Genomic DNA, 72,089 nt, shown 5'->3' with positions numbered 1-72,089 from the left:
AGATTTCGGCTTTTCCTGACCAAGGTGCCGGGCTAGCCACTCGTCTCGGATGTTGTGCTTGAAAGCCGCTAAGGCCTCCGCATCCGGACAGTCGATGATTTGATTTTTCTTTGTAAGGAACCGAGTCTAGAATTGCTTGGCCGACTCTTCTGGCTGCTGAATTATGTGGCTTAAATCATCGGCGTCTGGTGGTCGCACATAAGTGCCCTAAAAGTTGTCGAGGAATGCGGCCTCCAGATCTTCCCAACAGCTAATGGAATCCGCTGGCAAGCTGTTAAGCCAATGCCGCACTGGTCCTTTGAGCTTTAGTGGGAGGTATTTGATGGCGTGTAAGTCATCTCCGCGAGCCATGTTGGATGTGGAGGAGGAAATCCTCAATCCATACTGCGGGATTTGTTGTGCCGTCGTATGATTCAATATTTACAGGTTTGAAACCTTCTGGAAATTGATGTTCCATTACTTCGTCTGTGAAGCATAAGGGGTGTGCGGCGCCTCTGTATTGGGCTATATCGCGACGCAACTCTAATGGGTCTTGCCCGCTGTGTTCGGCTCGGCCAGATTTGCTTTTACTGTATCCGGCGTGACATTTGTCGTCTCGCAGAGTGGTGCACCCTCGTGATCTGTCGATCGATCTTGAATTCTTTGCCTTGTCCTCCAATATGTCTCGCGGGTCTGGCGTATCTCCCCATGCATTTTTATTTGAATGGCGTTGGGGTGGAGGCTGAGCTTTTGGCTGGAATGCCTCTCTATCGCGGCCACGAGGTGGCCGATCAGCCGTATCATACGCTTCTTCCTCCAGTCGGGGTAGTAACCTGCGCCTTGGGTAACTCTTGGAGGGACGCTCGAGTTTATATTCCTCGGCCGCAAGGACTTCAGTCCATTTGTCAGCTAGCAGATCTTGATCAGCTTGAAGCTGCTGCTGCTTTTTCCTCAGGCTATTTGCCGTGGCCATAAGCCGGCGCTTGAAGCGCTCTTGTTCGACGGGATCCTCTGGTACGGCGAATTCATCGTCGCCGAGGCTAGCCTCGTCTTCAGAGGGGGGCATGTGATCATCCTCCTCCTCCCCGTCTGCCGCTCTCTCAGGAGAGCTGGCTCCTTCATCCTCCTGCTCTAAATCTTGCTGGAGGGGATTGTTGTTGTCTTCGGCACTATCTGGGGTGTTATTATCTCCTGTGTCGGTATCACCACTTTTGCTTTGGCGGGACTTAGAGCGGCGCCGCTGACGTTGGCGCTTGGGTTGCTTCTTGGAGGGGTCATCCTCCGCTATCTCGTCGCCATTGCCTTCGTTGGGTGTATCCACCATGTATATGGCATATGACGAGGTGGCCTTCCAGTGCCCTATAGGTGCCGATTCATGTTCGTCTCCTACATCGTCGTCCATACTGTCGATGTCTTTGGAGTCGAAGTCGAGCATGTCGATTAAATCATCGACAGTGGCTATGAAGTGGGTGGTGGGTGGGCGTCAAATTTCTTCGTTGTCCGCATCCCAATCCTGTTGGCCATAATCCAGCCAGGGCTCTCCTGACAAAGAGAGAGACCTTAGTGAATTTAGAATGTCGCCGAAGGGCGAGTGTTGAAAGATATCCGCGGCGGTGAATTCCATGATCGGCGCCCAATTGGATTCGATTGCCAGGGGCGTGGATGGTTCGGAGTCAAAAGAAGAGTCCGGCACCTTGGAGTCACGGGCTGCGCACAGGATTATGCTGGTGTTTGGCTCGATCACCATTGAGACTGTAGCCCCTGAGGCGATGTCTAACCACCCGTCCTCGACTGGCGCAGTTGGCTCCGAGCTAAGGGTTAGAGCTAATGCGGGCGCAGCCTTTGGGGTACTATTCGGCGGCAGAGCTAGGTCATACCCATCGCGACAGTGCGGCGCGCCCGGCTGTTGCTCGAACCAGTCGAAGATCAAGTCTCCGCGGATGTCGTCCGTGTAGTTCAAACTTCCAAATCTGACCTGATGGCCAGGGGCGTAGCTTTCAATCTGCTCTAGATGGCCAAGCGAATTACCCCGCAGTGCAAAGCCGCCGAATACGAAGATCTGTCCGGGGAGAAAAGTCTCGCCCTGGACCGCATTGCTATCGATGATAGTAGGAGCCATCAAGCCTAACGGCGACGACACAGAGGAACTCTCAACGAAAGCACCAATGTCGGTGTCAAAACCGGCGGATCTCGGGTAGGGGGTCCCGAACTGTGCGTCTAGGCCAGATGGTAACAGGAGGCAGGGGACACGATGTTTTACCCAGGTTCGGGCCCTCTTGATGGAGGTAAATCCCTACGTCCTGCTTGATTAATATTGATGATATGGGTAGTACAAGAGTAGATCTACCACGAGATCAGAGAGGCTAAACCCTAGAAGCTAGCCTATGGTATGATTGTATGTTATGATTGTTGTCCTACGGACTAAAACCCTTCGGTTTATATAGACACCGGAGAGGGTTAGGGTTACACAAGGTCGGTTACAAAGGAGGAGATATCCATATCTGTATTGCCTAGCTTGCCTTCCACGCCAAGTAGAGTCCCATCCGGACACGAGACGAAGTCTTCAATCTTGTATCTTCATAGTCTAACAATCCGGCCAATGGAGATAGTCCGGTTGTCCGGAGACCCCCTAATCCAGGACTCCCTCACCAACCATAATGGGCCGTCGTTAATCGACCGTATTTGATGATGCTATGAAAATGGCCCAACGTATTAACGGGCCACAAACGGGCCGACTGTAACCACGGGTTGAATTTCGCCCACAAGTAGAAAATGACAGTAACGAGCCGTAAGTAAACGAATGCTGGAAATGAGCCCAAGAATAAATGGGCCCTGAGAAGGCCGAAAGATAACATGGGCTGGAAACGGCCCAAAGGAATAATGGGTCGTTACTGGGTATAAAGTGATACACTGTTCATTACGGGCCAGTTTCACCACATGTCGTTAATGGGTATAAAGTGATACACTGTTCATTACGGGCCAGTTGTACCACGGGCCGTTAATGGGTCGAGAGTTACTAAGGGCCTCATATGGGCCAAAAGACGCCATGGGCCATACATGGGCCGGAAGTTAAAATAGGCTGGAATTATATTGGACGGCCCAGATGACGATACTGGGCCTAATTCCGATAGGCCGTAAACGGGCCCTAGGTTAGTGGGCTATAAATGGGCTTTATGCGAACAGGCCGTTAACAGGCTTGTCGTGGGTCGGCCCGCCACCTTTTCACCGAGTCAAACAAGCTGGTCTTTTCACAGGAATGGGCCTCTGTTGGGCCGTGCCACGTGTCGACGTATCATAGGTGCTTTGGGTCCAATGAGTGGATGACATCTGTCCCAACAGTGAGCCGACACGTGTTTCCTCCAGCCAATGATGATTTTACACGTGGAAAATCCCCATTGGTTGGGGCTGTTAATGGGTTATCGGATCCAAAACCGGACCCGATAGCTTAACGGCATTCCGTTACAGTAGATGCCACGTGTCGGCCACCCTTGACGAAAGCACTTCTGTGACGCGCGATTTATCGTCATGGAAGTGGACACTTCCGTGATGATAATTTTGGTAATGTCATGGAACACTTCTACGACAGCACATGTATGACTATATTGATTCTGTCATAAAATTGTCATGGATGTACATGCATGACAGAAAACGTGACCTACTGTGACAAACACGTATCATCACGGAAGTGTATTTTTTGTAGTGATATCTAGTAAAGTACGATTACGACGTTCAGACACACCATTACGTTGTGGTGTTCCGGGTGGCGTGAGTTGCCAAACTATTCCGCATTGTTTCGAATGAAGACCAAACTCGTAACTCAAATATTCTCCTCCACGATCAGATCGTAGAAACTTTATTTTCTTGTTACGATGATTTTCCACTCCACTCTGATATTCTTTGAACTTTTCAAATGTTTTCAGACTTATGTTTCATCAAGTAGATATACCCATATCTGCTCAAATCATCTGTGAAGGTGAGAAAATAACGATACCCGCCGCGAGCCTCTATATTCATTGGACCACATACATCAGTATGTATGATTTCCAACAAATCTGTTGCTCGCTCCATTATTTTGGAGAACGGCGTTTTAGTCATCTTGCCCATGAGGCATGGTTCGCAAGTACCAAGTGATTCATAATCAAGTGATTCCAAAATTCCATCAGAATGGAGTTTCTTCATGCGCTTTACACCAATATGACCTAAACGGCAGTGTCACAAATAAGTTGCACTATCATTATCAACTCTGCATCTTTTGGCTTCAATATTATGAATATGTGTATCACTACTATCGAGATTCATCAAAAATAGACCACTCTTCAAGGGTGCATGACCATAAAAGATATTACTCATATAAATAGAACAAGCGTTATTCTCAGATTTAAATGAATAACCGTCTCCCATCAAACAAGATCCAGATATAATGTTCATGCTCAACGCTGGCACCAAATAACAATTATTTAGGTCTAAACTAATCCCTAAGGTAGATGTAGGGGTAGCATGCCGACCGCGATCACATCGACTTTGGAACCATTTCCCACGCGCATCGTCACCTCGTCCTTAGCCAATTTCTCTTAATCCGTAGTCCCTGTTTCGAGTTGTAGATATTAGCAACAGAACCAGTATCAAATACCCAGGTGCTACTGCGAGCATTAGTAAGGTACACATCAATAATATGTATATCACATATAACTTTGTTCACCTTGCCATCTGCTACCTCTTGAGCACTGCGTTGGTTTTCCCTTGAAGAGGAAAGGGTGATGCAGCAAAGTAGCGTAAGTATTTCCCTCAGTTTTTCAGAACCAAGGTATCAATCCAGTATGAGATTACACGCAAGTCCCTCGTACCTACACAAACAAATAAGAACCTCGCAACCAACGCGATAAAGGGGTTGTCAATCCCTTCACGATCACTTACGAGAGTGAGATCTGATAGAGATAATAATAATAAGATAAATATTTTTGGTATTTTTATGATATAGATTGAAGTAAAGATTGCAAAATAAAATAGATTGGAAACTTATATGATAAAAGATAGACCCGGGGCCCATAGGTTTCACTAGTGGCTTCTCTCAAGATAGCATAAGTATTACGATGGGTGAACAAATTACTGTCGAGCAATTGATAGAAGAGTGCATAATTATGAGAATATCTAGGCATGATCATGTATATAGGCATCATGTCCGCGACAAGTAGACCGAAACGATTCTGCATCTACTACTATTACTCCACACATCAACCGCTATCTAGCATGCATCTAGAGTATTAAGTTCATAAGAACAGAGTAACGCATTAGGCAAGATGACATGATGTAGGGATAAAATCAAGCAATATGATATAAACCCCATCTTTTTATCCTCGATGGCAACAATACAATACGTGCCTTGCTGCCCCTGCTGTCACTTGGAAAGGACACCGCAAGATTGAACCCAAAGCTAAACACTTCTCCCATTGCAAGAAAGATCAATCTAGTAGGCCAAACCAAACTGATAATTCGAAGAGACTTGCAAAGATAACTTAATCATACATAAAAGATTTCAAAGAAGAATCAAATATTGTTCATAGATAAACTTGATCATAAACCCACAATTCATCGGATGCCGACAAACACACCGCAAAAAGAGTTACATCAAATAGATCTCCAAGAATATCGAGGAGAACTTTGTATTGAGATCCAAAGAGACAGAAGAAGCCATCTAGCTAATAACTATGGACCCGAAGGTCTGAGGTAAACTACTCACACATCATTGGAGAGGCTATGGTGTTTATGTAGAAGCCCTCCGTGATCGATTCCCCCTCCGGCGGAGCTCCGGAAAACGCCCCAAGATGGGATCTCTTGGGTACAGAAGGTTGCGGCGGTGGAAATAGGGTTTCGTGGTGCTCCTTGATGTTTTCGGGGTATATGGGTATATATAGGAGGAAGAAGTAGGTCGGTGGAGCTACGAAGGGCCCACGAGGGTGGAGGGCGCGCCCCCTGCCTTGTGGCCGCCTCGTTTGTTTCTTGACGTCCACTCCAAGTCCCCCGGATCACGTTTGTTCCAAAAATAACTCTCCCGAAGGTTTCATTCCGTTTGGATTCCGTTTGGTATTCCTTTTCTGCGAAACACTGAAATAGGCAAAAAAACAGCAAGTTGCACTAGGCCTTGGGTTAGTAGGTTAGTCCCAAAAATAATATAAAAGTGTATAAATAAGCCCATTAACATCCAAACCAGATAATATAATAGCATGGAACAATCAAAAAATTATAGATACGTTGGAGACATATCACCATCCTTCTTATCCGCCTACTTGGGGCAGTTCCGTTTCCAGTGACCAGTCCCTTTACAATAGAAGCACTCAGTCTCAAGCTTAGGTCCAGACTTGGGTTTCTTCACTTGAGCAGCAACTTGCTTGTCATTCTTCTTGAAGTTCCCCTTATTCCCTTTAACCTTTTTCTTGAAATTGGTGGTCTTGTTGACCATCAACACTTGATGCTCCTTCTTGATTTCTACCTCCGCAACTTTTAGCATTGCGAAGAGCTCGGGAATAGGCTTATCCATCCCTTGCATATTATAGTTCATCACGAAGCTCTTATAGCTTGGTGGCAGTGATTGAAGAATTATGTCAATGACACTATCATCCGGAAGATTAACTCCCAGTTGAATCAAGTGATTGCAGTACCCAGACATTCTGAGTATATGTTCACTGACAGAACTATTCTCCTCCATTTTGCATATAGTACTTATTGGAGACCTCATATCTCTCAATCTGGGCATTTGCTTGAAATATTAACTTCAACTCCTGGAACATCTCATATGCTCCGTGACATTCAAAACATCGTTGAAGTCCCGGTTCTAAGCCGTAAAGCATGGCACACTGAACTATTGAGTAGTCATCAACACGTGACTACCAGGCATTCACAATGTCTGCAGTTGCTGGCGTGGGTGGTATACCTAGCGGTGCTTCCAGGACGTAATTCTTCTGTGCAGCAATGAGGATAATCCTCAAGTTACGGAACCAGTCCGTGTAATTGCTACCATCATCTTTCAACTTTGCTTTCTCAAGGAACACATTAAAATTCAACGGAACAACATCACGGGCCATCTATCTACAACAACATAGACATGCAAAATACTATCAGGTACTAAGTTCATGATAAATTAGAGTTAAATTAATCAAATTGCTTTAAGAACTCCCACTTAGATAGACATCCCTCTAATCATCTAAGTGATAACATGATCCACATCAACTAAACCATGTCCGATCATCACGTGAGATGCAGTAGTTTTCAATGGTGAACATCACTATGTTGATCATATCTACTATATGATTCACGCTCGACCTTTCGGTCCACAGTGTTCTGAGGCCATATCTGCATATGCTAGGCTCGTCAAGTTTAACCCGAGTATTCTGCATGTGCAAAACTGGCTTGCACCCGTTGCATGTGAACGCAGAGCTTATCACACCCGATCATCATGTGGTGTCTCGGCACGACGAACTTTCGTAACGGTGCATACTCAGGGAGAACACTTATACCTTGAAATTTAGTGAGAGATCATCTTATATTGCTACCGCCAATCTAAGCAAAATAAGATGCATAAAAGATAAACATCACATGCAATCAATATAAGTGATATGATATGGCCATCATCATCTTGTGCCTTTGATCTCCATCTCCAAAGCACCATCATGATCACCATCGTCACCGGCTTGACACCTTGATCTCCATCGAAGCATCATTGTCGTCACGCCAACTATTGCCTCCACGACTATTGCTACAGCTTAGTGATAAAGTAAAGCAATTACATGGCGATTGCATTTCATACAATAAAGAGACAACCATATGGCTCCTGCCAGTTGCCGATAACTGTGTTACAAAATATGATCATCTCATACAATAAAATTTAGCATCATTTCTTGACCATATCACATCACAACATGCCCTGCAAAAACAAGTTAGATGTCATGTACTTTGTTGTTGTTGCAAGTTTTACGTGGCTGCTATGGGCTGAGCAAGAACCGTTCTAAACTACGCATCAAAAAACCACAATGCGGTATAGTGATTGCTTTTTGATCTTCAGAAAGAAACATGTTCATTGAATCCGATTCAACTAAAGCTGGAGAAACAGACACCCACTAGCCACTTGTGTGCGAGGCACGTCGGTAGAACCAGTCTCGCGTAAGCGTACGCGTAATGTCGGTCTGAGCCGCTTCATCCAACAATGTCGTTGAATCAAGAGTCAACTAGTGACGGCAAGCAATATGTATATACCCACGCCCACAATTCCTTTGTGTTCTACTCGTGTGGCACCCCGGCTCAGAGAAACCGGAACGCCGTGTATTCTAGCCCAGAGATCAAGGAGAAGTCTCTGGAATACGGCACTGCTTGACATAGAACAAATCAGCTCTTATTACAAGAATAATAATACAAGGTTCTGATGTTACAAAGAAGCACATCAGCACGGCGATACTACGCTTGCGATACTACACTTGCTCTATGCTAGCAGCGGAATACTTCTAGCAGTGGAACGACGACGAAGGTGGTGAACTCCACTCCGCAGGGACTCTGGCTGGGACATGGTGTAGCTCGCACGCACGGCAACCTCGACAAGCAATCAAGCAATCATGGCATCACCTGCAATCTGGCATGACACGCCAGGTCAGTACATTGAATGTACTTGCAAGCTCACAACAACCATAAACATCAAGGCAAAACAATAACATAGCATTAGCAGGTAAATTAATTAACAACTACCATGATGAAGCAACTACTAAGCATGGTATGAAACTGATACAATATTGATAAATCACCATCTTAGATCTCCATAACCATATCTCTCTTGGCAAACCGGCCAAGCAATATACCATCTCGATCACCTCGTGATCAAAACCAAACGGTGATATTTCTGGCGATCACAACCATGACCAACACTTGGTCTTAAATGGTGATCTTTCCGGTGATCACTACCATGACCATCACTTGGTCTCAAATAGTGATATTTCCGGCGATCACTACCATGACCAACACTTGGTCTCCAACATCATCATCAACATCCTGCCAATCTGTACTGCTCAAAATATCAACATATAAGTCATTCTGTCATATGAGTGTTGATCGAACGGTGTGACCTAGTACGAACCCATGCCCATGACCAAGGACGCGGCTATCGATACTTTAAACAAACACACTTTGTAGAGGTAGTGCACTATACCCACACCACGGAACCCATGGCCTTGCACTCCCATTCGGGTGGACCAACGGCGTTCCGACAAAACCGATCTACTGCCATGACACTCTCCCGGCCACTCCGACTCACTCCCCACTGGGCTAGTCCTGGGTGGCCCCGTGTCTACCAAAGACACCAACGGCCACCATCGTGGCCAAAACAATAAACCGTCCCAAACGGGAACATGTGCACATAACAACAACAATGGGCACACAAGGCTTATGCCCGCCTACCTGATCAGGGTAGCGCGTGCCCATAACCATCCCTCATTGGAGGCACCAGCAAGAGGCGTGACAATAACATCGCATTAGGCCCTTCCCATAAAGGCAAATGTGGTTGCACTGGAGAAAGTCCGGTTTTGTGGCACCTGACCAACTTAACGACGGAATTTATTCCCAAAAATATAACTGTGATAACTCATACTCCGATATCAACTATCAAACTATAATCCCAGTCATAGCAATATCCAACAAATAATCCAAAGCTTAGTATCATCTTACCAAAATACTCCGAGGACAACATAACACTACTGTCCTAATGAATCCAAGAACGATAAAACTACTACTCAAATATCAAGAACTAACTATCCAAATATGATACACATGCAAGCATCATCTCCAACATCATACTCCAAAACATAATATTATCTAGCATCATGATGAAAATAACACTAGCCACTAATAATCCAAAGGCAACATGATATCCAAAATAATACTCCAAAATAATACCAGATACCATCATGAAAATAATCATAATAGCCACTAAGAATCCAAGGCACATGTCATCCACATAAGTCCTAGAACTCCAGGCAATATCATGGCAATATCAAGATCAAAACAATACTCCTAGAAATGCCATGAACAAATCATACATAGCTAATGCAATATTTTAAACAAGTTCAAATAAATAAACCATGTCACTGCATTGCAATCATGCAAATGGAGGGTGTGGCTTTCCTGGGGTGGAAGAAATCACCGAGAGAAAGTGCGAGAAGCTCGCAGAATGAATCACCGAAAAACGTTCTCTCTCGGAGGGGGCTGGATAAGGGCAGGGGAAAAATGGTCATTTTCAAAATGTCAAAACATGTTGAACTGTGACCAACAACACGGGCTCGACGATACGAAGAAGTGGGCTTTGGATTCACCTCATTTGGAGTTAGGAATAAAAAGATATGAAGTGTTTTCTGCCAGGGACCCATCTGCAAGAAAAATCTTTACAAACTGGGCCTGGACAAAAAAACAGAAAGCGCAGTTTATGGTAATACGTTTTCCAGAGATGAAAACGTACTCCGGCCCGAAGAGGAAGCAGAAGACACTTTCAACAAGGGAAAGCGTACTCACAAGGAGTACGTCTCCACTTATCCACATCATCTGCGCGGGGTCAACGGACGTGCGGCTGATAGGTGGGGTCCGCGGGGCCTACGGCCAGCTGGCAAGGTGACTCGGTCGTCTTCTTCTCCATCATGCTCGCCCGCGAGGAAGAGGGAGGCCGCCGGCGTCGGGCGGCAATTGCCGGCGCCACAGAGGGCCTCCGGCGACGCTCCGCCTACCGACGAGCTCAGCGCGGAGAGCTGCGTCGGTCTGAACCAGTGGCGCACGCCGAAGAGGATGGGGTCGGGCAGGGTTTGCACGGTGGCGGACAGAAGCATTGGGCACCGGTGGGGTCGCGGCCAGAAGCCACCGGAGGAGTAGGAGAAGGGCGGAGGGGCTTGGGTGGACTGCGGGAGTTGCTCTGGTGGAGGGAGGGAGTGGAGTGGGGCTCGGCTTCGAGCCAATTTAGGAGGAGACCCGAGGTGGTCATGGCGGCCATGGAGGGAAGCGGAGAGCTCTTTGAGCTCGGGAGAGTAGTGGGGCGGGGTCCTGGAAGGTCGAGGAGTGGCTTGGTGAGGTCGAGGGCGCGCGGTGATGCTTAAATAGCCAAGGGGAGGGGTGTGTCGTGCTGTCGTCGCCGCGGACGCGTGGCCGGCGCCGTGGACGCATGTGCACGTGCATGAGCTCAGAGGCAGGCAACAAGGGAGGCACAGGGGAGAGCTCACGGGGAGGAGAAGGCCAAAGGAGCGCATGGAGGAAGAAGACGGCGACGAACGGAGCCAAACCGCCACTGTTCGCCCATGGACGAGCGTCGGTGAGGAAGCTGCCGGAGGGGGAGAGGGGTCCAGGGAAATGGCGACGATGAGGCGCAGCCAAGGGACATGGTCACGCGCGCGAAGACGACGAGAGGAGGCGGTGCCGAAGCACAAACGACCACTGGACGCGGCCACTGCACACAGAGCGCGTGCATAGTGATGCCATTAACGCGGTCACCGCGTGCACTGGCATGTAGCGGGGGAGATGGGCTGGAAATTGTTGTCTACGGGTAAGTTCATCCAGGGTAGGTTGCAACTACGGTGGTAGATCGATAAAAACTGCTCTGGTTAAATGGTAATCACCCTCTGAAGTTTACTGCAGTAAATTTGGGTGAGCACTGGTGATCAACATGAAAGTGATTGAGAGCAAAGGAGTTGTGTGCGAGGTTTAGGTAAAGAAGGAATTTCACCCTGGTAACTTGGAGAGGATTAGGACCATTAATGAATATAGTTGCTTCATAACTGCATTTTAGGTCCACAAATAAGATTTGGATGATGCACTCACATGGAGCATCAAATTGAGCTCAAATTTGGCAAGGCTTAGCCATTTGGTCATAGTAAGAAGCTGTAACAATTTCATACCAATTGGATTCACCAAAATGGCACTTCCTTCACAGCTATCTTCACTGACCAAAATCTTGCAAGAATTTTGGAGAAATATTGGCTAGGTGAAATGGTGCTAAATTTGGTGGGGAGAATTTATATAGGTAGGAGAATGATCTGGTAATTTATCAGGATTTTTGAAGCAATATAAATGCACTTGCTTCACAACCTGAAAATTTTGCCTGAAGCAAAGATTTGATCATGTGCTCACATAGATGATTGGATGGGGCTGAAATTAGGATGAGTGTGATAATATGGGAAGATGAAGGAGTGTGCAAAGTTTCAACTCATTTGGAAACACCTAGCTAGTAATTCCTTCACAATGCCTTCTGTTTGACAGAAAGTTTGAAAAATTGCTGAGGAAGATTGACTAGGCAAACAAAGTTGAATTTTGGCATGAGGCAATTATTTGGACTTAAGAGAATTACCAAAAGATTTGGGAGCAATCAGGAAAGGATAGGTGGCACTTCCTTCACAAAGTGCCCCTCTGGTCAGAAATGAAGAATAATTATTGGGGAATTATTCTTGTGCTAGGATAGGAAAGTTTGGGCATATTTGAGCAACATATGATCCAAATAAATTATGAGAATTATTTGGGAATTTTTGGATGGACAGAAATATAGGTTGCTTCACAACCTAGGGCAGATAGGGTTATTCCTTTTATAGAAAAAGGAACATTCCTAAGAAAAAGAAATTAGGGTTTGGTCAAGGAGTGAAGTGACATGATCTTGGCAAGGTTTTGAGGATGATGATCCACTTGGGAGGGGAAATGAGGATGATTTCCCAGGTGGCAAGGCCACGGAACCACTCCAAAAAGAAAAACAGAGCAAAAACTAAATAAATCAAAAGAAAAAGGAAAGGGCCAAAATCCAGGCTGTTACATTTCTTACCCCCTTAAAGAAATCTCGTCCTCGAGATTTAGTTGCTCTGGGAACAAGTATGACTTGAGGATACCGTTTCCAACTAGGGTATCCTTTTTCCTTTATTTATTGTTCCCCCAAGAATTTCAGATGATCAACTTACCTTGCTTTGGGGTGGCTTGCTTCACCTTTCCCCTAATTCTGATGGGTTTTTGCTCATATACCAATTTCCTTTTGCTGACGTTGATTCTGTCATATCTGCGGTGATATCCAATTAATCTGAGCATAAATTTCCTTTGGTCATGAAAACCTTTTTACTTTTGTCATGGGGTTGCTTCAAATAAATGCATGCCTTCTGGGTTCAATAAATGCTTAGAATTAATCATGGCCATCTTCTGACGGGATCGGACTGCTCATAGGTGGTACTGATTTTGATTTATTTCTTTGTCTCGAGCATGAGATATGTACCAAATATCTGAGTGCCTCTTGTCAGGAGCAATATAACGGTGTATGGAGTTATAGCTATGTCATACCTCAAATATTTACATCTTGAGACTTTGCCCGACACGGGGCTGACGAACAAATGCTTTCCTGACAGACTGACCGTATTCTTGATTCCGTCGGCGAGTATACAGGGGCTGAGCTGATTATTCGGCTTTTGACTTTCTCATTTTGTCGGTATACCCATCTTTGGTAATACGTTGTGGTATGTTTTAGCACTGCCGCTGAGGTTGCAAAGAAATCTTGGATCTGACAGAACAGACTAGGATATTCCGCACTAACCATTTCAAGCGGGTCAGCGGAATATGAAATCCTTGTAGAACAGAGCAATCCTCTGAAGGTATGCCTTTGTGGCTCCATATGGAATTACGGCCTCCAACTGATTTGGGTATCCGGACCCTGATGTTCATGCAAAAATCATCATACCTTTGCTGTCAGTCTCACCCTTTAACGGTCATGATTTTCTTGGTTAAGATATCTTACTGAAATAACTTGGCCACACCTGTCCTTGATTCTTTGTATGACCATGGATGTGATTAGTGCAATATTTTTTACATTATTCCTTGTGCCTGTTTTCTGACCTGGGTCCGCACACATATGACATATACCCGGGGTTTGTAGCTGTACGGAGCTCGTTGCTGAGTCCAAGCATACAACAAGGTGACAAGGTTTCATGATATCACCTTCTCTGGTGCGGGAATAATAGTCTTGATGACCATTGTCAAGACCGTGGATTCTGTGATGTCATCCCCAGATCTGTATCCTTGTAATTCATGAGATGTATCTCTACTTATTTTCCTTTACTTGAGTCATGAGGTTGTTGAATCCTTACTTTCCTTAGGTATATCTGTTGGATCCTTGCTGCATCTCATATGAGTGATGATATGACTGGGGATACATGTTCACCATATATGCAAAAAGATCCGTAATCGGACACTTGATTTCTGAAGAAGACCTATGCCTTGACTGATTTGTGCTTCCGACAAAAATGTTGCGAGTCTGATTCTTGAGTGATACTGCCATATATTGGCAACTCATCATATAATCTCTGAGGACGGTGTAATAGTGTGGTACTAACATGGACTGAGTGGCTTACGAGAGAAGCCATCTGAGTAGCTTGCTGAGGAGGACTCGTTAGCTTATGCTCAAATCTTTTGTCTGGGTATCATGCAGGAAAAGGCTCTATAGCTTACACACGAAGCTTGGTCTGATTATTGTGCTGGAGAAGCTTGAGTTATGTACTTGAGAAGCTTCTCCTCGGGTTTGCTTGTTGAGAAAAATTCATTTCCGTCTGTCAGAAGCTTTTACCGAGGTATCTTGTTGAGAAAGACCGGGTATCTTGGACTGGACATTGTTCACATATTATGCTGAGGAAAATTGAGGAGCCTTGCATCATAAATTTCTTGTGATAACGTGTGGAAGAAGACTGAGTTTCTAACATCCAAAGCTGCATACTAATATGCAGACTGCAATCTACACACACGTCCATAATCTTCTATGGCTGATTATTTGCATACGAAAATTTGTTTGACTGACTTCCTTGAGCATACCACATCCTGACTTTCTCTTGGAGTATAACATATTTAAAGTATCATTTATTGCTGATCCAAAACTTTGCATATGACCCATACCTTTGACTGAAAAATATACCGCTGGTCTTGCATCTGACTTGGCTTTCTGCTCGCTGGATCATTACTGCTGTGTGGAGTTTGTACTGATGTAGACTTGAGTTTATCCATACTGGTGGAGTGCCCACTAATGCAAAACTGATTATCAACCTTAAGATCAGATTTTTTTCACATTTCACTGCAGTCGGCTGAGAATTCCATTCTGTTTAGCTGAGTTTCCAAATAAAACTCCTTGTTGCTTCTTCGAGTTTGGTGTTGGTTGATGAGCAACTCGTTATAGGGGAAGAAAATAATGTAACACCGGGGCCCAAAAGAAAGAAGCAAAAGAAAACTCAACTAAACAAAAGCACACAACAATCAATTCACACACAAACAAGGTCACATATTACTGCTAGTCACACAATATGCATGCCTACTTAAGCACACAAATCTCACGGGATCTCCGGTACTACGATCTAGCATGTTCTGACGATGTGCACGAGGACGAAAAAATGTGTGGAAGAATTGGTGTAAACAACGCTACACCAAGTGCTAGCTTAGCCAGGTAGCAACCTGGACTAGCTCGGAGGCGAGGACGTACATGGTAACCATGTAGCAGGACACGAATGTCGCGACCACATTATCATCAACGAACGGAAAATATCCGTACTCGTCCAAGAAATAAGGATAGCGGGGAAACTGAGTCTGCTAGCATTGCCCTTTCTTGATGACTAAGACCATTAAGGGTTGCCAACACGACAAGAAAAAGAACGATCCGGGGTAGAAGCATGTCTACCACCGAAACAAAATGGGGTTGAAGGAAGGAATTTGGCGCGATACATGAGCACCATCTTTGCAAACAGTGTCGAGATCACTTGGCATCACTCTGCTGGGACAGAAATGACACCAACACCGAAGAACAAGCAAGAAAAGAAAACTGGAGAAATGCAAAGGCTGAGCTATAGTGGATCCGAGCTGATACCAGCTACACTCACCAGATAAACCGTTAGTAACAAATAATAAGGCTATATGCATGGTATGCAACAAACAAATGCAGCAACCAAATGCAATAAACAAGCCGGACTTTAAACTACCGATTACTACCGGTTTCTACCGCTCACGCTGACTAGGGCGTCCTATAGCCAAATTTGCTATGATACCAAGCGCTGTGGCACCCCAGCTCAGAGAAACCGGAACGCCCCGTATTCCAGCCCAGAGATCGAGGAGAAGTCTCTGGAATACGACACTGCTTGATATAGAACAAATCAGCTCTTATTACAAGAATAATAATACAAGGGTCTGATGTTACAAAGAAGCACATCAGCACGGCGACACTACGCATGCGATACTACACTTGCTCTATGCTAGCAGCAAAACAACTCGTAGCAGCGGAACAACGACGAAGGTGGTGAACTCCACTCCGCAGGGACTCTGGCTGGGACATGATCTAGCTCGCATGCACGGCAACCTCGACAAGCAATCAAGCAATCATGGCATCACCTGCAATCTGGCATGACACGCCAGGTCAGTACATTGAATGTACTTGCAAGCTCACAACAACCATAAACATCAAGGCAAAACAATAACATAACATTAGCAGGTTAATTAATTAACAACTACCATGATGAAGCAAATACCAAGCATGGTATGAAACTGATACAATATTGATAAATCACCATCTCAGACCTCCATAACCATATCTCTCTTGGCAAACCGGCCAAGCAATATACCATCTCGATCACCTCGTGATCAAAACCAAACGGTGATCTTTCCGGCGATCACAACCATGACCAACACTTGGTCTCAAACAGTGATCTTTCCGACGATCACTACCATGACCAAAACTTGGTCTCAAACGGTGATCTTTCCGGCGATCACTACCATGACCAACACTTGGTCTCCAACATCATCATCAACATCCTGCCAATCTGTACTGCTCAAAATATCAACATATAAGTCATTCCGTCATGTGAGTGTTGATCGAACGGTGTGACCTAGTACGAACCATGACCATGACCGAGGACGCGGCTATCGATGGTTTAAAGAAACACACTCTGCAGAGGTAGCGCACTGTACCCACACCACGGAACCCATGGCCTCGCACTCCCATTCGGGTGGACCAACGGCGTTCCAACAAAACTGATCTACTGCCATGACACTCTCCCGGCCACTCCGACTCACTCCCCACTGGGTAGTCCTGGGTGGCCAGTGTCTACCAAAGACACCAACGGCCACCGTTGTGGCGAAAACAATAAACCGTCCCAAACGAGGACATGTGCACATAACAACAACAATGGGCACACAAGGCTTATGTCCGCCTACCTGATCAGGGTAGCGCGCGCCCATAACCTTCCCTCGTTGGAGGCACCGGCGAGAGGCATGACAATAGCATCGCATTAGGGCCTTCCCATAAAGGCAAATGTGGTTGCACTGGATAAAGCCCGGTTCGGTGGCACCTGACCAACTTAATGACGGAATTTATCCCCAAAAATATAACCGTGATAACTGATACTCCGATATCAACTATCAAACTATAATCCCAGTCATAGCAATATCCAACAAATAATCCAAAGCTTAGTATCATCTTACCAAAATACTCCGAGGATAGCATAACACTACTGTCCTAATGAATCCAAGAACGATAAAACTACTACTCAAATATCAAGAACTAACTATCCAACTATGATCCACATGCAAGCATCATCTCCAACACATACTCCAAAACATAATATTATCTAGCATCATGATGAAAATAACACTAGCCACTAATAATCCAAAGGCAACATGATATCCAAAGTAATACTCCAAAATAATACCAGATACCATCATGAAAATAATCATAATAGCCACTAAGAATCCAAAGGCACATGTCATCCACATAATCATCAAACATAAGTCCTAGAACTCCAACAATATCATGGCAATATCAAGATCAAAACAATACTTTGAGAAATGCCATGAACAAATCATACATAGCTAATGCAATATTTTAAACAAGTTCAAATAAATAAACCATGTCACTGCATTGCAATCATGCAAATGGAGGGTGTGGCTTGCCTGGGGTGGAAGAAATCACCGGGAGAAAGTGCGAGAAGCTCGCGGAATGAATCGCCGGAAAACGTTCTCTCTCAGAGGGGGCTGAATAAGGGCAGGGGCAAAATGGTCAGTTCCAGAATGTCAAAACATGTTGAAAGTGTGACCAACAGCACGGGCTCGGCGAGACGAAGAAGTGGGCTTTTGATTCACCTCATTTGGAGTTGGGAGTAAAAAGATATGAAGTGTTTTCTGCCAGGGACCCATCTCCAAGAAAAATCTTTACAAACTGGGCCTGGACAGAAAAACAGAAAGCGCAGTTTATGGTAATACGTTTTCCGGAGATGAAAATGTACTCCGGCCCGAAGAGGGAGCGGAAGACACTTTCGGCACGGGAAAGCGTATTCACAAGGAGTACGTCTCTACTTATCCACGTCATCTGCGTGAGCTCAACGGACGTGCGGCTGACAGGTGGGGTCCGCGGGACCGACGGCCAGCTGGCAAGGCGACTCAGTCGTCTTCTTCTCCATCGTGCTCGCCCGCGAGGAAGAGGGAGGCCGCCGGCGTCGGGCGGCAATTGCCGGCACCACAGAGGGCCTCCGACGACGCTCCGCCTACCGACGAGCTCAGCGCGGAGAGTTGCGTCGTCCTGAGCCAGTGGCGCACGCCGAAGAGGATGGGATCGGGCAGGGTTTGCGCGGTGGCGGACAGAGGCGTCGGGCGCCGGCGGGGGCTCGCGGCCAGAAGCCACCGGAGGAGTAGGAGAAGGGCGGAGAGGCTTGGGTGGACTACGGGAGTTGCTCTGGTGGAGGGAGGGAATGGAGTGGGGCTCGGCTTCAAGCCAATTTAGGAGGAGACCCGAGGCAGCCATGGCGGCCATGGAGGGAAGCGGAGAGCTCTTTGAGCTTGGGAGAGTAGTGGGGCGGGCTCCTGGGAGGTCGAGGAGTGGCTTGTTGAGGTCAAGGGCGTCCGGGGCTGCTTAAATAGCCAAGGGGAGGGGCGTGCCGTGCTGTCGTCGCCACGGACGCGTGGCCGGCGCCGTGGATGCATGTGCACGCGCATGAGCTCAGAGGCAGGCGACGAGGGAGGCACAGGGGAGAGCTCACGGGGAGGAGAAGGCCAAAGGAGCGCATGGAGGAAGAAGACGGCGACGAATAGAGCCAAACCGCCACTGTTCGCCCATGGACGAGCGTCGGTGAGGAAGCTGCCGGAGGGGGAGAGGGGTCCAGGGAAATGGCGACGATGAGTCGCAGCCAAGGGACACGCTCACGCGCGCGAAGCCGACGAGAGGAGGCGGTGCCGAAGCACAAACGACCACTGGACGCGGCCACTGCACACAGAGCGCGTGCACAGTGATGCCATTAATACGGTCACTGCATGCACTGACATGTAGCGGGGGAGATGGGCTGGAAATTGTTGTCTACGGGTAAGTTAATCCAGGGTAGGTCGCAACTATGGTGGTAGATCGATAAAAACTACTCTGGTTAAATGGTAATCACCCTCTGAAGTTTACTGCAGTAAACTTGGTTGAGCACTAGTGATCAACAGGAAAGTGATTGAGAGCAAAGGAGTTGTCTGCGAGGTTTAGGTAAAGAAGGACTTTCACCCTGGTAACTTGGATAGGATTTGGACCTGTAATGAATATAGTTGCTTCATAACTGCATTTTAGGTCCAGAAATAAGATTTGGATGATGCACTCACATGTAGCATCAAATTGAGCTCAAATTTGGCAAGGCTTAGCCATTTGGTCATAGTAAGAAGTTGTAACAATTTCATACCAATTGGATTCACCAAAATGGTACTTCCTTCACAGCTATCTTCACTGACCAGACTCTTGCAAGAATTTTGGAGAAATATTGGCTGGGTTAAATGGTGCCAAATTTGGTGGAGAGAATTTGTATAGGTAGAAGAATGATCTGGCAATTTATCAGGATTTTTGAAGCAATATAAAATGCACTTGCTTCACAACCTGAAAATTTTGCCAAAAGAAAATATTTGATCCTGTGCTCACATAGATAATTGGATGAGTCTGAAATTTGTATGAGTGTGATAATATGGGGACATGAAGGAGTGTGCAAAATTTCAACTCATTCTGAAACTCCTAGCAAGTACTTCCTTCACAATGCCTTCTGTTTGACAGAAAGTTTAAAAAATTGCTGAGGAAGATTGACTAGGCAAATAAAGTTGAATTTTGGCATGAGGCAATTATTTGGACATAAGAGAATTCTCAAAATATTTGGGAGCAATCAAGAAAGGATAGGTGGCACTTCCTTCACAAAGTGCCCCTCTGGTCAGAAATGAAGAATAATTATTGGGGAATTATTCTTGGGCTAGGATATGAAAGTTTGGGCATATTTGAGAAACATATGACCTGAAGAAATTATGAGAATTATTTGGGAATTTTTGGATGGACAAAATTATAGGTTGCTTCACAACCTAGGGCGGATAGGGTTATTCTTTTTATAGAAAAAGGAATATTCCTGAGAAAAAGAAATTAGGGTTTGGTCAAGGAGTGAAGTGACATGATCTTGGCAAGGTTTGAGGATGATGAGCCACTTGGGAGGGGAAATAAGGATGATTTCCCAGGTGGCAAGGCCACGGAACCACTCGAAAAAGAAAAACAGAGCAAAAACTAAATAAATCAAAAGAAAAAAGAAAAGGACCAAAATCCAGGCTGTTACAACTCGTGCATATGGCATCTAGGCATAAACGTGGCTCTGATACCACTGTTGGGGAACGCGGTGATTTCAAAAAAATTCCTACGCACACGTAAGATCATGGTGATGCATGGCAACGAGAGGTGAGAGTGTCATCCACGTACCCTCGTAGACCGTAAGTAGAAGCGTTATGACAACGCGGTTGATGTAGTCGTATGTCTTCATGATCAACCGATCCTAGTACCGAACGTATGACACCTCCGCGATCTGCACACGTTCAGCTCGGTGACGTCCCATGAACTCACGATCCAGTAGTGCTTCGAGGGAGAGTTCCGTCAGCACGATGGCGTGATGACGGTGTTGATGAAGCTACCGACGCAGGGCTTCGCCTAAGCACCGCTACGATATGACCGAGATGGATTATGGTGGAGGGGGGCACCGCACAAGGCTAAAAGATCAATGATCAACTTGTGTGTCATGGGGTGCCCCTTGCCCCCGTATATAAAGGAGCAAGGGGGGAGGCCGGTCGGCCCTAGGAGGGCGTGCCAACAGGAGGAGTCCTCCTCCTAGTGGGAGTAGGACTCCCCTTTCCTAGTCCCACTAGGAGGGGGAGGAAGGAGTGGGACAGGGGAAAGGCAAGGGGGCGCCCCCCTTCCTTGTCCTATTCGTAGTCAAGGGGAGGGGGCGCGGCCTGCCCTGGCCGGCCCCTCTCTCTCTCCACTAGGGCCCATTAAGGCCCATTAGTCCCCGGGGGGTACCGGTAACCCCTCTGACACTCCGGTTTTCTTCAGGATCACCCAAAACCCTTCCGTTGTCCGAATGTAGCCATCCAATATATCAATCTTTATGCCCCAACCATTTCGAGACTCCTCGTCATGTCCGTGATCACATCTGGGACTCCGAACTACCTTCGGTACATCAAAACAAATAAACTCATAATACCGATCATCACCGAACGTTAAGCGTGCGGACCCTACGGGTTCGAGAACTATGTAGACATGACTGAGATTCATCTCCGGTCAATAACCAATAGCAGAACCTAGATGCTCATATTGGTTCCTACATATTCTACGAAGATCTTTATCGGTCAAACCGCATAACAACATACGTTGTTCCCTTTGTCATCGGTATGTTACTTGCCCGAGATTCGATCGTCGGTATCTCAATACCTAGTTCAATCTCGTTACCGGCAAGTCTCTTTACCCTGTAATACATCATCCTGCAACTAACTCATAAGTTGCATTGCTTGTAAGGCTTATAGTGATGTGTATTACCGAGAGGGCCCAGAGATACCTCTCCAACTATTGGAGTGACAAATCCTAATATCGATCTATGCCAACTCAACAAGTACCATCGGAGACACCTGCAGATCACCTTTATAATCACCCAGTTACGTTGTGACGTTTGGTAGAACACAAAGTGTTCCTCCGGTATTCGGGAGTTGCATAATCTCATAGTCATAGGAACATGTATAAGTCATGAAGAAAGCAATAGCAATATACTAAACGATCAAATGCTAAGCTAACGGAATGGGTCAAGTCAGTCACATCATTCTCTAATGATGTGATCCCGTTAATCAAATGACAACTCATGTCTATGGCTAGGAAACTTAACCATCTTTGATTCAACGAGCTAGTCAAGTAGAGGCATACTAGTGACACTCTGTTTGTCTATGTATTCACACATGTACTATGTTTTCGGTTAATGCAATTCTAGCATGAATAATAAACATTTATCATGATATAAGGAAATATAAATAACAACTTTATTATTGCCTCTACGGCATATTTCCGTCAGCCACTGCGCATGGTGAACTATGCGAGCGCTACGTACAGACTCGTATAACGCCCGCTGCTCATCCACGAAAGCGAAATTCTCTGCAAGCATGGCTGCGATGGCCTACTAGTTCGACTGCTCGCTAGCAACCTGGTCCTCCGCTAGGTAGTGGTGCTCGAGGAATAGCAGGTTGTACTGCTGCTTCTCCTATAGCACCTAGAACACGGAGACCGGCGGCGCCTACTCTTCCAGCCATGCCTCCGCCATGACGGTGTTGTGGCTCTTCTTTTCGTCTGCTGTAGGGTAAACCCGGCAACCGCCGCGGGCTGATGCTCCTCCTCCATCGTCGCGTCCTCCTCGTCTGAGCTCTCCTCCTTCAGAGAGCTCAGAGGCTCTCCCATCATAATGTCAGCCGCACACCGACACTCCATGTGTCCATAGTGATTTTGTGGCAGCGTCGCAACACAAGGGCCTTCCACCACCCACGATGAGTTGCTTGTTCTCTCGTAAGAGTGATTGGGGTAATCCCCTGATACATTCATTTGCATCATTATTTCCTACTGTAATTTACCATATTTCAATGTTATACTTCATATTATTACGCATTTCTAATGCCTTTTCTCTCCTTAAATGCAAGTTACATCAAGAGAGGTGGATTGCTGACAGCGGGAATTCTGACCTAAAAAAGTTACAGCAGAGATAACAATTCTCCAAAGCTCAAAATGAAGTGTAGATATACAAAGAATTATTCCGGAATATATAATAAATTATGGAGCAAAAATAGACCAGAGAGGGTCCACCAGCCAACCACAAGGGCAGGTGGCACAACCACCCCACTAGTCGCACGACCTGAGCTTTTGTGTCCCTGATGGGTCTCCTCCCGATGTCCATTTTCCATAAATTCCAATTTTCCCTAGAAAAAAATCAAAATAGGAGTTTCGGGACTTTTCGTTGCCATGAAATCAGGGTAGGAGCACTTTTGCTCTCCAGCGGAGCGATTCTGTCGGGGATACTTCCTTCAGGGAGGGAGAAATTGAAGTGTTCATCATCGTCAACATTCCAATCATCGTGGTGATCATCATATTCACCAGCACCATCTTATCTCCAAACCCTAGTCATCTCTTGTGTTCAATATTGGTACCAGGGAGTGCTAGTAGTGTTAATTACATCTTATAGTTGATGCTTGTTGGATTAATTGGTGGAAGATTATTATGTTCAGATTATCAATCATATATTTATACCCACTGATCATGATCCATATGATGAGTTGTGAGTAGTTCTACTTGTTCTTGAGAACATGGGAGAAGTCTCGTTACTAGTAATCATGTGAAGTTGATCACCGTTCAATGTTACAATATTATGTTTTGTTATTTTTTCTCTAGTGGTGTTATGGGAACATCAAGTACATGAAGCTTCATTATCATTGGGCTTAGGGGGAGGCATCATGGAATTAGTTTGTACATGATGGGTGGCGGGAGTGATAGAAACATAAACCCCAGTTTATGAATTGTTCCGTGAGGGACTGTTTTGGATCCACATGTTTAATGTTATGGTTAGATTTACCTTAATTACTTCTCTTGTATTTGTGGATGCTGCATGGAGGGTACAATCATAAGTAGGTATGTGTTCAAGTAAGAACAATACCTTAGCTCCAGAACACCAACATAACACATATCAAACCAATGAACATTAGGTCGATGAATCATGGTGAAAGTAACTTTGGTCGTATTCTGGTGTGTCCTCAAGAGCATTTTAGTCACTATAAGAAGTATCACCGGCTTGTCCTTAGCACAATTAAGGATTGGGCCACTTGCTGCACCTTGCTACTTTCTACTTATTACCAATTATCTTGCTATCACATTATATATCAAAACTATCTTACAACAGTTGCAGTGAAATCCTTGCTGAAAACTGCCTATCAATTTCTTCTGCTCCTTGTTGAGTTCGACACTCTTATACATCACCCCCATGTATAAGGGTGAAGTATCCTAGCAATAAGTAATTTCCTCAGTAGATAATCAAGGTTTATCGAATCAAAGAGAGTTCTTCTAGTAAACAAAGCCACTGGTACCTGCACACAAAACAGAAGACAAACTAATCCCAACACATCAAGAAGGTTGTCAAACTTCTTGTCTTGCTAGTTACAAGATTAAATTGCATGGTATGATAGGAATTGATAGATAAATAAAATAAAAGAAGTTGTACAACAAGGGAAATTATTTTTGATGAGGTTTTTAGTAAAGCAAAGTAGATCCTCGGGGCCATAGGTTCACTAGTGGCATCTCTCCAAACATACAAGTGGGGCGTGGTGAACAAATTACAGTAGGACAACGCTTAAATTGCAATATTTATATTTATGACTATGATCGTTCATGGTATAATGTCATATAGGTATTATGTCTGTGATATGTAGACCGTTATCCAATTGTGTCTACAACTAATACTCCACCACAAGACCGCTATCTAGGAGATGGAATAGTTCATCCTTATATGCACTTACTTCTTATAGATGAACTATGTGATTATTTAAGCTTGCAGTATTTCGAGGGATGGAGTCAAAAGGAAGTTATCCCCTTTCTCTTTGGAGGAAAAAACATCGGCATGGTATATATAGGATATTGAATGATTCTCACTCATGGGACTGGAACCGACTGAAGCTGGAATCCACAATAAATTTTATCCTATTCACCCGGTTCACCGTGATTGGAATTATATTTACATTTTTTGGCCTCATGAAGAAGAAAATATCTCTCAAACTTAGGGGGGTGTCATAAAAACTTAATGCTCAAATGCCCCAATCATGAGCTATGGAGTGATATTATTGTTCAAGCCTTTTATGCCAGGGTTTCTCTTCGCAATAACGAAATGCTCGATTCTTCTTCCACTAGTTCTTTCTCAAGTAAACAAACTAAATTCAAATGGGATCTTGTCGAAAGAATTAAACGGAATGCTGAAGATTGGAGTCAACAAAGGTAAGAGTCGAGTATAAACCTTGAATACGATTGTGTTAAGTCTTTTTTGTAGAAACCGAGATTTTTCTTGAGCTTAGTGCAAAATATGGATTTGATTCTGATATAGTTGTTATTTTTGTAAATCTTTTGCTACTTATATTGATCTCCCTAAGGAGAAATGATTTAAATATCATTAACCCATTAAAAATATAATCCCTCCATCCCAAAATTCTTGTCTTAAATCTGTCTAGATATATCTAAAACGTGACTTGATACATCCGTATTTAGACAAATCTAAGACAAGAATTTTGGGACGAAGGGAGTATGTGAAGAACCTATTATTGCTAATACTGAAATACAAGCTTATTCTGCTAATCTTGTTGTACCTACTACTTATATTGAAAAGTCACATTTTCTTATTAGAATTAAGAAGCACTCTAAGGTTATGATTGTGGTTTATAAAAGTTAAGTTATATTAAAGCACTTCAAAATTTTGAAGAAATTAAAGTAAAACCTTTTATTGCCATGGTTAAAGATCATTTGGTTGAAAATATTGACCGACATTTTATTTATTTATGTGATGATGCTGCTAGAATGCCTAGACCCGTTAGAAATAAACATGATAAGAAAGATAAAAATAATCATTATTATCATGGTTTATGTGATAGTATAAGTGATATTTCTCTCTCTCTCGAGTCATGCTTAATATTTCATTTCTTGAGATAGAAGAAATTGACGTTACTATTAAGCTTGCAAATAGTATACAATCTCACCTATTGGGATTGTAAGGGATGCTGAAGTCTTGTGTGCTAAGATCAAATATCCTACTGACTCCTTAGTGCTTGGATCTGAATAAGATAATTTTTGTCCATTATATTTGGTAGACCCTTCATGAATATATAGTGTTAATGTTGAAATTGATTGTGTTAATCAGAAAGTTAAAGTTAAGTTTGATGATGAACCGCATGAATTTAATTGTTCTAAGTTCACCAAACAACATCGCATTAAAGATCTACATAATAAAGATATGATTATTGGTCTTATTTCTATTGTTGTACCTCCTAATCTTCTATATCTAAATAGCTAGCCCCCACTAACATATTTTTCTCAACATGCAAGCATGCCACCTCATCATTCAACATGCATAGAAAAGGCCCACCCCAACATGCAACTATGCATATTAAAAATCCACTTCAACATGCAAAATATGCATGCATGTAAAATTCCATTCTATTATGATATTAAATTTAATTCATATATAATTTTAAAAACTATTATTTCAAATATTCATGTTTCATATAACCAAAATCTCATTAAAATACTGCAAAATATTCCCGCAACAACGCGTGGGGCATCATCTAGTTATCCTTTAAAGGCATCATCACCATCCCTAAAACCCTGACCAAACGACTCCGACTTTGCCGTAGGCGATAGTCGACTCAACCCACACAGCAGAGGCCGAGTGAAGATATATGAAGATTCATGCCAAACCTAGTCACCTGCGACTAGACAGTGCAACTCCGCTCTGACGACAAACTAGGAAGGACAAAATCAGGCTGACGCCGTAGAAGCACTAAATATATGATTATCATAATGAACATTTGATGTAGATTTTTTTTTCATTTTTGTGGTTGTTGATTGTTTGCACATTTGCACATATAATATAACACATATAATGTTGCTTCTTATAGGTTGTAGCAAATTATTTACTTCTTGTGTTGCGGTTGCTAATGCATTAAATTCCTTTTTCTAAATGGGCAATGCATTTAATTGTGGTGACAAAGACTTTCTTTTACCTCATTGCAACACACATGCCCTTTTGCTAGTACATGATTTATATTCTCAATATTCAGACTGCCTTTATCATATTTTTGCTCGTTATTTGATTGTTTGCATGAATAGACCTTCATGGTCAGACTGATCGTGCTTCTGACATCGTCAATAATTTAAGGAGATTGATTTAGTGATTGCTAAGACGCAACGCCATGCATGTTTGTAGTCAGATCGTCAAAATCGGTTCCATCACCATCTCATCGAAAGACCAGGACACTCATCTTGGTAGACATACATACAAACACACACTCATGCATATGAACGCACGCTGTCGGAAGATCTGAAATAAACCTAGAAAATACTAGGACTTGAACTTTAAACTCATACCGCAAAGATTCCTCGAAAGCTCAAAGTCTTCGCTTGGCTGCTTTTCAAAGACCACCTCAACACCAGGATCAACCTTGCACGCAAACATATACTCGCCTCAGATATATGCCCTCGGTGTGCAAGGCTGCCAGAAGACTCCAGCCACCTGTTCATCACATGTCCTCTTGCCAATAGGATCTGGCAACGTTTTGGCCTTCTGCCCCAATCCGATGATATCACAGACCTCTGGGATGTCGCTACCCCTCCTCACCTCCCCACCTCCACATGGCCTTCGGTCCTCCTGGCCTTGCTATGGATGATTTGGTCTGCTCGCAATGACATGGTATTTAGGACGATTGACCAAAGTTCCGTAATAACCCTTAGAAACCTTATTTCCACTCTGGATCTCCGGTCTCATCGTCTTGTGCTCCCACATGACAAGGAGGACGTCTTCTCGTGGCGCTCCTACCTCTCTACACATTGCACCGTGCCTATATAATGTTGTACTTACTGCCTCGACAGTCCTTTGAGTAATATATTCAGGTGGGGGAGCCCCCCCGGTGATTCTCAAAAAAGAAAAAACTCGTACCCAACATAGGACTTGAACTTTAAAGAGGTAATATCACTAGAAGTCATAGAACTTGCTCTCGATGTTCAGTTTGGTGCTAGAACTTTCAAAATACGGGTTTGTGGTCACCCAACTTGCGTTCTCGTGTAAATACGGTCACTTCGCCCGTATCTGGCATTTAAGTGGCATGCCAACATGACTATGGCCCACCGTTAGTGACAGGAGCAAGTGTGCGCATGTTTTTTTAGAAACACCTCTGCTCTATATTTAGTTGTGCAGCAGCACGTGTGGGTTCCACTTGACAGTCTGTTAGATGAATAAAGGCCAACGGACTGTCGCTGCCGCTGCGTTTTGTTTTTCCTTGTAGTCTAATTCGTCTAATTTCACGTCGTCATGTACAAACATGCCCTGTGCCAACCACTGCACCGAGCACATTTTCATGTCTATGAAGAGATACATCATCTTTTATTTTATAGAGAAAGCAGGGTTCTTCATGTCGATTCCGATGGTCTCCACCACTAAACTTTTGCAATTTTAGCTGATATTTACAGCGCAGTACCTACCAATTATACAGATTTTTAGTGCAATTTCAAATTCCGTTTGAATAAATTCGAGCGAAAAAAAACTGCTCACCCTCGAGTAGTTGTCATTTCCTTGTTTGAATTTTCAAATAATTTGAAATGTAAAAATCTAGATAAAAAATATGGGCCATTTGCTAGCTATATTTTTTTATCTAGATTTTTACATTTTAAATTCAAATAATTTATAATGTAACTGGACCAGGTTCGAATCTTGTGCAGGTTATATTTTTGCCAAAACACCTATTCGATACAAAAATAATCAAAATGACCTACCACAGCAGTATAAAATTGCCTTTTTTTGCGATATACAAAATTGGCTAATTGCCTCATGATTTGAACTCTAGGCCTAGATGTGTGAAGAAAACTGACCTACAGCTACAGTACAAAATTGGATTTTAATTTTAAGTGATCCAAGTCCACTTTGAAATAGGAATTCAAACCAACCGAAATCTTTTGAGAGGAATGGAAATAAATTCGCTCACCCTCTGAATTCATTTATATAACTCGATATTAGAGCAAGCTTATTGCTGACATCGGTGGCGTCTTTGTATACGGTTGTCCCGGCCGAAATAAGGAATTTATTTGTCAGTTGACCAATATAATAGCATATGCATCTTTGTATTAGACATCAAAGGACGTTCATTGTGGTGGTTAGCACGCGCGGCGGGAACTGAAGAAGACAGAGGCAATTACAGTTCTTATTACGTGTGAATCATTTGAACAAATTGAGGGTGTTTCTGCAAAAAAAGAACATCATACCTAGCGCCTCCGCCACTAACTGACCCTGACAGTGGGAAGATGCACACGTGCCACGCCATGCACGCAACGGATATGCCGGCGTACATGCTTTGTGACCGTATTTGCACGAGATTGCAAGTTAGGTGACCAAAAACCCGAATTTTAAAAGTTTTAGCACCAAACTGAACGTCCAAAGCAAGTTCTATGGCTCCCGGTGATATTACCTCAACTTTAAACTTTGATGGGTTGGCTCCAGCAAGGAACACGTTCGCATTTTTTCTCCCTCGTTAATATGATTATAAACTATTTTTTTTGAGGGAAATATGATTATGAACTAGTGTTTTGAGAACTGGAGCCGATTCCGGTCAAAAGAGAAAGAAGGATAGAACAGCAGCCGATTAGTACCTCGCTGACAGTGGGCCACAGACGCGTCGGCAAGCTGAGCGAGCGAGTCTCCATCCTCCCACCCAGGTCTCGGACGCCAACAGACAGCCACCGTAACCCTCTCGTCTGAATCCCCAAATTCGAATCAGACGATACATGTAGCTCGCTGCTTCTTCTCAATCCATCCCCCCCGCGCGCCTCTTCCTACCCCGCGCGTGCTCTGGCGAATCTGTAGCCCCGTATCTCGGCGGGGGCGGCGGCAATGGCGAACCCCCTAGCCGGGCTGCAGGACCACCTCAAGCACGCGCGCGACTACGCGCTCGAGGGCCTCTACGACACATCCATCATCTTCTTCGACGGCGCCATCGCGCAGATCAACAAGTGAGCTCCCTAGCCCACCCTCCCGGATTCGCCGGCGGTTAGGCGCTGTGTAATTCGCGACGTCGTACCCGTGTGGATCTGTGCAGTCGACCTCACGGCCTCGGATTTGGCCCGTGAGGATCCATTTGATTGTTCTGGTATAGTGGGTTCTAGTCATTTTGCTGTAAGCGAGAAGTCTTGCGGTTGGTAGTATGTTGTGATGCTTATCATTAATTAGGGTCGAGAAAACAATCGTCTATTTGCGCTGATCTGCCGTCAAAAAGCGTCCCAGTAGTAGCTCATGTTCATGATTTGGGTGCTCCAGAATATCAGGTCATGTATGTAAAGTCTGCCTGGATTTGAAGTCACGAGGCACCTTGGTTATTGTAGAAATGATACTGAGCTCTGTACGGTTGCACCCAGATTGCACCTAATGAACGCCAATGCTTCATTTCATCTTGAAACTTTCAAAACAGTAGTCGTATGTTTTCACTAAAACATTGCATTCACGTCAGAACCAGCCTTTTGCGGATCTGCTTTGAGTCGCATTGTGCGAGAGGCCCTGTTCTTGTTGATGTGTTACTCGATTGCAGGTTTGAAGGTAAAATGTTTGATGTGGCGAATGCTGTTGATATTTAAAACTAAGATAATGCATTTCCCCGTTGCTTTGTTATCTTTAGTACTTAGGAGTAAAACCTTAACAGATGTTTTTAATTTGTTGTCCTTCATGATGTGATAGTTGATCGTGAATATTTATGCAGGCATCTAGCTAATTTAGATGACACCTTTATCCGCACAAAATGGATGAACTGTAAGAAAGCTATAAGTGAAGAGGTAGAGATTGTTAGGCAGCTCGATACCCAATTGAAGTCATTTAAAGAAGCCCCTGGGACAATGCGGTCCTCGTCGCCTCCTATTCGCTCTAATAATAAATCATTTCTGTTCCAACCATTGGACGAGTATCCAACATCATCGCCATCAACCTTTGACGACCCTGATGTGTGGGCACCTCCAAGAGATACAAATACACCAAACCGAAGGTCAGCAAGAGGCCAATCTAGTGCAAGAAAATCCTCCCAAGATGGAGCTTGGGCACGGGGTCCATCAAAGACTGGAACACCTAGCCGTGGTGCAAAACCCAGCGGAAGTAAAGCAAACTCTGCGGTAAGATCATCAACTGCTTCAAGCACTGGCGGGAGGAAAGGAAAATCAAGTTCGAGCAAGGCTGATTCAGCGGTAATTTCCTTCAAGCAAATATTCGTTACACTCTGAAATCTTTATTTGATCAAATATATTTTGTTGATGTTGTTAGTTACCTCTGTCTGCACCCATGAATGAAAACAATATATGTTTAAGAATTAGACTTTTAGTGCTTCTTTTTCTGCTGGCAATGTTTACCTGCCTGTCTGCCTGGTGCCAAAAGAAGAAGAAAAGGGAGCTTTTGAATATCATCCAGGATACATACTTCTTATATATTAGTTTTTGTATTGTATGGTTTCAAAATGTGGCTACAGCTGTTATTTCCAACATATGTTGGTGTATGCAAAGTGGAGTTAACCTCAGCCTTTTTTTTAGAAGATAGCCTTAAATATGTCGATTTGGATTATCAATTTGTTCCTAAAATCATTTAGTTTGTCATACCGAGAAACATACCTTCTTATAGTTATTGAAGACACTTTTTTCTAACTCTGTACTGAAGGAATACTCTATCATCATCTATTTCTAGCTCCTCGTTGTGCATATTCCATAGGCGCGAAGTATGACGGCGCACACAACAAGAATGATGCTGAAATCACCAAGCATTTCAAAAGCAATCACATACTGAAATAGGAGAGCATCTATTGTTACCTTCTAAATTAGGGAACTGGAATCCGCATATATGCATGTTTTTTTTTGTGCGTGCCTCTTGTTGGGTTTAGCTTTTTGATCAACTTGATGATATGGAACTACAGATTACTGCTATATGCAAATTGCGTTTCTAAAATTTTCTATTTTTTCTTATCCTTTCCTTTCAGAGCAGCGATGCTGAAGAAGGTAAGTCCAAGAAGGCACAGTATGAAGGACCGGATGGGGACTTAGCTGCCATGCTTGAAAGAGATGTTCTAGACTCTACCCCAGGAGTGAGATGGGATGATGTTGCAGGACTTAGTGAGGCCAAAAGACTCCTTGAGGAAGCAGTTGTGCTTCCTCTCTGGATGCCTGAATATTTTCAGGTAATGATTTGGAATTTCGAACTATGCTATTCAATGAAGTGTCTGTTATTTTATCTGTTCATTCATTCTTGTTGCTATCTAACATCATGACCATGGACAAAGTTGCTGCCTTTCTTTGGTAGTATGGTGCACATGAGTCATCTGGACATCCACACTTTTTAATTTTTCTTTAATATGGCTGGTTTATAATATGTCATTTAATATTATGCATACCCAATCACGCTAACCGCAATTTGAGTTTCTAAAATTAGTTACTCATGATATTAATGTCGTATGTTTTCTCTTTTTCTGTGCCCTGTTCCATTCAGTCTAAAGTTACATGCGCCCTCATCATACTCCTTCGGGTTCTATTTCTGTTCAGGGTATTCGTCGACCTTGGAAAGGGGTTCTTATGTTTGGCCCACCAGGTACCGGGAAGACCCTTCTAGCTAAGGCAGTAGCTACAGAATGTGGAACAACATTCTTTAATGTTTCGTCTGCAACATTGGCTTCGAAATGGCGGGGGGAGAGTGAGCGCATGGTCCGTTGTTTATTTGAACTTGCAAGGGCCTATGCTCCAAGTACAATCTTCATTGATGAAATAGACTCCCTATGCACATCTCGTGGGTATGTGACCATACATTTTGCTGTTCGCCATGCAAGTTCAAGTTCTATTAATGCCGGCCAAGATAATGACAATTTTCCCAATAGCTTTGTACCTTAAACTTGAAGACATTCTTAATTGTTTTGCCTGGTAAATAAGTTACATGTCGCAGAAGAGAACACTCTCGTGCTTTTTATACCTCTTTTTAATTAAGCTTGACAGGCAAATGTAATGAAAATATGAAACTGCCAGTTCTTATATTTTACTATTTATCTTCATTTAGAAAATACCGTGCCCTGATTTATCAATTTATGTATTTATTCAGAGCTTCTGGTGAGCATGAATCATCGAGGAGGGTAAAGTCTGAACTTCTAGTGCAAATAGATGGTGTTAACAATAGCTCTACCAATGAAGATGGTCAGCCGAAAATTGTTATGGTTCTGGCAGCTACCAACTTTCCATGGGATATTGATGAAGCACTCAGGTTGGTGAACTCTTTCACTCATATTTGCATTTATTAATTTAGAGGTGCTACTGGTAGTATCAAAACTCTTTGCATAATATCTGAATTTGTACGAGATGATTGATTTCTTGAGTTATGTTACTATTGGAGTTAGAGACCGTATTGGTTTCTAGTGTTGTGTTGCTATTGGAGTTAGAGACCGGATTGGTTTCTAGAGTTGTGTTGCTGTTATTAGAGTTAGAGACCGGATTGATTTCTTTTGTTGTGTTACTATTGTAGTTAGAGATCACCAGAGGTGAAGTGTAGTACATATATCTATATCTATACCAATATAAAAAGACCCAAAGGGACAGATCCAAACAAATCTCGACCATCAAATCATGTTAATCCAACGACCTATATTGCTCCAACGGCAATCACTCAACGTGTTTAACATGCAATTAATATCATACCAAATATCGACGGCTACACTATCCATGTAGTTAACGCTTAATTGATATCCTACCTAATATCAGTTTGCAATTAATTTTTACCTTAATATTAATGTGTATCGCACGTACGAATATACTAGTTTCCTTCAAATAAGGCAAATGATTATTTTGTTTAGTTCCTGCCACATTTGTCATGTCGCCGTTTTATGGGGTAAGATCAGAGCCTTGAGCATCTGTAACTTGAGTTGTGTTTCTATTCGCTACCTTTGCGGGCTAGAGTGGTATCTGGGTGTTCTGAATTTTAACTGCTCTCATGCCTCTACATTGGTTAATGTCCCGTTTTCCCTATTTGTACTGTCTACCGCAATAAACAGTTCTTTTCTGCAGTGAAACTACAGCTTTTGCTATTTATTTTTCCTGCCATTTTGTTTGTCAGTCAGCGTGCTAGCTACATGCTCTACTACTGTAACTATATTTATGTTACCGTTCCTCTGGCACATATGGTTTTTTTAACTCACTGAATCTTGATTGGCTCAGGCGGAGGCTGGAAAAGCGTATCTACATTCCACTTCCAAGTTTTGAAAGCAGAAAATCACTCATCAGCATAAATCTTAGAACGGTTGAGGTATGATGTACTAAAGCATTTGTTACTCATCTTTTCGTCATTTGGTCGTTATGGTTTTATTTCATTCAGGGATACTGTTCACTAATCATACTGCATCATCTACGTTGATGATAAGTCACTGTTTAATATCTCGTGTTGCTTACTAACGCCCCACTTTTGTATCAACAGGTAGCTACTGACGTTAACATCGACGAAGTCGCACGAAGGACAGAAGGGTATAGTGGGGATGACCTGACAAATGTTTGCCGTGATGCTTCGATGAATGGTATGAGGCGAAAGATTGCAGGCAAGACCCGTGATGAGATCAAGAACATGTCAAAGGATGATATCTCAAAGGACCCGGTAGCCATGTGTGACTTTGAAGAAGCTTTGGTCAAGGTCCAGAAGAGTGTGTCGCCCTCTGATATCGAACGGCACGAGAAGTGGATGGCCGAGTTTGGATCTGCTTAAACCTTGGTTCCCATTGAAGGAGATTGCTGGATCTTGTCCACAACTTTTTGTTTGTTTGTGTTTTATTCCTGGCATTTGCCATATTTCCACCTTCCCGTATGTTGTTTCAATGGCGGCAGTATGTATGTATGTTCAACTATGTTTCCTGAGCCGGTAGTTTATCACAAGAGGCAGACCGGAAGCGAATTATTATTCGGTGAGTGTTTGTTGATTGATTTTCAGTGGTACTGGAAGTCTGGAACTGTGGAAGTGAAATTCTTTGTGTTTATTCTCGAAATGCTATGTATGGACATGACCATCACTGTATTTCCATCTCCCATCCATTTTCTAATTACTCCACGGAATAATTTTGAAGCTTTGATGTCCGCCTTTTACATCGTCAATGTTTCATGTACGGCGCTTTGTGTTGAAGGAGTTGCGTCTCTAGTGGCTACGGTTGTGCATCCCTGAAGGCGCCTCCGAGCACACGCAGATAGAAGAGAACCGATCGTGTGTGAAGCAATTTTTTGCTGGTCTCAGATGTGAGGCAGGGGCGGCCTGGCACCGAGACCTGGAATTGCTCTGGTACCAATATCATAACCTACTTCTCCTATCCTCAGGAAAATACTAGGGGATCTAGATGAAGACATGGAAGTCGTGTCCTTGACTTGCTTTCATGCGACCTCTGATAGCTCTACCTACGATCAATGCTCTTCATGGCTCAAGTAAAAAAAAAATGCTGTTCATAGGTACCTACAAAATGCAATTAACGGCGGTGTGATGAAAAAACGCCGTTGCCGGGGATCGAACCCGGGTCACCCGCGTGACAGGCGGGAATACTTACCACTATACTACAACGACTTTGGTGATGATCGTCAGAGTCTTAGCCTATTAATCGTGAAGCAAGATCATCTCATGTTTTAACATGTCGAACTCGCCAGCTATAGGACCATAGGAACCGAGAATACCCAATGGGTCTTGCAAGATAGATCATCTCTGAATGTTTGGCGTTGTACATGTACTGCATACCCACAAGTGTATAAATTTGTCGCAACCCGTTGTACCAGCCCCAGAAATGCCAAACCGAGGAATACCTCTACAGTTACCGGGCCAAGCAACACCACCATGCTTTGTACTACTGCACACATGAGCAATTTATGGCTCCTACGCGCCCCAGGAAACAATGCTTCAGAAAGCGCGCAGGCACCGCATTTACCCCTCTCTGCTCCCTTCTCCGATCCCCTCCTCCCTCCTACGGCATGCACCGGCACGCAGTGACAACACGTACCCACGCAGCGACCGTATAGTAGTAGTAGGAGTGTCAGAAAAGCCGCTAGGTCGCTAGGAGTGCAGCGCAGGAACAAAAGGAACGAATGCGAGCGTGCACAGTGCGCGGACTGCACCCGGAACGTGGCCGCGCCACTGTGCGCCGAGTTGAAACGGAACAGTCACGGACTGGCGGGGGAGCAGCCGGGTAAACCCGCAACAGAAGGCAAGCAAGCGGCGGCCACTGCTGCCGCCTGTGCGCACCGCGCGCTACACGGCGCCGTGCCGGTGCGCCACTGCTCGGGCTGGAGATAGCTCGTACGCCCGGCACCCACATGGGCGCAGCATGCAGCAGCGACCACCCGCACGCTGCACAACACGCTCGATATATAGCTCGACCCGTCCATGCCACCGTACGTCTCTGCGTCGTGTACGTGCAGTGCCATAGCGCACTGGGGCACACGTACGTCCGTCCGTCCGTGCGTCGCCGATGCCGTTGAGGGAAACCGAGCCTGGCGCGGCGCCGCGGCAGCGGTGCTGCCCTGGCCCTAACGCCAATTCTATCGTGCGACCTTATCCTGTCCATCCCTATCCGTTTGAGGTAAAAGGAACAAACGAGACGGCCCAGCGCGCGACGACCCGGACCCATCTGGTCCATTTTGTGTCCGGGCCGACCCATTTCGAGCGCGAACTTGCGCCGGGTTTAGGTCGTCGCGGACACAGAACGGACGCGCCGCTCGTCCGCGTCTGGCCGCGTGGCGGGACGGCCACCTACCTCCCACCCGCCAACATCAATGCGCATGGGCGGCCGGCCCCACCTGTCATCGGCCCAGTGGAAGGTCGCCGTTCTTCTTAAATGGGACCCGTGGACCGGTCGTCGTCCTCACTTCCCACTCCGGCCCCTCTCTGCCCCCTCGAAAGCCGACACCCTAGAAACCCTAGCCACTCCCTGTCCTCGAACTCGCCGGCCGGCCGCAGCCATGGGCCTTTGGAACTACGGCCGCAAGGGGAAGCACGACCGCGAGGCCGGCTCCTCCTCGGGCCGCCGCCGCAGATCCGTGAAGGAGGAGCAGAACGCGTCACCGCCGCGCTCCTTCCGTCGACCCCCCGCGTCACCGCCGCGCTCCTCCCGTCGAGCCCCCGTGACGGCCCCCTTCACCATTGCCCCTAGGTCCGCCGGCTACCGCGACCGGCAGTACATCTGCGCGGACGTGTGTCGGAGGTACTGGGAGACGAGGACGCCGGTCCCGTGGAGCGACGCCAACCTCCCCAACAGATGGCACCTTTCCGCGGACCGGGTCCCCATCCCGCCAGTGCCGCCGACCGGCCGTGCCCGGCGTGATGAGATCGCGCGCCGCCGCCGCCTCCTCCCCGTCGACCTGTACTACGACCACAGGTATACCCCCGACTCCCCGCCGTGGGACACATGGCTCCAGGACGAGCACGACATGCGGCGCGCGTCCTACTTCGCCGGCACCGTGTCGAGGCCGCGGAGGCCACGTGCAGAGGCGCGCGGGCGTACGTGGGTGCGCGGCCTGACGCCCACGCCGTCGCCTTCGCCGTCTCCGTCGCCCCCTCCACCTCCTCGCATGACAGCGGAGGAGGAGGCCCGTCTCCTGCAGCGTGTCATGGACGACTCCATGAACACGCACGATGAGCGGCAGTGGAACGGCCTGGAGGAGGCCATGGCGCTCTCTGCTGCCGGGGACGTCGCCTTCCCGGAGCTGCAGATGGCGGCCGTCACGGAGGAGGCGATGGAGGAGGACCCGCCGGCGGCCGCGTTCCAGCAGCTGCTAGGCCAGGGGTGGGGCTGGTCCTGCACTGCTCCGGAGATGGTCGCCGGCATGGGCGTGAACTGGTGCCCCACTCCGCCTTGCTCACCGGAGCGGGAGGCGTCGCCACGGGAGGAGGTGGTGCAGGCACGTCCGGCCGTCCAGCCCGCCCCCGTCCACCACGCACCTCCGGCCCACCTGTGGACGCCGCCGGCCTACGTCGACCTCGTCAGCGACGACGACGACACCGGCGGCCAGTGAAGACGGCGACGGCCACGGCACTTACGGGCGCGGCAGGAGCGCGTGGGAGGAGTTTTTTTATTTTGTTTTTATATATTAATTATGAAACTGGGCCTTTTTAAGTGGCCGTGGAAACTGGGCCGTTTTGTGGCCGACCCCTATATATGTTTTATGTATTTTTAAAATGTGTTTATTTATTTTTACGAGAGGTTCCCGGCGGCCTTTTTGAAACATTTAATAGCTTCATCCTCTGACCATTGCCCTATTTTGCTCAACATACGTGGAACGACCACCATGAAAATTAAGAGAACTTTTAAGTATGAGGTTATGTGGGAGGCGCATGAAAACCTGCGCGACACCTTGTTGCAGAGCTGGACGGCAGGTGGAGCAACAGCAAGAGTGCAAGAGCTTCGGGACAAGCTCGGCGCGGTTGCAGCGGATCTTGGGCAATGGAACAGGAATACGTTTGGCTCAGTACGAAAGGAAATCAAAAGCCTTAAGACCGAGCTTGAACGGCTGAGGGCTGATCCAGCAAGAAAGCGACCAACTCACATCGAGCTGAAAATCAATGAGAGGCTGATCGAACTCTACCACAGGGAGGAACTAATGTGGAGACAACGGTCCAGGCTGGAATGGTTATCGGCGGGAGATAAAAACACTCGTTTCTTTCACCTTCGTGCAAGCCAGAGGCGCAAGAAGAACATGATTAAAGCTCTTGCGAACTCTTTGGGTGTAATCGTTGATGATCCGGGAGCATTGAGAATGATGGTTTCAGATTTCTACAAGAGCCTATATACATCCGAAGGTGTAAATGGCTTGGATCAAGTCATCTCTAAGGTGTCCGCAAAGGTAACGCAGCAAATGAATGAAATTCTGTTGGCCCCATACACTAATGAGGAGGTGAAGATTGCTCTTTTCCAGATGTTCCCGACGAAGGCACCGGGGCCCGATGGATTCCTGGCTCACTTTTATCAGCGTCGCTGGGATATCTGTGGTGAGGAGGTCACCCGTGCCGTGCTCACTATAGTTAGAGGTGAGGAAAGTGCCGAATGTGTGAATGACACGGTTCTGGTGCTCATCCCGAAGGTTTTGAACCCAACTCATCTTGCACAGTTTCGTCCAATAAGTCTTTACAATGTCATTTACAAAATTGCCTCGAAAGTAGTTGCCAATAGACACAAACAGATACTACCTGATATCATATCTCATGAGCAATCAGCTTTTGTTCCAGGCCGGCTAATAACTGACAACATTATATGTGCTTACGAGTGTCTCCACTTCATGAAACGGAATAAATCCAAATCTAACAGTTATTGCGCTTTGAAGCTGGATATGATGAAAGCCTACGATAGGCTCGAGTGGGACTACTTGCAGGCTATGATGGAGAAGCTGGGGTTTGCACAACCTTGGGTTGACACAGTTATGAGCATGGTCCGGTCCGTCTCTTTTTCAGTCATGTTCAATGAGGGCCTTTCGTGCCTTTTAAAATCCAGTTCTGAGTCGTTGGGTCTTGAGGGAATCAAGGTGGCTCCTACAGCTCCGGTTGTGAACCATCTCCTTTTTGCTGATGACAGCCTGTTGCTTTTTAAGTCAAGCTCTGAGGGCGCGACTGCGGTATCAAACCTGTTGGAGACATACTGTAATGCTTCTGGCCAGAGGATCAATCATGACAAATCGTCTATCTTTTTCAGCAAGGGATGCCCACAACAGAGACGAGACAGTGTCAAGAACATTCTGCAGGTCCACAATGAGTCGTTAAGCGATAGATATTTGGGGATGCCAACAGATGTGGGTCAATCAAAGATGGGAAAATTTAAGTATCTCAGAGACCGGATATGGGAGAAGGTGAGAGGTTGGATGGAGAAGCTCTTGTCAGCTGCAGGAAAGGAAGTCCTAATTAAATCAGTAGCCCAAGCTATACCGGTTTACTCCATGGCATGCTTCCGGTTGCCAAGGGGACTGTGTGATAATATAACGTCGATCATTCGACAATTCTGGTGGGGGAGCAAGCAAGGCAAGCGGAAACCAGCTTGGGTGTCTTGGGACGTGATGATACACCCTAAATATTTGGGAGGCTTGGGCTTCCGAGACATGAAGATCTTTAATCTGGCATTGTTGGCCAGACAATCGTGGAGGATTTTGCACGATCCATCTTCGCTAAGCGCACGCATTCTTAAATCTGTTTACTACCCTCAAGTTTCCATTCTTGAAGCGGAGTTAGGCAGCCACCCCTCACAAATATGGCGGGCTATCATTGATGGGAGGGATGTTCTGAAGCAAGGTTTAATACGAAGGATTGGCAATGGTGAGACCACAGAAATATGGGAAAGCAACTGGCTCCCGCGAACGGGTCCAATGCGGCCCATCACGGCGCTAGTAGCCAACCCCCCCAGGTTTGTTTCGGAGTTGATTGACACCACCACTGCTTCTTGGAGAGAGGATCTTGTCCGGTCGGTGTTCATACCCTTTGACGCAGATGTTATCTTGGCTATTCCATTGTGTACACGCAATATTGATGATTTTTGGGCTTGGAGTGGGGAACGCCGAGGTTTCTTTTCAGTGAGATCGGCTTATCGAATGGTGCTCAATAAAAAGTTTCAGAGGGAGGACTGGATAGATGAGAATGCGGGGATCTCAGATATGTCTTCTGAAGGAAATGCATGGAACTCGCTATGGCACATCAAGGTACCTTCGAAGCAGAAGATATTTGCATGGCGGCTAGCCCAGCACTCAATGCCGACTGGTGATGTTTTACACCGTCGTAACATGTCACAAACCCCCCATTGTGCTCTCTGTGGAGCTCAGGATTCGTGGAGACATGCTCTGCTGGATTGCACCATGTCAAGGTGCATTTGGGCTTTGTCGGAAGAGCGCATAGTTGAACAGATTAGTCTAAACAACGATGTCAACGCGAAGAATTGGCTTTTCACTCTGCATGAGGCTCTAAATTCAACAGAATTTGTTAGACTGGTCATATCCCTCTGGGCGGTGTGGAGAGCGAGGAGAAAGGCGATCTATGAAGGTATTTTCTCAAGCCCAATGTCAACATCACAGTTCATCGAATCTTATCTGAACGATCTCAAGGATATTGATAGACCGGGACGGGTGACGGGCGTTCACCCCAACCCTAGACCTAAATGTTGGCTTCCTCCACCGATGAGCTTGGCAAAGGTAAATGTTGATGCGACGACAAAAAGAAATCAGAAGAGAGGAACGGTAGCCGCGGTATGCAGGGATGAGAATGGACTGTTCCTGGGAGCCTCGGCGATCAGTTTTAAGGGGGTTGATGACCCTACAACATTGGAGGCGATGGCAGTCAGGGAGTCTCTTGCCTTAGCTCAGGATCTCAATGAACTGAAGATTCATGTAGCTACTGATTGCAAGGTGGTGGTGGAGGATATCAAGACACAGTGCCTGGCGAGCTACGGTGCTATTATACATGAAATATTAGAGGCAAGGAGGGCTTTTTCTATTTGTAATTTTGTCCACGAATTTAGGAGCTCGAATTTCGAGGCTCACAATCTAGCGAAGCATGCTCTTACATTAGGGGTGGGCCGTCATGTTTGGTTAGGCCACCCCGGAAACCTTTCGTTCGTCCCTGTAAACGTTGTGACGTCTTAATAAAGCTTCGTGGGATTGCCTCAAAAAAAAGTTATTTTTATATTTTTTATTTATATCCACTCCGGACACGATTTGGGGTGCGGCCGCGCGGTGCGCGCACGCATGATCCATCTGACAAAGCCGGACACGTGCGAACCCATCGGCGCCCCGAAGGGACAAAATCCGGCCAATCCGGACGTTCGTTTGGGGTTGTGCGGTGGAGTTGGAAGCGAGCGTCGCGCTAGCTGCGCATGCATGCATGCACGCCCGCAGCGGCCGGCATCTCGCGATCTCTCTTGTCTTGTCCGTCGTCCTGCCGCTGGCGCCTCGATCCTCGCCACCAAGCTAGCTAGTTAAGCTAGCTCGCGGCGGGGCAGCCTGCCCGGCCGGCCCCGGTTGCTGGTACTCCTCCTCCTTTCCCTTTATTCCTCTGGGCTGTGCAGGCGTGCGCCGGTACAGCGTCGCCAGCACGGCTTGCCAAGGCCGGGCGCCCGGGCCCAATCGGGCGGGCGTGCATGCGGCGCGGGGCCGTTTTGTGCGTCCGTCAACAGAGGGGAATCAAAGCCTGGTAGCCAGTGACAGTGTATATCACACGACAACATTGTACCGTGCTACAGAGCGTGACAGGACACATCACGGCGGCACGCGCGCCGTACGGGGCGGACGGACGGCGTACGTAGCCGGGTTGATGGATGCGCCGTGAGCCAAGACGCGTACTACTGCTCCATCCAGAAGCACGCCACGCGTGTACCCGATGCACCGGCCGCTCGCGAAATCCCGCGGCACAAGAGAGCACGCCGTGCAATGGCGTCGACCCTTTGCTTAATTCAGGGGCCTGCCTGCCTGCCTGCATGCGCGCATGCAGCGCTCCTACTACTGGCGTCTGGATCTCTAGCTTCATGCTTGTTCGTTTTGAGCTCAGCCCAGCCTTAGGTGGCTATAGCCGCCTACCCCGCCCCTCCTTGTCAGTCAGTTCGCGATTTGTCTCCTGACGAGAGATCGGGCCGTGTAGGGCCTATGCTTCGTTTAGATCGCCGGCCAGAATGCATGGCAGCGTGCAGGGAGATTGTGCTAGGCTCCTGACCCCTCTCTCAGCCATGGCCTAGCCCTTAACTAGGCCCATTCAATGCCCGTCCAGCTGTATGTGTTTCACCGTTTTGAATCACGGGTGCGTTTGGTTGCAAGGATGAGTTGAGATCGTACAAAAAATATACTCTCTTCGTCCCAAATTTCTTGTTTAGACAAATTTAAGACAAGAATTTTGGGACGGAGGGAGATATAAAGCATTTGAATGGTTCGAGTCAAAAAAAAAAGCCTCGAAGATGCTGAACCGTTCCACCCAAAGAAATTGGTTGAATCAAATGACCACCCTTTGTATGCATGATCATATGAGCATGGCTGGTGGTCCTGCCCTAAATAATTAGCTCATTTCTTATATTGAGCCAAACACATGAATTGAATGATTTAATCCTAAAAAATGGACGGTCCCAACCCATTTGCACCACATCTTCAACCAAACGCATCCTAGGACTTGACTTGAAGCGAGTTTTCATTCAGATTCTCAACCCTCACCTCCCGAACCCTGTCCCCTCCCCCGCGCGCCTCCCGTGAGGCGACCTAGTCGATCCCCGCCGCCAGCCCTCCTCCTACCTTGTCGTCGCAGGGCGTGGCCGGGCAAAGCTCGATGGGAGCTAGAGGCGGCGGGGCTCTCCCTTCCTCTTGCCTGGCAGGGTAACACGGGTCGTTCCCCTCGCCCCTAAGCGTGATACCGGACAGGTTGATTCTGTGGGGAACTGGCCGGAGGGGTCCGGCCTCTGAGTCACCTCATCTCTCTCTGATGAGGGTCTTGTGTCGCGGAGTAGAATTAAAGGGTTTTGCCACTCGGTTGTTTCGCTCACCCCAAACGTGATCCTAAATCTTGGCGCCCACCAATTGGGGGTCGACACATCAGCCACCCTGGTTTCTTTGTTGTCGGCAATTGCAAACACACACGCGGAAGTTTCGCGAAGTGGTTGGTCCCCGCACTGCCATTCTTGTTTTTTGGTCAGAATTTGCCATGCTTGGTGAGAAAAATCGCCATGCCAGGGACAACATGTTTTGCCATCTCAGATGTCAGATTTGCCATGCTTAAAAACCCAACCATAGATTTGTAGGATTTTCATTTATTATTAGAAGAAGATACGAGAATTGGCTTGTCGGCGTATACGGATGTTCTCGTAACTGCCCGGTTTCCTCTAATATTGTAGAGTTGCACTCTCGGTTCAACGGCGGAGGTAGAGGGTGGACAGGGTGCGCGGCATCGTGATATACCGCAAAGGATCAGTAAACTTGGGGAAGACCACGAAAATCAAAACATACAGAGAGAGATACGTGGAGCAGCGACGTCTGACCGGATGGCCCCCAGCATTGTTGTCATTGATGAGGCCGTGGCGTCGTGTTGCGCGTGCACCGATCGAGCGTAGATCCGCAGGACAAGCGTTGGACGGGAGAGCGCGAAGTACGCGATGCACACATGCTCCTGCTCGTCGTACTACGTCCCTCGCTGGAGTTAGTGATGCCCAGTGTCAATCCCGTGACGCTTGTTCCTTCTCCAGGTAGTTTTTACCCTTCATGTTCCCCTGTTAAATCAAGACGAAAAATGTTGCTAAGCTCTGTACTACTAAGAAAGTGATGCTAGTTACGGCTGAACCGAAAATACCACCACTATTACTACTTCCTTCATTTTTATATACAAGGCTACTATGGAATATATACATTTTGCATCTATACAACGCCACAAACAGTAACCGAAGCAAAATTAATAATATTTTCTCGTACTAAGAATTTGTCTAATACTTGCATGCATGCAGTCATAATGACAGTCAGCTACTTTCTCCACTCAGTTTTTTTGCATGCATGCGAAGTATTAATGATCTCAGCAGACTAGAAGAAAAATTGACTTGTAAAGCATGCATTAAATTTTATATTGACTTGTAAAACGGCTACGGCTACAACTTCATGGCGCCGGTCCGTAGGGGCACATGCATGAAGACTTTCCAGTTATCATTGACAAGGTTAGATTGGCTCTGGCAGGGGAGCGGTGACAACGGCGCATTCTAGTGGCAGTACTTGTCGTTCGGTTATCCTGGAATGTCGATGTAATTTTTCTTATGTTTGAGATGCTTTGTGCTTCCGGTGAACTTTCATAACAAATCTGATCTTTTCCTGATGTTTTTAAAATGTAGAAATCAAGCTGAAAAGGGCACCGGTTAATAGATCAATTTGTATTGCATCTTCCAAGGTATAAATGTTTGGTGCCGGCTGGCCGGCTAAGATTTGGGCCGTCCGCCTCACACGCACACGTCGGCCCCACCACCGGTTTATCTCCTCTACTTTATCTCTAACCCGAAAACGACTTGGACCACTTATTCTTCGTCTCCTACCTCCAGATCCCCTTTTTCCTGGGCATCTTCTCTTCCCATGAAAACAAGCCGTCTCCGGTCTCCCATCAATCCACACGCCTGTGGTGCTATGACTGTTGGGAAACATTGCATGGGAAACAAAAAATTTCCTACGAAAACCCAAGATCCAATCTAGGAGATGACCATCTATGAGAGGAGAAATTGGATCTACACACCCTTGTAGATCGCTAAGCAGAAGCGTTAAGAAATGCGGTTGATGTAGTCAAACATCTTCGCGATCCAATCACGATCTGTCCCGCGAATGTCTTCGCAATCCAATCACGATTCGTCCCGCGAACTCCCGATCCAAGTGTCGAACGGACGGCACCTCCGCATTCAACACACGTAAGGCTTGATGACGCCTTCACCTCCTCAATTCAGCGAGCGATGGTGAAGTAGTAGATCGAGTCCTCCGGCAGCATGACGGCGTGGTGGCGGTGGTGGTAAGAAATCTCAGCAGAGCTTCACTAAGCACTACAAAGAGGAAGAGGGATGCGAGGGAGAGGAGAGGCAGCGCCGTGGCGTAGAGATGTGCTCAAGGGTGCGACTGCCCTCTCTCTACCTCTCTCTATATAGTGGAAGGGAGGAGGGGGTGGCGCCCCTAGGGTTTCCCCCTAGGGGGGGAGGGGCGGCCAGGGCAGATGGGATCTCCCCTAGGGTGACTTGCCCCCAATCCAGGAGGTGGGAAGCCCTAGGGGGGGTGCCCCCACCCCTCCTAGTTACGTGAGATGGGGTGAGGGGGACGCTCAGCCCCTTAGTGGGCTGGTTTGCCCCCTCCCCTTAGCCCATGAGCCCCCCCCAACACTTGCCGGGGCCCCCCGAAACCCCTTTCGGTGACACTGATCATCACCCGGTATCCTCGGAATAATTTCGACTCCAATACCATTCCGGAGTTCTTCGTCACGTCCGGGATCTTATTCGGGACTTCGAACAACCTTCGGTAACCACCATAATGACTGAACTATACTTATATCGTCACCAAATGTTAAGTGTGTAGACCATGCGGGTTCGAGCACTATGCAGACATGACCGAGAAACCTCTATGGTCAATAACCAATAACGGGACCTGGATGCCCATATTGGTTCATACATATTGTATGAAGATCTTATCGATTGAACCTCGATGTCAAGGATTCAGCTAATCCCGTATGCAGTTCCCTTTGTCTATGGGTATGTTACTTGCCCGAGATTCGATCGTCCGTATCTCCATACCTAGTTCAATCTCATTATCGGCTAGTCTCTTTACTTGTTCCGTAATACAAAATCCCGTGGCTAACTCATTAGTCACATTGTTTGCAAGCTCATGGTGATACTGTATTATGGAGTGGGCCCTGAGATACCTCTCCGTCATACGGAGTGACAAATCCCAGTCTTGATCCATGCCAACTCAACAGACACCCTCAAAGATACCTGTAGAGCACCTTTATAGTCATCCATTTACGTTGCGATGTTTGTTACACACAAGGTACTCCTCCGATGTTAGTGAGTTGCATGATCTCATGGTCATAGGAACGTATACTTGACATGCGTAAAACGATAGCAATAAACTTGACACGATCATATGCTACGTTTATAGCTTGGGTCTTGTCCATCATATCATTCTGCTAATGATGTGACCTTGTTATCAAATAACTACTCATGTCCATGGCTAGAAAACCATAGCCATCTTTGATCAACGAGCTAGTCCGGTAGAGGCTGACCAGGGACATCTTGTTGTCTATGTATCCACACATGTATTTGAGTTTTCGATCGATACAATTCTAGCACGGATAATAAACGATTATCATGAACAAGAAAATATGATAACAACCAATTTATTAATGCCTCTAGGGCATATTTCCAACAATGACCCCCAATCAAATTGCAACCATCCCTTGCGCTGCGAAGAGGACCCTGAGTGTACCCCCGCGACAGAGGTGCTGAGACTGCGTGCCCGTGCTGTGACGGACGGCGATGGGGGGTGACCATGACTGCGGCTGCAACCCGATGAGCGGACGGCGATGCTGGAACCAGCAACTAGTTTTGCTGCAACTGGCGAAGCAGGAGCTGAAACCAGCATCTCGTTTTGTTGCAACCGAGAGCAGAGCTGGGAGCCAGCAGCTATTTCTGCTACAACCGTCATCATACGGAGTTGCAAACGGCCACGGAGAAGCTAAAACCAGCTGCGAGCGGGTGTGTTCATGATCGTTGGCTGTGGTAGAGGAGTTGCCGTTGCTTTTTTTGCGTCCAGGGGCGTAACCAATGCTACAAGCGGTGATTCTTTTTTTTTCCTGGAACCGGCAACGCTTTGTGGTGGAACAGGCGACTTTTTTGCTAGATACAAGATGGTGAGTGGCTTTTTTGTTGCAACCGCTGGTTTTTGCTTCGCCCGTTGACAGATTTTGGTGCTACATTAGAAGAGGTTGTGCGTAATAGAATCGTGGGGCTAACACGTGACCAGCCCAAAGCTAGCCCCGGCCGACCGGCGCCTAGCCATTTTCTAATGTGGAAGATGCCTTTTTAAATTTACAGTGTGGCTCCTGTGGGCATCACAGCCTACTACTCACTGGTCGACGAAGAAATGGACAATGCACAAACAACAAAAGGGCCGTGGACTCGCTTACACCACATGCCTAATTACTACTGCTCTACTGGCTGGCAGGAATGGCTTTTAAGAGAGATCTACAATCCAGTACTGTCAAGAGCAACACTACAGGTCGTGCGCATAACATCTTCAAAGCCTTTTCTTGCCATAACCCCTTCTTTCCCTTACAAATGGCTCTCTGTCAGGGCCACGTTCCCTCCCACGCTCAAATGATCTGAGCAGCACGGCACGAGTCCAAACGAGCTAGGCAAAACATGTTTACAAAGATGGGAGGGGAGATATCACATTCACAACCACGTGGACATGGTAGCAGTGGCAGTAGTAGTATGCATTGCTATGCCATTGCCATGCGTATGCACCTCTTGTTTCCATGGCCCAGCAGTACTATAGTAGAGCACAGTGAGCGCTGCCACGCCAATTAAAAGCAAAGGTATAAAGGGTGCACAGGCACAGTGCTTGCATGCATTAGACCCCTGCACAGCCGCTGAATATTCCCCTGCCCCGGCCCCCAAGCATTAACAGCAGCGCCCAGAGTTTGAATGGTGCTGCATCTCATCTCGGCAACACTGTGATGCGCCTGTGCAGCCAGCCACCCCCATTCTGCTGCCACGCGACTAGTAACAAAGACCACACACCACAAGGCCCTAGCACTACTGCAGCACCAAGTATGACCAATCAGCCCAGAGAGAGAGAGAGAGAGAGAGAGAGAGGTGGCACACAGCTCGTCTCATCCATCCACTTGCAGCTAGCGGAGATGTCATAGATGCAATCCGATCGTCTCATGCTAGTACATCTTGTTTGTTTGGCACTCATGCCCTGGTGGTACCACCACCACCGCGTCCTCCTCTCTATCTTATTCCTGCCGTGCTGACCTAGAAGTGGAGAATGTCCCTAATGCTAATTGATTGATATGCAAACAGAAGCATTAAACACGAGCGTGCAGTGTGCACACCTGACCAGAGCCTACACTCCGGATGTGCATGCGCTTGTGGGGATGGGGAATTTGGCAGGTACACCTCCGTCCCGGTTTATTAGACCCGCTTTCATTTTGAGTCCAAATTTGACCATGAATTTAACTAATAAAATGTAAATTATATGTCACAAAAACTATAGTATAGAAAAACCTCTTTCAAATACAAATCCAACAATGTAATTTGGGTAGAATATACTTTATATTTTTTTTAATTATATACACAATCAAACTTGGACTCAAAATACAAAGGGACCTAATAAACCCGGGCGGAGGTAGTACTGAACTTACTAATTTGAAAGATTGTTTCTTCTATTAAGGGCAGTGTGTCAAATTTGGAAGATGTGTTCACCTGGTGTTTGGGAATTAAGGAGCGACACAAGAAACATCAATTGCCTGGACATATGCATTGCAACATTGTGCTACTACCAGTGTGAGTAATTTTCAGTTACCCGCAGAAAAAGAGAGTGATTTTCAGTCTCAGACACCTTGGTTGCAGTGCACACAATGGCGCACGAAAATGACGGTCTAGTAACAAGAAACACAGACAGGAACAAGAGCAAAAACATTAGTACTAAAAACAGACAGATTACAAGCATTACAAAGTGTAACCGATGCATTCCAGGCTCAACAAGACATTCACCAAGCACATTGAGGTGCCTAACATCACAAACGAGCTCCTCCACGCCAAGAATGCGTCGCTTACAGCCTCTGGATACAAACGGAAGAAGAAGGAAGAACCACAGACGAAACAAGAGGAAGGGAGGATATTCTCGGAGGAGGAACAGTAACTAGTTAAAAGATGCCTAGAAAAGAGAGAGAGAGAGAGAGAGAAAGAGAGATATACATATATCTCGGACCATAACGCCTCAATTCCCCACCGCACGCTCGCACCGGACGCCTCATGCATGCTCCTAGTCGTGGAGCAGAGGAGGACGACGCAGTGAGAGCTCAATGCGAGCCGCTAGCTCGCGCGCCCGCCCGCCATCTCCTATCCGCAAGGCTTGCCGCCGTCGGACTCCTCCGCTCTCGGGTCTCCAAATGCTGGCCAGGTCGCACCGGCTGCTGCTGCTGCTGCAGAGGCACCGAGGAGCTCCATTGCTGGGGTAGGAGGAAGATGGGGCATTTTCTTGAGGGGAGGAGATTACTATTCAAGTGTGAGGGCGAGAAGAAGATGCTAGAGAAAAAAGGATTAGTGGTGTTTATATATACACACATTGCTAGAAGAGTGGGAGAGGGAGGGAGAGGCTGACAAAGTCCACACCTTTACGGGCCATTGCAAAATTCATTCATTGTGGCATTGTACCACCGGTACCATGGCACAGTACATGCCTACATGCTCAGGCTATGTCCATTATGGTCTTGTCTTGGTCCATACGCAGTGCCAGAGGGCAGGGACATCTTCCTCACATGAGCTGTACGCCGCTGGTAATGTAGGAGCGGTAAGTTCAGTAAAATGCTTACTCGGTTAAGCTTTGCATTGCTCGGTCATGAATTCATGGTAATCGAGCAACGTTTTGGAATGTTTTGGTTAAGGCAGAATATTTTGCTTGGTTAAGCTTTGCATTGCTCGGTCATGCATTCATGGTAATCGAGCAACGTTTTGGAATGTTGCTCTGAGTTTGCGCAGGGACGAATAGTGATTGGCTTCGCATTAAACAAAGGGAGATGTGAGGCATGTTCCTGGGAAAACGCGGAACCGCACCTACACGGACTACGGTGCACATTGGGCTCAGCAAAAAAAAAAAAAAACTAAAAAGTTTCATTATGCATGTGTTGCCTAACTTGTGCAATTCTTTTGGTGGCTTAGGCTGGTCATAGTGGGGAGTAATTTAGACTAGTATCATATGCATGACATTAGTCTAAGTTACTACCCCGTAGTGCAAAGTATCTTAGTAGTAGTGTCATAGTTTGTTTCATTTATTGCCATATAGACTCATTTTATCTCGGGAAGCGCTATGTTACAGTAACATATTATGTTACTCCAAGCACCTCTCTTCTCATTAAATACTTGCCACGTAAGCAAAATTGTTTTGGCATGTGTTAAGTTACTACCTAAGTTACCCCACTATGGCTAGTCTTACTAGTAGTAGTACTAATCAGTTGAGGTACTGTAATGTTTTCTTTTATACATTTAGCGACCTGGATAAAAGCGATTTTTAACATGTAAATATACCTCGCAATGTCTAGGTATACCTTGTATTTGAAATTTGTTGCGTGATAAATTGCTGTCAATTTATTTTATTAAATATGGACAATACGCTTCACATTCTTCTATTAATTGGGTTTTTGAATGAAATTTAGTTGTATGAACTTAATTATTTGGAACTAATATTATGAAAATTGAAACAAAAAATTCATATGATTCATTATAGTTGATTATTGCATAGTTGTAAGAAGTTTATTAAATATAAGTACCATAGTACAATATTTTATGCATGGTTGCATGTTGAGTGAACATTTTCTTATGAATGGTTGCATGTTGGGTCGACCTTTTCCTATTCATGATTGCATATTAAAGGTGACAGCATTTGCATGTTGATAAAAATAGGCCGATCAGGTCACCTATTTAGTTCAAGCAACTCTAGCAGATTCTCCTAAAGAGGGCTCTTAAAACTATTTTTACATTGTGTTCTAAAATTTAAAGGCTCCGAAGCTACTGTGCAAAGTCAAACACTACTAGAGAAAATCCTAGTAGTAGGGCGGGGTAATGGACTAGCAGTAGCACGGGGGCCGCGCTACTGCTAGCGCGCTACTCTAACTTTTAGTAGTAGTGTGGGCCTGACCCAACGCTACAACTGCTAGTATTAGTAGTAGCGTGGGGTAGGACCCGCCCTACTGATAAATAGCAGCAACACTGATTGTTACCCCGCGTCATTACTATTACTGTATATTTCATTCATTATATTTATACTGTATTTATACACCCTTATATAAATTTTTTACATAGTAGCAACGATATAACAACACATCATCATCGTGGTCATATAACAAGTAATCATCATCGTGGTCATATAGAAACTCATCATCATCGTAGTCATATAACAACCTCATGATTATGATCATCGCAAGTTAATCACTACTAGCTAAGTGTTATCATCCTAGGTAAATAACTTCCTAGCACATGACAGGTACTAGCAGGACCTACTCCTCTCTCTTAGGTAAAATATAATAAAACAGAAAAAACCTCCTTCTCCGTTGTGAAGCATGGAGATCCACCGATCTTCTATTTGTGGGCTGCGCTCGTTCACTATTTTTCTCCATCCTTTGATTGTGAGACCTTCATCTATTTTAGTAGCCGAGTATGCACATTTGACAGTCTCTGTCCATGGATGTACGCTAACAATTCTCATCTCACATTCGACATACATCAACATAGGCACAACATCGTTCGAAGCTTCTGTTGGAGAACATAATAGCAAAGTAGTTAGCAATGTGGTTTACTTCAAAAGAACCTATGAAAATGATGGACTAGTAACACAATAGTAAAAAAATATTAACATGATATTTGCACGAATGTTACCATCGGTCAACTCGTGGACTAGTGGCACGTATCCACTATAATTTTGGCCAACTCCATAAATGATCTTAAATTCCAGAACATCATTAACAAAGGAGACAAGAGAATTCTTCTCCTCCCAAGTTAGCTCTGAGCCATAACTGTAGTAGGTCTCGTCTATAATCTGTCATGTATCTTTGGAAGAAAGGAAATAAGTTGTCAATTATTAAAAAAAGTTTAGTAGGGATGAATAACAACTATTTTTAGATAAGCAACATAGATTATTTAACAAATTTCTTTAACAAACTCACACAGAGGTAGAATCAGCATCATGTCCAGATCCACCCAAATGCCTTTATCTTGAGGAATGCCAATATTGAAGGTTATTTCCATATCCTCCTAAATTTGTAGGCCTTGCATAATCCTTCCCATTTGAACATCCAAAATGTGTATGACCTACTTCATTTTAAGGTGAGCTTTCTTCGTGTCCACCTTGTACATCTCTTCGAAAGAGAGCTTCTCTAGGACATAAGGTCTTGCATTGCAGGGTATGCACTAGTTGAATTATAAAAACCGCAAATTATACGTTAGAGCAAAAAAAATCTTAATCCTTGTTTAATTAAGAAGATAAATGTGTCGTTGAAGTTACATACATAAAATATTCGAAACCCTCCTTAAGCGTGAGGGAGAAGCATCTATCGTTTTCCAAGTGAGGCCTATCACGCATACCCCCATCGTCGGTGCAGTCAAGGTGCTCGTGGATCCTGTCGTTGTCAGACATTTCATGTGTTCATAATTCAAATATTACAAATCGATGACAAACACCATGAACTCAACACACAGATCACTAGTCAGCACGTGTTGACTTTCGGTCTGTCGAGTCTCCCTTGAAAAACTCTCATCTCTGGTGTTGTATATGGTGGGCACTCCCTCGATGGTCGCTCCTCGCTTCTTTCCCGAGTGCATTACCAAAAGGTTTAGCACACGGGAAAGAAGGAGAAGCGACCCCCATGACAACAATCGGAATTCTCCCTCACTGATATTCCGACCGTATATGGTGGACACTCTTGATGTCTACTATGCAACTTTTATTCTTGTACACTTTGTTGGGCCTCCAAGCACAGAGTTTTGTAGGACAACAACAATTTCCCTCAAGTGGATGACCTAAGGTTTACCAATCCATGGGAGGCGTAGGATGAAGATGGTCTATCTCAAACACCCCTACAATTAAATACAAGAAATCTCTTGTGTCCCCAACACACCCAATACAATCGTAAATTGTATAGGTGCACTGGTTCAGCGAAGAGATGGTGATACAAGTGTAGTACGGATAGTCTTGCCAATTTTTACGGGAGTTTATTCAATAGTTTTAGCAGAAGAAAAAGGCGAGCTTAAATTACTAAAAAATTCTTCCAGCTTATCAATCCGAGAAGGACTCTCTCTAGTTCTTTCGTTAATTATGGTTTCCCTTTCCCTTAGTAGTCTGAAAACATCGCCCGCTTCTGACCCAAATTTATTAGCAAAATTCTGCATCTTTGTATCCAAGTTTTAAATTTTCTCTAAGGTGACCATCTTTTTTTCAATAGCATCTAATATTTGCATAACATGCTCAAGAGTTAGGATCGTTTCATTAATAATGATAGGTGGTGCACCCAATAGATCTCTCATGGCACTAAAAGCATCCAAAGATGGACACATCAAGAAATTACCACCGATAATCGTATCAAGGACAAATCTATACCAAGTGGTGATGCCCACATAAAAACTGCGAAGGAGAATAACGGTAGATTGCTTACAAACAGATCTATTATGAGCATTGCGAATTCTATACCAAGCATCTTGTAGATTCTCCTCCCCCTTTGTTTAAAATTAAGAACTTCATTCTCGGGGGTACACGCAACAGAGGAAGAACTAGCCATAACGACAAAGTAGGCAAGCAAGTTTGCAAACAACAAGATATATCTGATGAGAAAAAGGCGAACGATAAAGAGAGCGAATAAAGTGGCAAATTTTTGTGAAGTGGGGGAGATAAAAACGAGAGGAAAATGGCAAATAATGTAAATTGCAAGGAGATGAGATTTTTTATTAGGAACCTGATAGATGTTGATGATGTCTCCCCGGCAACAGCGCCAAAAATTCCTTTTGATGTCACTTGAGACTGCATCGGTATTTCCCCAAAGAGGACGAGATGATGTAGTACAACAACGGTAGATATTTCCCTTAGTTATGAAACCAAGGTTATCAATCCAGTTGGAGAACCAAGCAACACTATGTAAACGGTACCTGCACACAAAGAACAAATTCTTACAACCCGACGCGTAAGCGGGGTTGTCAATCCCTCCTCGGGCAAAAGATAGATTGGTTTGTATGATTTTGGATAAATAGATCTCGCAATAACACAAAATAAAATAAATAATAGAAAAGTGCAGCAAGGTATTTTTGGGTTTTTGGAATAATAGATCTGAAAATAAAAGCGAATAAAAATAGATCTCAAAGCAAATATGATAAAGAATGGACTCGGGGGCCGTAGATTTCACTAGTGACTTCTCTCAAGAAATATCACACGATGGGTAAACAAATGACTGTTGGGCAATTGATAGAAGACCGAATAATTATGACGATATCCAAGGTAATGATCATTATATAGGCATCACGTCCATGATTAGTAGATCGACTCCTGCCTGCATCTACTACTATTACTCCACACATCAATCGCTATCCAGCATGCATCTAGTGTATTAAGTTCATGGAGAAACGAAGTAAAGTAACAAGAACAATGACATGATGTAGACGAGATCTATTCATGTAGGAATAGCCCCCATCTTGTTATCCTTAATAGCAACGATACATGTGTGTCTTGCTGCCCCTTCTGTCACTGGGAAAGAACACCGCAAGATCGAACCCATCACAAAGCACCTCTTCCCATGACCAGAAAAATCGATCTAGTTGGCCTAACCAAATGAAAGATTCAAAGAAGAAATACAAGGCTATAAATAATCATGCATACCAGAGATCAAAGAAGACTCAAATAATATTCATGGATATAGATATGATCATAAACTCAAAGTTCATCGGATCCCAACAAACACACAACAAAAAGAGTTACATCAAATAGATCTCCAAGAGACCGTTGTATTGAGAATCAAAAGAGAGAGAGAGAGGAAGCCATCTAGCTACTGCTTACTGATATACATCCATTTTGCATCATGCTTTTATATCTATATTTATTGCATTATGGGCTGTTATTACACATTATGTCACAATACTTATGCCTTTTCTCTCTTATTTTATAAGGCTTACATGAAAAAGGGAGAATGCCGGCAGCTGGAATTCTGGACCGAAAAGGAGCAAATATTAGAGACCTATTCTGCACTACTCCAAAAGTCCTGGAACTTCACGGAGAATTGTTTTGGAATATATAAAAAATACTGGGTGAAGAAAGAATCAGAGTGGGGCCACCTACCATCCACAAGGATGGGGGTGCGCCCCCTGCCTTGTGGGACACCTGGCAGGCCCCCGATGCCCATCTTCTACTAAATGGTGTGTTTTGACCTGGAAAAAATCAGAAGGAAGCTTTCGGGACGAAGCGCCACCGTCTCAAGGCGGAACCTGGGCAGAACCAATATAGGGCTCCGACGGAGCTGTTCTGCCGGGGAAACTTCCCTCTGGGAGGGGGAAATCGAAGCCATCGTCACTACCAACGATCCTTTCATCGAGAGGGGGTCAATCTCTATCAACATATTCACCAGCACCATCTCCTCTCAAACCCTAGTTCATCTCTTGTATCCGATCTTTGTCTCAAAACCTCAGATTGGTACATGTGGGTTGCTAGTAGTGTTGATTACTCCTTGTAGTTGATGCTAGTTGGTTTATTCGGTGGAAGATCATATGTTCAGATCCTTAATGATAATTAATACTCCTTTGATTATGAACATGAATATGCTTTGTGAGTATTTACATTTGTTCCTGAGGACATGGGAGAAGTCTTGTTATAAGTAATCATGTGAATTATGTACTCGTTCGATATTTTGATGATATGTATGTTGTCTTTCCTCTAGTGGTGTAATGTGAATGTCGACTACATGACACTTCACCATTGCTTGGGCCCGGGGCAAGACATTGGGAGGTAATAAGTAGATGATGGGTTGCTAGAGTGACATAAGCTTAAACCCTAGTTTATGCGCTACTTTGTAAGGGGCTGATTTGGATCCATATGTTTCATGCTATGGTTAGATTTATCCTAATTCTTCTTTCGTAGTTGCGGATGCTTGCGAGAGGGATTAATCATAAGTGGGAGGCTTGTCCAGGGAAGAGCGACACCCAAGCACCGGTCCATCCACATATCAAATTATCAAAGTAATGAACGCGAATCATATGAGCATGATGAAAACTAGCTTGACAGTAATTCCCATGTGTCCTCAGGAGCACTTTGCTTTATATAAGAGTTCACCCAGGCTTGTCCTTTGCTACAAACAAGATTGGGCCACCTTGTTGCACCTTAGTTACTTTTGTTACTTGTTACCTGTTACAAATTATCTTATCACACAACTATGTGTTACTGATAATTTCAGTGCTTGCAGAGAATACCTTGCTGAAAACCTCTTGTCATTTCCTTCTGCTCTTCGTTGGGTTCGACACTCTTAATTATCGAAAGGACTATGATAGATCCCCTATACTTGTGGGTCATCACCTACGGACCTTTAGGTCTATGGTGGACTACTCACGCATCATCAGAGAGGCACCAATCGTGGTTCTGGAACTTGCGGCGGCTGGAATTATGTTTCATCGACTCCCCTAGGGTTTCTGGAATATTTGGGAATTTATAGGGTAAAGAGGCAGTGCAGGGGGCTCCGTGGGGGGCACAACCCCCCTGGGCGCGCCCTGGTGGGTTGTGCTCCTCACCGTCCTCCCCTTTAGTACTTTCTTGGCCCACTGGGTGTCTTCTGGTCCCAAAAAAATCTCCAAAACTTTTTGCTATGTTTGGACTCCGTTTGGTACTGATATTCTGCAAAGTAAAAAACAAGCAAAAAACAGCAACTCGCACTAGGCACCATGTCAATAGGTTAGTCCCAACAAATGATATAAAGTTGCTAAAAAATCAATATAAAACATCCAAGAATGATAATATAATGATACGTCTCCATCGTATCTACTTTTCCAAACTCTTATGCCCTTATTTTGGACTCTAACTTGCATGATTTGAATGAAACTAACACGGACTGACGCTGTTTTTAGCATAATTGCCATGATGTTATTTTTGTGCAGAAATAAAGGTTCTCAGATTAACCTGAAAATTTACAGAAAATATTTTTGGAATATATAAAAATATTGGTGAAAGAATCAACCAGAGGGGGTCCACCCATTGGCCACAAGCATGGGGGCCACCCCTAGGGCGCGCCTAGGTGGCTTGTGGGCCCCCTGGACCTCCTCCGACCCTAATTCCAATGCTATATATTCACATCCGGAGAGAAAAAAAATCAGAGAGAAGGATTCATCGCGTTTTACGATACAAAGTTGTTGTCGCCTCCTGTTCTTCATCGGCAGGGCTGATCTAGAGTTTGTTCGGGGCTCCGGATAAGGGGATTCATTGCCATCATCATCACCAACCTTCCTCCATCACCAATTTCATGATGCTCATCGCCGCGCGTGAGTAATTCCATCGTAGGCTTGCTGGACGGTGATGGGTTGGATGAGATTTATCATGTAATCGAGTTAGTTTTGTTAGCGTTTGATCCCAAGTATCCACTATGTTCTGAGATTGATGTTGCTATGACTTTGCTATGCATAATGCTTATCACTAGGGCCCAAGTGCAATGATTTCAGATCTGAACCTATTATCTTTTCATGAATATATTTGTGTTCTTGATCCTATCTTGCAAGTTGTAGACACCTATTACGAGTTATGATCCGCATACCCCAAGGTGACAATAATTGGGATTCTTTCCGGTGATTACCATAGTTTGAGGACTTTATGTATTCACTAAGTGCTGATGCTTTGTTCTAGTTCTCTATTAAAAGGAGGCCTTAATATCCCTTAGTTTCCATTAGGACCCCGCTGCCACGGGAGGGTAGGACAAAAGATGTCATGCAAGTTCTTTTCCATAAGCACGTATGACTATATACAGAATACATGCCTACATTATATTGATGAATTGGAGCTAGTTCTGTGTCACCCTAGGTTATAAATGTTGCATGATGAATGCCATCACCATCACTGATCTATTGCCTACGAGCTTTTCACATATTGATCTTTGCTTAGTTACTTCCGCGTTGCCCCTATTACAATCACTACAAAACTGCTACTGTTACTTTTTCCCCCGTTACCGTTACTTCCATACTACTTTGCTACTAAAAATTTTGCTGCAGATATTAAGTCTTTCAGGTGTGGTTGAATTGACAACTCAGCTGCTAATACTTGGGAATATTCTTTGACTCCCCTTGTGTCGAATCAATAAATTGGGTTGAATACTCTACCCTCAAAAACTGTTGCGATCCCCTATACTTGTGGGTTATCAAAACCTTTTTCTGGCGCCATTGTCGAGGAGCATAGATCTATTCTATGAGTCACTTGGGATTTATATCTGTTGATCACTATGAAGAATTTGAAAGATACCAAAACCAAGATTTATCCCTCTACTACGAGGGGAGGTAAGGAACTGCCATCTAGCTCTGCACTTGATTCAACTTCTGTTTTGAGTAAGCTTGCAACACCACCACCTGCTAGTAATTCTTATATGTCGCAAGTAACTAATGATGCTACTTCTGCTATGCATGATGCTTATGATGATACTACTACTTTGCTTGATAATAACGTGCCACTAGGTGATTTTCTTGATGAAGAACTTGCTAGGGTTAGAAAGAATGAAATTACTAAAACTGATGAAATTATTGAAACTGGAGATTATGATTCTCCCCCTAGATATGAATTTCCTCAGGTACCTGAGGGTTATATTATGGATGAAGAAACTACTATAGACTTTTTTGCTTGCAATAATAGAGATGATCTTAAGAAACTGATAGCTAAGCTGAAAGAAAATCTTTGAATGCTAGAATGCAATATGACCCTAAGTTTGCTACTTCACCTATCTTTGTTATTGATAAGGATTATGAATTCTCTGTCGATCCTGAGTTAATTACCTTGGTTGAATCTGGTCCTTTTCATGGTTATGAAACTGAAACTGTTGTGGTGTAAATTGAATGACATAGCCACCCTATTTTCTCATGAGGAAAAAAATCGCTATTACTATATTCTTAAATTGTTTCCTTTCTCGTTAAAGGGCGATGCTAAGATATGGTTTAATTCTCTTACTCCTAGTTGTGTGTGTAGTCCCTAGGATATGATCTATTACTTATCTGAAAAATATTTCCCTGCTCATAAGAAACAAGCTGCTTACAAGAAATATTTAACTTTGTGCAAATTGAAGAAGATAGTCTCCCACAAGCTCAGGGGAGGCTTCTCCAATTACTTAATTCTTTGCCTAATCATCCTCTCAAGAAAAATGAAATACTTGATATCTTTTATAATGGACTAATCGATGCTTCTAGGGACCACCTAGATAGTTGTGCTGGTTGTGTTTTCAAGGAAAGAACCGTTGAACAAGCTGAAGTGTTATTGAATAATATATTGAGTAATGATAATGATTGGACTCTTCCCGAACCACCTCCTAAGCCAACTCCAAAGAAAAGAGGTATTCTATTTCTTAGTCCTGAATATATGCAAGTGGCAAAGAAATCTATGAAAGAAAAAGGTATTCAAGCTGAAGATGTTAAGAATTTACCACCTATTGAAGAAATACATGGTCTTAATACTCCGTCACAGGTAGTAGAGGTAAATTCTCTCTATAGATTTGATGAAGGTGATATTCCTCATAATAAGTGTCGGTGTCAAAACCGGCGGATCTCGGATAGGGGGTCCCGAACTGTGCGTCTAGGCCGGATGGTAACAGGAGGCAAGGAACACGATGTTTTACCCAGGTTCGGGCCCTCTTGATGGAGGTAAAACCCTACATCCTGCTTGATTAATATTGATGATATGGGTAGTACAAGAGTAGATCTACCACGAGATCAGAGAGGCTAAACCCTAGAAGCTAGCCTATGGTATGATTGTTGATGTGTATGTTGTATATTCTATCGACTAGCCTGGCCCTGGTTTATATAATGCACCAGAGGCCTAGGTTAACAAGAGTCCTAGCCGAATACGCCGGTGGGAGAAGTCCCTGTCTTGATCGCCAAGTCTTTGTGGAATCTTCCTTGTATGCGGTAGCTGTCCGAACTGGCCCATGAGTATACGGCCATGAGGGCCTCGGCCCAATCTAATAGATCGGGAGACGACATGGTGAGTACCCCCTAGTCCAGGACACCGTCAGTAGCCCCCTAAACCAGTCTTCAAGTTAGGGACACTCCTCGATTCTTCCGAACTGTTCTTCATCTTCGGTCGTCGGTCTTGAAAACTGGTTCAATAAATCTTCTCATCTTCGATCTTGAGGATTGCCGAAATGCATTCGACGAGTTTATACGCCGGGTATCCGAGGAGCCCCTTTAAGTTTTTGGCCTTTATCAATGCCTTATTATTTTTATGCCACACCTCAGGTTTGAAGTTGTTCCCGAGAGGCAGTGTCCTCTTGCGTCCGAGCTCTAACGCCGGACTGTATTCGAGGTATCTTTTGCAGCCGAGCACCAATGCCGGACCGCTTCCCAGCTCTAACGCCGGAATGTATCCGAGCTCCAACGCCGGACTATATCCGAGGTGTCATATCACCATGGTTCAAAAAAGTTTGAAGGAGTTTAGCCGAGCTTAACGCCGGAAATGCCCTCTACGGAGCCAGCCACTAGCTCCCGAGCTTTATGCCGGACTGCTTCCGAGGTGGTGCACCACCCCGAATGTGGGCCGATTTTTGTGAATATTTTTTGTTGGTGCAATTTATTCTCTGCCGAGATATATAGCCAGTAGCCCTCAAGGTGTGTATCGGTCTAAACCCGAGATGCACCTGAAGGATGACGTAAGACCGCTGATCCCAGTAGTCGCTGAGACTCAGGTTGATTTGCAAAATCGGCCTGAGGATCAAGTCCAAGCTCGGCATAATACTTCGGGACACTAAAAGCGGCGTGCTCAGTCCTCGAGACTCAGGTTGGGTGCGGCCGACCAACCTGAGGATCAAAATCTCCTCGGAAACTATATTGCACATAAAATTTTCTGCATTGGACAAGCAATGCAGTAGCCCCCGAGACACTGGTCGGGTGGCAACACCAGATCAGGGGATCGATGTGCCCCTTTAATATTTGTAAATAATAAGCCCGAAGCCCAGTAGCCCCCGAGCCTTAATGCGGGCACGGGTGGCCGAATTAAGGATCAATATCCATAGTAAAATCACAAATTATGTGTAATGACTCTATGTATCCAAGTACTTTACGTCATTAATGCTCGGATCCGCATTGTACAAAACTTTGTTGACCGACCATCGGCTTCCACCTCCTCGGCCAGTAGCCGAGGAGTGTTTGTCCTACTTTATAAAGCCTTTATGAGGGCAAAGATTTACAACAAACAAGGCAATATGGCCATATGGTTTTATAAACAAAGGTACGCAGAGAGTTATATTACTGTTTAACAGAAGAAATGTCTTCCAAAGAAAATAGTCCCGCTATCAGTTCCTTTCTTTGGGTTGTCATGCTAAGCATGATCATTAAACCTCAGCTCTAATGTAAGAGCAAAATATCGAGGATTTAGTTTGGGAGGCCAGTTAATAGCCCCCGGTAGTGTTTGGCGACAGTCGGGGTCAAGCCATAAACACTTCGGCCAATGTTATGAACGACCCGTCATTTAACATAGTCATCGGATCGCTGACCAGTTTACGCTTATTGTGACAGTCAGTTTTCGGCTTTCTCCACTGAGGTGCTTAACCATGTGAGCTGGAAGCACAATCGCAGTGGTTCTCCCTTTGCACGCCTAGCCGAACAAAACCGAACGTAGGAAGCAAGTGCAGGAGCCGGGCAACCCAACTATTGACCGAAGACACAATTCGAAACCGATGCATATATACCAATATCTGAGAATGTTTTTGCCGAATCCCTAAAGGTGTCCGACGTTGCACTACGAGACTAATGCTGGAAAGCACAAATAGTTTAAAAGTGCCAAAAAGCTTGGAAAACCAAGAAACGCCAGTAAAAACATGACGTTCGAACAAGATCAAGTGTTCGGTGCCAATCCGAAAATTGGTCTTAGAAAAAAGAAGTGCTTCTGTCGTGCTTTAACATGATACATCATATCTCAAGACTTCGAGCGGGTCAGCCTACGGCTTCAACCTCCTATCCCGAGGGCGGAGTACTTCTCATTAGGCCAGTTTAGCAAACTAAACTCTAGCGGCTTTGAGAGAGAAATTAGGCTCCCCGGCTAGTGACCGCACACTCGCGTCGAAAAAAGGAGTGATAAATAATAATAATAAAACTTTGCAACGACTAAGAAGAAGAACACTTATTATAAAACGGCTCAAATAAACTTAAGAGCCCCCAAGTGACTTGAGTAAAAGAATGATTCCATGTACCGAAGTACTTATATCATATCTATGTTCAACCGAACTTTAAACGCGTCTTAACCGACCGTCGACTTCTCCCTCTTCGGTCGAGGACCGAAAAGTGTTATGTACTCCATCTGTCGAGAATATCGACGGTGTTTCCAATAACCAGGCAATCAGGCCATAAGGCTGTAACAGACAAAGCGCGCTCAAGGAACTTATGCTATATTACTGCAAAGTGTAAGAAGCATCTTCGAAGAAAATAGTACCCCCACCGATACCTTTCTTCGGCGCTCATTATTATTATGAGACTTGTGCAATAGATTTTTTGTACTCATGAGTTCGGTTGTGTGCCGACCATCATTGAAAACAATAAGAGCGCTAGCTTTCGGCTTCACCCAGTCTGAGGTTCGGCTCGGGTGACCCGATCGTGACAATCGCAGAGGTGCTCCCTTTACTCCCTAGCCGAACAATCGGGAACATAGGGGTAAACACAGGAGCGAGGCAACCCAGCTTGCAAATCGCTTAAGTCAATATGGTGCATATTGTGGCGTAATACACGAACAAGGAACGAAGCCGTACAAGTATAATCATATGCAAGAGGAAAAGCTTCATAAAGGAAGCCCCCCAAGTAAATGGGGTATTTGAATTTATGCGTCACAAGCAAAGTTTAGACAAGGAAATTTGTTACAAGCAACTTTTTTCCAAAAAAGTATAATTCTTGGTCGAACCGAACACAAGTTAGAAATTAAAGCTTTGAGCATGAAAGCGACTTAGCTAGTTAATGTGTTCGGTACTGATGACGCGGTCCGAGCTTGATGCGTGGCAAGGTTCCATCCCCCAAGCCGGTCCCGAGGTGGCGGAGCGGAGAGCTCGACACGCCGGAGTGGTGACATAACACGGTCAATGCAGACCGGCAGAGTGACGCCGAAGTCCCCAGATCATTTTCCTGTGCACAAAAAATAGTGCAAACCGGAGATAATAGTAATAATGATAATTAAAAAAAATGTTGCATAATAAATAATTTATGCAAAGTGAGGAATAAAAGAAATATGGCCTGGCGCCGAAGTCAATGTCGATGCAGGGCGTCGGCGTGATGTAGTAAAGGCGTGGCAAAGCCTGAATTCACAGGTCAGTCCGAGCTCCGGATGCGGCGTTCGCCGGACTATGTACGGAAACTGATCGAACCACCACGCGACCGTCGTTAATGCGGTCACCATTTGATAGACCTGTGTACATATCATGGACAAACCAGAGTAATAATTCCTTGGGAAAAATGAACCCAAACAAGCAAAAAATACTGGGATTAATAGCATCTGGTTTATTTGTTGTAGCAATCCGAAGGAAGATGATTCCCAAAATTGGGACTCACTCCGCACATCCATTGCCTGATGGGCGATAAAACGACGGCATGGCAATGCTGGTAAAGGTTGACTCGCCGAGGCAAAGCCCTCGGCCCAGCTAACGTGACGGAGCTGGTCGGCTAGTGACGCCGAAGCGTCTGGAGTAGGTTGATGAAGAGATGGCGAAGCCCCCGGTCCAGCCGAGATGTCGAAGCCTCGATGTCAGCCGATGAGTCGAAGTAGGTCGGCGTGATGAACACCAGCTTGAAGAAGCAATAGTGCGGCCCTGTCGATGCAGGTCATGACGTGGTCGATGCCGACTTGATGAAGCGACTGTGCGGCGATGCCGGTATGCCCGCTCCGTGTAATCCATAGGGCGGCGATGTTGATGATGATTTATCCTTCGCGATACCGGACTCTTGTTCGGCTTGCTGAGATGATGATCCGAAGAAGTTGAGCTCGGCTAAAGTGACGACGTGTCTAGCGTAGGTCGACAGCCGTGGAGTAATATTGCCGGACTGGTTTGACACTAGCATGATGTTGAAGATCATGTTCAAAAGATCTTAAAGTTAGTGGAGTGTGTTCGGGAACAAAACACAATACCCCATACAAAACTTCCTTCAAAAGGGATGTCCGAAATCCCGTTCATAAAAAAGATGAACTCGAGTCGGATTCGTTTTCGCGCAGAAAATAGATCCAAAAAGTGATGCACTAATCGGAAGGTTCCCGGAGTTTGGACGGTCGGATCGAGCTGAAATTCTGAGAGGTGGTAGATATAGGAATTCCGCAGCCGATCAACGGTTGGATCTTCCAAAGGACGTTAGAGCTAGAAGCTGGACACCATGCCCTAAACTCATCCAAATTCCCATCCAGATTTGACAGGGCTTCGGTATATCGTGGATTGCCAGAGATTCCTCCATCGGAACTCGACGAAATTTTCCAGGGTTGTTATAAACCCAATTCCGCATAATTCGACCAAAGCGATCGTCAAAGCGATACTCGAGGAGGTGGTGGCGGCAGATACGAGTTCGCTGTCCAAAAAATCAGCACGGTCGCTCGATCGCAATGTTGACGTTGAGCCCCCGAGCTCCATAGATAATTCCTCCGTGATCTTGATAGAGATCGGATTTGATGTTTGATGAAGGCCCACGTCCGAACATGGTGATCCGAACACGGGGTGCAATTCTTGGTCGAACCAAAGTGACCAGTCGAACTGGTGATGAAGACGCCGAAGTCGCAGTTGATCTGCAGGCGAGCCATCGATCCTTTTGTCGATCACACAGCGGAACTCTCAATGAAAGCACCAATGTCGGTGTCAAAACCGGCGGATCTCGGGTAGGGGGTCCCGAACTGTGCGTCTAGGCTGGATGGTAACAGGAGGCAAGGAACACGATGTTTTACCCAGGTTCAGGCCCTCTTGATGGAGGTAAAACCCTATGTCCTGCTTGATTAATATTGATGATATGGGTAGTACAAGAGTAGATATACCATGAGATCAGAGAGGCTAAACCCTAGAAGCTAGCCTATGGTATGATTGTTGATGTGTATGTTGTATATTCTATCGACTAGCCTGGCCCTGGTTTATATAATGCACCAGAGGCCTAGGTTAACAAGAGTCCTAGCCGAATACACCGGTGGGAGAAGTCCTTGTCTTGATCGCCAAGTCTTTATGAAATCTTCCTTGTATGCAGCAGCTGTCCAAACTGGCCCATGAGTATATGGCCATGGGGGCCTCGGCCCAATCTAATAGATCGGGAGATGACGTGGTGAGTACCCCCTAGTCCAGGACACCGTCAATAAGTCTGCTAGTCAATGCTTGGATGAAACGTAATGTTAGTAGACAATTACTTTATTGTTAAACGAGAAAACTTCAATGCATATGTTAGTAGACGGTTGAAACGTAATGCTTATATGTTTGAACGCTTGGGTGATTATATGTGAACTATTAATGATCTTAAGCTTATTAGTAAACATGCTTCTATGGTAAAAAATCAAGTAGAACAAGTACTTAAGGCACAAAATGATTTGCTCAACGAGATGAACAATAAAAACAATGATCATGCTGTTAGAGTTATGACTAGAGATGGTAAAATGACTCATGAACCTTTGTATCCTGAGGGTCATCCTAAGAGAGTTGAGCAAGATTCTCAGAGAATTAACACTAATGCACCTACTAGACCATCTAGTAATAAAAAGAAAAAGAAAACTGATAGGACTTTGCATGCTTCTAGTGAACCTACTATAGACACACCTGAGAATCCAAATGATATTTCTATTTCTGATGCTGAAATACAATCTGGTGATGAACATGAACCTAGTGATAATGATAATGATGATGTTCAAGTTGATGCTCAACCTAGTAATGATAATGATATGGAGATTGAACCCGCTGTTGATCTTGATAACCCAGAACCTAAGAATAAAAGATATGATAAGAGATACTTCGTTGCCAGGAAGCATGGTAAAGAAAGAAAACTATGGGTTCATAAACCCATTCCCGTCCCTCCTAAACCATCCAAGAAAAAGGATGATGAGGATTCTGAGCGCTTTGTTGAAATGCTTAGAGCTGTCTTTTTGCGTATGCGTTTGACAGATATTCTGAAAATGTCTCCTTATGCTAAGTATATGAAAGATATTGTGACAAATAAAAGAAAGATACCGGAAGCTGAAATTCCCACCATGCTTGCTAATTACACATTTAAGAGTGGAATACCAAAGAAACTAGGAGATCCAAGAATAGCAACTATACCATGCTCCATTAAAAGAAACTATGTTAAAACTGATTTATGTGATTTGGGAGCCGGTGTTAGTGTTATGCCTTTATCTTTATATCATAGACTTGATTTGAATAAGTTGACACCTACTGAAATCTCTTTGCAAATGGCTGATAAATCAACTGCTATACCCATCGGCATTTGTGAGGATGTACCTGCCGTAGTTGCAAATGTTACTATCCTGACGGACCTTGTTATTCTTGATATACCTGAGGACGACAATATGTCGATCATCCTTGGTAGACCCTTCTTGAATACCGCAGGAGCTGTTATTGATTGCAACAAGGGCAATGCCACTTTTCATGTTAACGATAATGATCATATGGTACACTTTCTAAAGAAACAACCTCAAGTGAATAGTGTCAACTCTATTGGAGAAATTCCAACAATTGCTATTGGAGGTTTTAAATTCCATCTTCATACTATAAAGAAGAAATATGACATTCTTATTGTTGGGGACATGCATATTCCCGTTGAGGTAACCTAGTGTTATTCAAAAATTCTCCGGTTTCATGTCATTCGAAAGAAGTTTGTTAATAAGACTTGATCAACCTTGTTAATGGATTCCTTTTGATGGGCATGAGATGGATGAATTTAGAAAGCACAACTTTTTGTACCTACTTTTTACTTTTTGTTACTTAGAATAAGTAAAGAAAAAATACTATTATTTTTCTGTTTTCTGAATTATCCGTGCAATAAAAAATGACCCAAAAACAAAAGTTCTCCAAATGCCGTGAAAATTTAGTATGAATTTTTTATGGAATATTTTAGAATTTTTGGCACTGAGAACACACCAGGGGGCAACACCAGTGGGCCATAGGCCCACAGGGCGTGCCCACCCCCTGGGCGTGTGTGGGTGGCTAGTGGGTCCCATGTGGGCCCCCCTTACTTATTCCAGCACCCATCCACTTTGTCTTCCTCCAGAAAAAATCATCCCGTAGCTCAAACCCGTATTCTAGCTCATCTTCCTGCCATTTTCTATCTCCTCGTGCATAGCTCCATTTGCAAAACTGTTTTGGGGAATTGTTCATCGGTATGTGACTCCTCCAATGGGCCAGTTAGTTTTTGTTCTAGTGCTTTATATATTGCAAATTTTTGTTGCTATGGTGACCTTGTTCGTGAGCTTGCATGTCAAATTTATATGGTCCAAAGTAGTTTTGTTGCATGATATAGCCTCTAGACACTTGTGGGAGTAGTTGATATCAGTTTTATTGAGTTCTCTTCACTTTTATTTTGAGTCATTAAAAATTTCGGAAATTTTTCAGAGAAAAAAATGTTTAGGAAGATATACCAAGGTGGTTACTCGAGGAAGCAAGCCCCAAGGCTTGCGATACGTGAGTCGGACCTTGAAACACCAAGGGAAGCTCCGTTATGGCCTTGCAAATGGCTGCTGGATCAATTCATGGTTCATGCCAGTTTCAAGGAGGAATTTGATGCGTACGTACAAAATGCTAGCCTTGAAGACTTCGTGTCAGATAAGTGTTGGCGATATGCTACCTCTTGAGAACTGCGTTGGTTTTCCCTTGAAGAGGAAAGGGTGATGCAGCAAAGTAGCGTAAGTATTTCCCTCAGTTTTTGAGAACCAAGGTATCAATCCAGTAGGAAATCGCGCTCAAGTCCCACACAGCTACACAAACAAATAAGAACCTCACAACCAACGCGATAAAGGGGTTGTCTAGCCCTTCACGGTCACTTACGAGAGTGAGATCTGATAGATATGATAAGATAATATTTTTGGTATTTTTATGATAAAGAGAAATAAAGATGCAAAGTAAAATAAATGACAATAGAAATAACTAAGTGTTGGAAGATTAATATGATGGAAGATAGACCCGGGGGCCATAGGTTTCACTAGTGGCTTCTCTCAAGAGCATAAGTATTACGGTGGGTAAACAAATTACTGTCGAGCAATTGATAGAATTGAGCATAGTTATGAGAATATCTAGGTATGATCATGTATATAGGCATCACGTCCGCGACAAATAGACCGAAATGATTCTGCATCTACTACTATTACTCCACACATCGACCGCTATCCAGCATGCATCTAGAGTATTAAGTTCATAAGAACAGAGTAATGCTTTAAGGAAGATGACATGATGTAGAGGGATAAACTCATGCAATATGATATAAACCCCATCTTTTTATCCTCGATGGCAACAATACAATACGTGTCGTTTCCCTTTCTGTCACTGGGATCGAGCACCGCAAGATTGAACCCAAAGCTAAGCACTTCTCTCATTGCAAGAAATATCAATCTAGTAGGGCAAACCAAACTGATAATTCGAAGAGACTTGCAAAGATAAACCAATCATACATAAAAGATTTCAGAGGAGATTCAAATATTATTCATAGATAAACTTGATCATAAACCCACAATTCATTCAATCTCGACAAACACACCGCAAAAGAAGATTACATCAAATAGATCTCGAAGAAGATCGAGGAGAACTTTGTATTGAGATCCAAAGAGAGAGAAGAAGCCATCTAGCTAAGAACTATGGACCCGTAGGTCTGAAGTAAACTACTCACACATCACCGGAGAGGCCATGGAGTTGATGTAGAGGCTCTCCGTGATCAATGCCCCCTCCAGCGGAGCTCCGGAAAAGGCCTCGAGATGGGATCTCTCAGGTACAGAAGGTTGCGGCGGTGGAATTAGGTTTTCGTGGTGCTCCTGGATGTTTGGGGGTACGTGGATATATATAGGAGGAAGAAGTTCGTCGGTGGAGCAACGAGGGGCCCACGAGGGTGGAGGGCACGCCTAGGGGGTAGGCGTGCCCCCTGCCTCGTGCCCTCCTCGATCGTTTCTTGATGCCCACTCCAAGTCTCCTGGATCACGTTTGTTGAGAAAATCACGTTCCCGAAGGTTTCATTTCCTTTGGACTCCGTTTGATATTCCTTTTTTGGCGAAACCCTAAAATAGACAAAAAAACAGCAATTTGGGTTGGGCCTCCGGTTAGTACGTTAGTCCCAAAATGATATAAAAGTGTAAAATAAAGTCCATTGACATCCAAAATAGGTAATATAATAGCATGGAGCAATAAAAAATTATAGATACGTTGGAGACGTATCAAGCATCCCCAAGCTTAATTCCTGCTCGTCCTCAAGTAGGTAAATGATAAAAGAAGAATTTTTGATGTGGAATGCTTTCTAATATATTTCTCAATGTAATTTTTCTTTATTGTGGCATGAATGTTCATATCCGAAAGATTCAAGATAAAAGTTTAATATTGACATAACAATAATAATACTTCAAGCATACTAACTAAGCAATCATGTCTTCTCAAAATAACATGGCCAAAGAAAGTTATCCCTACAAAATCATATAGTCTAGCTATGCTCTATCTTCACCACACAGAATATTTAAATCATGCACAACCCCGATGACAAGCCAAGCAATTGTTTCATACTTTTGATGTTCTCAAACTTTTTCAATCTTCACGCAATATATGAGCGTGAGCCATGGATATAGCACTATGGTGGAATAGAATGGTGGTTGTGGAGAAGACAAAAAGGAGAAGATAGTCTCACATCAACTAGGCGTATCAACGGGTTATGGAGATGCCCATCAATAGATATCAATGTGAGTGAGTAGGGATTGCCATGCAACGGATGCACTAGAGCTATAAGTATATGAAAGCTCAAGAAAATAAACTAAGTGGGTGTGCATCCAACTTGCTTGCTCATGAAGACCTAGGGCATTTTGAGGAAGCCCATCATTGGAATATACAAGGCAAGTTCTATAATGAAAAATTCCCACTAGTATATGAAAGTGATATCATAGGAGACTCTCTATATGAAGAACATGGTGCTACTTTGAAGCACAAGTGTGGAAAAAGGATAGTAGCATTGTCCCTTCTCTTTTTTTCTCTCATTTTTTGGGCCTTATTTCTTCTTTTTTATGGCCTTTCTCTTTTTTTTCATCCGGAGTCTCATCCCGACTTGTGGGGGAATCATGGTCTCCATCATCCTTTCCTCACTTGGGACAATGCTCTAATAATGATGATCATCACACTTTATTTATTTACAACTCAATACTTAGAACAAAATATTACTCTATGTGAATGCCTCCGGCGGTGTACCGGGATGTGCAATGATGCATGAGTGACATGTATGAAGAATTATGAATGGTGGCCTTGCCACAAATACGATGTGAACTACATGATCATGCAAGCAATATGGCAATGATGAAGCATGTCATAATAACAGAACAGTGGAAAGTTGCATGGCAATATATCTCGGAATGGCTATGGAAATGCCATAATAGGTAGGTATGGTGGCTGTTTTGAGGAAGGTATATGGTGGGTTTATGGTACCGGCGAAAGTTGCGGGATACTAGAGAGGCTAGCAATGGTGGAAGGGTGAAAGTGCGTATAATCCATGTACTCAACATTAGTCATAAAGAACTCACATACTTGTTGCAAAAATCTATTAGTTATCGAAACAAAGTATTACACGCATGCTCCTAGGGGGATAGATTGGTAGGAAAAGACCATCGCTCGTCCCCGACCACCACTCATAAAGAAGACAATCAATAAATAAATCATGCTCCGACTTCATCACATAACAGTTCACCATACGTGCATGCTACGGGAATCACAAACTTCAACACAATTATTTCTCAAATTCACAACTAGTCAACTAGCATGACTATAATATCACCATTTCCATATCTCAAAACAATTATCAAGTATCAAACTTCTCATAGTATTCAATGCACTTCTATAAAAGTTTTTATATTATTCCTAAAAGCAAATTTCCATGTTTTTCTAAAGGACTCTCAAAATAATATAAGTGAAGCATGAGAGAACAATAGTTTCTATAAAAAAAACCACCGCCGTGCTCTAAAAGATATAAGTGAAGCACTAGAGCAAAAACTATATAGCTCGTGAAGCACATAGAGTATTCTAATAAATTTCAAATCATGTGAGTCTCTCTCAAAAGGTGTGTACAACAAGGATGATTGTGGTAAACTAAAAAGCAAAGACTCAAATCATACAAGACGCTCCAAGCAAAACACATATCATGTGGTGAATAAAAATATAGCTCCAAGTAAAGTTACCGATAGACGAAGACGAAAGAGGGGATGCCTTCCGGGGCATCCCCAAGATTAGGCTTTTTGGTGTCCTTGAATTTTACCTTGGGGTGCCATGGGAATCCCCAAGCTTAGGATCTTGCCACTCCGTGTTCCATAATCCATCAAATCTTTACCCAAACCTTGAAAACTTCACAACACAAAACTCAAAATAGAAAATCTCGTGAGCTCCGTTAGTATAAGAAAACAA

General features: G+C 44.7%; 1 protein-coding gene and 1 non-coding gene across 2 annotated transcripts; one reads left to right on the top strand and one right to left on the bottom strand.

Annotated features, from left to right (window-relative positions):
* The first annotated feature begins 29,754 nt into the window (after positions 1 to 29,754).
* LOC119268797 (katanin p60 ATPase-containing subunit A1-like) lies at positions 29,755 to 35,146 on the top strand. The gene is made up of 7 exons (XM_037550501.1): positions 29,755 to 30,085; positions 30,826 to 31,300; positions 32,080 to 32,277; positions 32,639 to 32,883; positions 33,186 to 33,344; positions 34,292 to 34,379; positions 34,548 to 35,146. The coding sequence occupies exons 1-7, from the start codon at positions 29,967 to 29,969 to the stop codon at positions 34,827 to 34,829; spliced, it is 1,566 nt and encodes a 521-aa protein (XP_037406398.1). The 5' UTR covers positions 29,755 to 29,966; the 3' UTR covers positions 34,830 to 35,146.
* Positions 35,147 to 35,597: 451 nt separating this feature from the next.
* Positions 35,598 to 35,669, bottom strand: TRNAD-GUC. Its single transcript has one exon. It is a non-coding gene; the product is annotated as a tRNA-Asp (tRNA).
* Positions 35,670 to 72,089: the final 36,420 nt, after the last annotated feature.

This window comes from Triticum dicoccoides, chromosome 3A, assembly GCF_002162155.2.
Source record: "Triticum dicoccoides isolate Atlit2015 ecotype Zavitan chromosome 3A, WEW_v2.0, whole genome shotgun sequence".
Taxonomy (NCBI): domain Eukaryota; kingdom Viridiplantae; phylum Streptophyta; class Magnoliopsida; order Poales; family Poaceae; genus Triticum; species Triticum dicoccoides.
Note: the sequence above shows the minus strand (reverse complement) of the source record. Positions and strands in the feature narration are given on the sequence as shown.

Excerpts from the sequence above, each read along its gene's own strand:
- LOC119268797 (XM_037550501.1), top strand. The coding sequence starts at position 29,967 with ATGGCGAACCCCCTAGCCGGGCTGCAGGACCACCTCAAGCACGCGCGC. Across the intron at positions 32,278-32,638 it reads GGATGCCTGAATATTTTCAG|GGTATTCGTCGACCTTGGAA; the intron begins GTAATGATTTGG and ends ATTTCTGTTCAG. Across the intron at positions 32,884-33,185 it reads TCCCTATGCACATCTCGTGG|AGCTTCTGGTGAGCATGAAT; the intron begins GTATGTGACCAT and ends GTATTTATTCAG.